At 44.7% G+C, this 71,885-nt stretch overlaps 2 protein-coding genes across 6 annotated transcripts; both read left to right on the top strand.

The window, feature by feature from the left end:
- The first annotated feature begins 22,005 nt into the window (after nucleotides 1-22,005).
- Nucleotides 22,006-33,535, top strand: pgfa (placental growth factor a). Its single transcript, XM_060916107.1, has 7 exons — nucleotides 22,006-22,071; nucleotides 22,820-22,853; nucleotides 22,980-23,176; nucleotides 32,979-33,058; nucleotides 33,176-33,205; nucleotides 33,296-33,359; nucleotides 33,454-33,535. Exons 1-6 carry the CDS (start codon nucleotides 22,006-22,008, stop codon nucleotides 33,354-33,356), a joined length of 468 nt encoding a protein of 155 aa, XP_060772090.1. The 3' UTR covers nucleotides 33,357-33,359; nucleotides 33,454-33,535.
- A 23,459-nt stretch (nucleotides 33,536-56,994) lies between these two features.
- cipcb (CLOCK-interacting pacemaker b) lies at nucleotides 56,995-68,210 on the top strand. 5 transcript variants are annotated; one of them, XM_060917789.1, is made up of 5 exons: nucleotides 57,210-57,236; nucleotides 57,373-57,432; nucleotides 63,926-64,072; nucleotides 64,201-64,376; nucleotides 64,888-68,210. In XM_060917789.1, exons 3-5 carry the CDS (start codon nucleotides 63,964-63,966, stop codon nucleotides 65,725-65,727), a joined length of 1,125 nt encoding a protein of 374 aa, XP_060773772.1. In that variant the 5' UTR covers nucleotides 57,210-57,236; nucleotides 57,373-57,432; nucleotides 63,926-63,963; the 3' UTR covers nucleotides 65,728-68,210. The 5 variants fall into 5 exon arrangements, with proteins under 5 accessions (XP_060773770.1, XP_060773773.1, XP_060773771.1 ...); XM_060917787.1 differs by lacking the exons at nucleotides 57,210-57,236; nucleotides 57,373-57,432 and adding an exon at nucleotides 56,995-57,165; XM_060917790.1 differs by lacking the exons at nucleotides 57,210-57,236; nucleotides 57,373-57,432 and adding an exon at nucleotides 56,995-57,184.
- The last annotated feature ends 3,675 nt before the right edge of the window (nucleotides 68,211-71,885 follow it).

The raw sequence follows: 71,885 nt of genomic DNA, 5'->3' as shown, positions 1-71,885 counted from the left end.
GCGACTGTCAAATGAAAGAGTAAGAAACAAAGTAGGTTTTGACAAAGAGATCATGAAATATCAGTGAATTTGATCAGTAAAAACATGTCCATGATCTTTCCACCATGCTTACCTGCGATGATAACGTCCAGGTTTTCCTGAAATTGCTGATCGTGCTCAAAAAATTCCATCTCAGGTAACGAGCTGCATTATTAGATGACAAGATCAAAGAACGAGGCAAGGGGGAGGGCTTCCGGTTGATTAATTAACCAATAATAACTGTTGTAACTGAAACTCACCTTTGTAAAATTGTTTTTTATTGGTAAATCTGAAAAGGTGTCGATAATTGTAGCCGCCGCTCTAGATTTAATTTTAATGATTTGCTTCAAAGCAAGATCTTGGAGCTGCAGAAAATTTTTAAGTCCTGTTACTGCTGTTTTTTTTTGTTGTTGTTTATGTTGTAATTATATTGATTTGTTCCTCCCATGTGTGCCATAAATCTAACATTTCTCCACTGTATGTCTGCAGACGGAGGAGAAAGCCGCTACAGGACCTTTTTGTCAAAGAAATCTAAATACAATACTTTGAAGAAATAGACTACACTTGCTTAATTTCACTGTTTTGTGAACTTCTAAAATGGATTATTGGATAGGTATCTAGGATAAACTTCTAGCACACAACGACAAGAAGTTTAATTTATATAGTGCCTTTCACCAACCCAAGGACGCTTTACAAAGTAATGGCATTAGAGGAAGAGAAGCAAATCTCATCTCATCTCATTATCTCTAGCCACTTTATCCTTCTACAGGGTCGCAGGCAAGCTGGAGCCTATCCCAGCTGACTACGGGCGAAAGGCGGGGTTCACCCTGGACAAGTCGCCAGGTCATCACAGGGCCGACACATAGACACAGACAACCATTCACACTCACATTCACACCTACGGTCAATTTAGAGTCACCAGTTAACCTAACCTGCATGTCTTTGGACTGTGGGGGAAACCGGAGCACCCAGAGGAAACCCACGCGGACACGGGGAGAACATGCAAACTCCACACAGAAAGGCCCTCGCCGGCCACGGGGCTCGAACCCGGACCTTCTTGCTGTGAGGTGACAGCGCTAACCACTACACCACCATGCCACCCCGAGAAGCAAATCAACCAAAAGAAAATATGATAGACAGGAGACACAGAAAACAAAATGACAGTTTACGTGAGCATAAAGATAACAGACTATTTCAAAGCACTGAAAAAGACAGAATGTGAACAGGAGAGGAGGAATAGCAAAGAAAGAAGAGATATCTCTGGGACAAACTTCTAGCACACAGTATTCTTTGCATCTGATCCTGTTTGAATAATAACATTTGACTATCTTGTGTGAATACAAATGGAGACATAAGCATCTGGCCTGTGTGGCGATGGTTTAGCTTGCTACATAATGCATCGGTGCTTTCGCATGCTGAGAACACAGATGGTTGATGTGGAGTCACTGAAGCTAAAAGAACTACCATCGTGTGGTATTTTTATGCGGTTTTTTTTAGTGCATTTGTGATTTCAAAATTTTCATGTCTATCAATACCCTACTAGTTTCATGTTCTTTCTAGTTTCCCTCTTTCCTATTAGGTGGGTTACATCCGACATCACATCCGCCTCATTAAATATGCAAGACATGAAGTGGTGGTCAGCTAAGCTCACTGTTCACAAAGCGTTACTATCGCCAGAGCACCTTACTAGTCATTAAAATGTCCAACGCCTGCGTTGTTTTAAGCTGTTCGAATCAAACAAACCGTGAAACTGATAAAAATTTCTTCCGGGTTCCCTGTGAAGTGAAAAAAAGGGTGAAAGACGACAAGAAAGGTGGCTCTTGAACCTTTTACTGTGATGGAAGGGAGCCGAGTTGAAGAACTTCTCCATCCTGTTTCACCAATACCCAGGTATTCTGTGAATCTTTGTGAATGATTTACCTGGAAGAGAAGAGCAGGGAGGATTGACAATCAAGCAGCTGTGGTTTGTTTACACCCAATACTAAACCTACTGTAGCAACCATCACGAAGACACGTACAAAGAGTCCAAAATTGCCTACTTACCTGAGCATAATCAATACAGGATTTATCTTGTAGTATCCTAACCCTCAGATCTTTAACCCAGCCACATATAAAAAGCTGTATGCCTCCATGCTCTTCCAGGTTTTTATCTGTTTATCCGTATAGAACAATGTTGGCAGCACCAGTTAGTTTGAGATGTCGTGGAACTCAACGGATGGATAATTTTCTAACTCATAGGAAAAATCCTTCTTTGATAACGTGTAAAGATCTATCCCATCGCAAAGAGCAACTTTCTGAAGGTATCTTGACCGTGCATTGGCCTCTAAACTGCAAAAATAGTTGGAGACGGTTTCACTAGCTCTTTGCATAATGGCAGCCAAATAGCCCCCAAGCATAACTACATCATCACTTGTTTACCGCAATGCATTGTGGGGGATAGCCGGGGTCGGTAGTTGAGCGATATGATGGAGGTCAGGTTAATTTTACTTGAGAGCGATGTTAGAGGAGCGATTTTGCCATGCTCTGTCATGGAAGACAATGAAATTGGTGATTTAAAGAGGTAGATAACATGCCGAGGGTTTACAGGAGGAAAATGAGAATCCAAATCAAGCTTGGTGAGAAGGTAAGACATAAATGACAAGAATTCGTACAACCTAGAGATTGACTGAGTCTACCACACTGTACAACAACAACATCAAATGTCAGAATGTCTTATCAAAACATTTATAAATGAGTGATTAGTTAAATAAAACGATATCAGGAAACGTAACAAAAAAAAACTTTGGAAACCTGCTGATCTGCCGAGTCATGTTCAGACCTGGGTCCATTGAATAATCCATCCATCCATCCATCCATCCATAATTCATAGCCGCTTATCCTGTGCAGGGTCACGGACAAGCTGGAGCCTATCCCAGCTGACTATGGGTGAAAGGCGGGGTACACCCTGGACAAGTTGCCAGATCATTGCAGGGCTGACACACAGAGACACACAACCATTCACACTCACATTCACACCTACAGTCAATAGCCCCCAAGCATAACTATGTCATCACTTGTTTATCACAATGGATTATGGGAGATAGCCGGGGTCGGTAGCTGTGCAATATAGCGGATGTCAGATTAATTTTACGTGATCGGAGCAATTTTGTCATGCTCTGTCATGGAAGACAATGAAATTGCTGATTTAAAGAGGTGGATAACATGTCGAGAGTTTACAGGAGGAAAATCAGAATCCAAATCCAGCTTGGTGAGAAGGTAAGCGTCTAGACTGAGCCTACCACACTATACAACAACAACATCAATTCTCAGAATGTCTTATTTCTGAGGACGTATATTGCACCAGCTAAACTTTATTGACAAAGCAAATCTATCTGAATATCGGGAATTGTATGTAGCCTCTCTGAAATTGGCTGTAATGTTTATAGTGTTCATGGCGAAGTTACGTTCATGTTAGACCGACTGCCAGGTCCTGTGGCCAGGTATAGCAAAACCTTATAGGCCTAATCAACAAAAATGTGCAAACAACATAATTTGTATGCTAAATAATTTCATTCTTAATTTTGAAACATTTTGCTACAGCTAGTCATCTCATTATCTGTAGCTGCTTTATCCTGTTCTACAGGGTCGCAGGCAAGCTGGAGCCTATCCCAGCTGACTACGGGCGAAAGGCGGGGTACACCCTGGACAAGTCGCCAGGTCATCACAGGGCCGACACATAGACACAGACAACCATTCACACCTACGGTCAGTTTATAGTCACCAGTTAACCTAACCTGCATGTCTTTGGACTGTGGGGGAAACCGGAGCACCCGGAGGAAACCCACGCGGACACGGGGAGAACATGCAAACTCCACACAGAAAGGCCCTCGCCGGCCACGGGGCTTGAACCTGGACCTTCTTGCTGTGAGGCGATTGCGCTAACCACTACACCACCGTGCAGCCTACATCTAGTCAAATCTTAAGAATTGAACTATTTTGTAAGTCTAATCTGTATTTATTTGTTGAACATGGATTGAACTTAATTTTTGGTGTGTTTTACAGGGTGAAGGACTTAATAAACAGTGGATTAAGTCGATACGTATGTGACCCAGATGATGACGCGTAAATAAATGCCACTAGTGAGGTACACTGAACATTATAAATACCTCAAAGAGAACCCTTCATGGTTTGGGAGTTTTATTGGTCCGACAGGCTCGTTCGGCTGCCAAGTGCTTTGGCGTGTTGAGAGGCAAAGGCCGAAGAATGCTTCTTTGTTTTACAGGCTTTAGAATATTACTAGTTTCAGACGATGAACAGTGTCGATTGTTATAATCTTCTATAATCGAAGGCCGTTCTGCAGACCATGGAAATATTGCTGGGTCACAGTTTAAGGAAGTCTTTTTCCCACCAGAGAAATGTAAGCTACAAACACTTGTCCATTTTGATTCAGTTCAAAGGTTTTCATTGCGGATTAAACTTATCCATTTCTTTCTTCTCTTCTTTTTTTAGAACTTTTTATTTAAGCATTTTAAACATTTTACAAAACATTTCTTGACATATGACTTTGAAAATGTGTGATAGACTGTACATTAGAATGAATTCCATAAAAGTAAATAAATAATAAATCATAAGATGAATAGATAAATTAACAGGGGAGAGAGGGAGGGGGAATTAAACTAAAAACAAATAAAAGTAGAAATTGATAAATTAAATTAACTAATTAGTAAAGCTCACTAGATAAATAAAAATAAAGGTAAGTAATAAAATATACATATGTCTATTCATCATCCTACTCACTCTTGTATACATATACCTTCAAACACATGTATATACATATGTATAATTAGATTAAGGTAAAGAGGTATATTAATGCGTACAAATAATATATTAAAACAGGATAAGTAAATATAGCGTAGACTAGCAAACAAAAATTTACATAGTTATGATATTAACCCTTTGATGCAAAACATGGGTCAAAAGTGACCCAGCTGAGTTTTTATCTTCTATATCTTTGCAATAAATTAATTCCATCATTCAGTATTCAAGGTATTCCTCAATTAACTTGTTTTTGATCATCATACATCCTTATTTTATTTTTTCCTTTCTTACTTTTTGAATAAAAACCCTTTTTGTATCACTACCCTTCTAATGCACAACATGGGTCAAAAACAACCTGCATTCATTTTCCAGGTTATTTCATGTATGGCTGAGTGTTTCTATGATGTACTTTTGAAATAAATTCATTTTGTCATTTACTTTTCCAAATATGCAGTAAATATCTTGTTTTTGTTTAGCACAAATCATCATTTTTATTTTTCCTTTCTTAAGTTATGAACAAGCACAGCTTTTGTAATTCTACATCAAGTTTACACACATGGGTCAGAACCGACCCGCATGCATTTACTCCAGCATTTGGTGGGAACTGTGAATTGTGCTTGTGTCAGACATTTCACAGCTCAGCACAGTGCCCTTTGCCCATCTAATACATGTAAGTAATGTTTTTTAATTGTTCTAACATTACCTTAGAAAAAAATTGATTATGTTTAGGTTACCTTGAGAGTGAGTAGATTACTCGTCAGAAAGTTACAAGTAATTACTATTAGCTACCTAGCTGTTGACATATTCTACTTTAGTTAGCTAATTTTATTGTAGTTGGCTTAGCTAACTACATAGTTAATAAATAAATAACTGGCCCCATTCACTGCTAAAGTAATTACTTGAAACAAATTATTATTATTGTTAGGACTAGGACTGTTTTGGCCTCTAGAGGCCGCTGTTATTTCCTTTTCGTGTCATGTTTGTTTTGGCCTCTAGAGGCCACCACTGTTCCTGTGTTTTGTGTTTGTGTTTATTGCCTAATTATCTTCACCTGTGTCCTTAATTAGTTTGTCTATTTATACCCCTGAGTTCAGTCCTCTTGTCACGGAGTCTTTGTGCTGTTATGTTTATCTCCAGTTTCCTTTGTACTGTGTTTTTTGATCTTCTTAGCTTTTGAATTTTTGCACTTTGCTTTTCTTTTGGATTATACTCTGTTTTTTTTTTGTCTTTTGTTTTGCCCTGTATATAGTGTATATAGTTTAAATAAACCTTTTGATTCTTTTTCTACTTCCGCCTCACGCCTCTGCATTTGAGTCATCCCCCTGGTGGCCTAGTGGGGGTTTGCTGGATTATCACACCAACTAACCAGGTTCGAATCCCAGCAAAACCCTAACAGAAAGACTCCGTCATGACCGACTCAGCAGAGGCTGCTTCAACTGTCTACCCAGCCAACCTTCAGGGAATTATGGCAGCTTTGACATGCTTCGGAGCGACCATGGACGCTCATGGACGTACGCTCACCAGCCAACGTGAGGCCCTCGCTCGCCACGAGGAACTGCTTCAGCAAATTGGGAAAACCCTGGCACAGCTGACATCTCTGCCTGCATCTCCTGCTCCTGATCCAGTTCCTGCTCCTGATCCAGCTCCCACTCCTGCTCCAGTGCCTTCTGCAATGCTGCCTTCTTCACCTCGCGAACCCAGCCTTCCTGCACCACAGAGGTATGACGGCAAGCACAGTGAGTGCCGAGAGTTCCTTACCCAGTGTCAACTCACCTTTGAGCTTCAGCCTACCACCTACACTACGGATCGCCGCAAGATTGCCTTTGTGATCACCTTATTAGCTGGTAAGGCGCGAGCCTGGGCTACTGCTATCTGGCAAAGACAGGGACCTGAGTGCTTTGATTTCCAGCTGTTTTCTGAAGAGATGCTTCGGGTCTTCGATCAGGCAGACATCAGTACCGACGCAGCCCGAAAGCTCATGTCCATCCGGCAAGGAGGAAGCGTCGCAGATTACGCCATCTCGTTCCGAACACTCGCAGCAGTAAGTGGATGGAACGAGACTGCCCTGGTGTCAGCCTTCCACCATGGTCTGTCTGACCCCATCAAGGACGGTCTGGCCTCTATTGGATGCCCAAGTGACCTCGAAACCCTCATCTCACATGCTATTCGTCTGGACAACAGGATGAGAGAACGCCACCAAGCCTTGAGCCCCCCCAGCCTCCCTACCTCTACCTGGAGACCGTCTACCTCCTTCAGTGACTGTCCAGAACCCATGCAAGTGGGTCGTACTCGCCTCTCCGCATCTGAGAGGGAGCGCAGAAGGAGGGACAAGTGCTGCATCTACTGTGGCAAGCCTGGTCACTTCCGAGCATCATGTCCCGAACTCTTGGGAAAAGGACCGCCCCGTCCAGCCGAGGGAGGGTTGTGACGGGGCCTACCCTCTCTCCCGGACTCCCTGGCCAAGGAATCTACATCCCGGTCTCCATCTCCTGGGGTGAGTCTGTCCACTCTTGTCAAGCTTTGATAGACTCAGGGGCGGCTGGGAACTTTATGGATATTCACTTCGCCCAAAGCATCAATATTCCGACTGCACCTCTTGAAGTCCCTCTGTCTGTGTCTGCCCTTGATGGCCAAGCGTTAGGTGATGGAAGAGTCACTCAAGTTACTTCTCCAGTCTTCCTCCAGTCTCAAGGTCACAAGGAAGAAATATCCCTGCACCTGATTCCTTCACCTGAGTTCCCAGTTATTCTAGGCCTTCCTTGGCTTACTCGCCACAACCCTCGCATAGACTGGGTAACAAGCCAGGTTGTGGAATGGGGCCCTGCATGCCATGCCTCTTGTCTGCTCTCTAGCTCTCCTGTATCTCCTGCCGAGCCCCCTGATCTCACCGAGTTATCTCAAGTTCCCACAGAGTACTGGGATCTCAAGGAGGTATTCAGCAAGAGCAGGGCCGCCGTTCTTCCTCCGCACCGGGCCTACGACTGTGCCATCGACTTGCTCCCTGGGACTACCCCTCCTCGTGGCAGACTGTTTTCACTCTCTCAGCCAGAACGCAAGGCCATGGAGGAATACCTCAAAGATGCCCTGGTCTCTGGGTTTATTCGACCCTCCACTTCACCTGCTGGAGCCGGCTTCTTCTTTGTCGGCAAGAAGGATGGGGGGCTCCGACCATGTATTGATTACAGGGGCCTGAATAAGATCACTGTGCGCAACCGATATCCCCTTCCGCTGATGTCCACAGCTTTCGACCTGCTCCAAGGCGCCACCGTCTTCACCAAGTTGGACCTACGGAACGCATACCACCTCATCCGTATCCGACAGGGAGACGAGTGGAAGACTGCCTTTAACACCCCGTCTGGGCACTACGAATACCAGGTGATGCCCTTCGGACTCACCAACGCACCAGCTGTTTTTCAGGCCCTAATCAACGACGTCTTAAGGGACATGATTAACCTATACGTTTTTGTCTACCTCGACGACATCCTTATCTTTTCCAAGACCGTGCAGGAGCACCGCCACCATGTCCGCCAGGTTCTCCAGAGGCTGCTACAGAACAATCTGTTCGCCAAGGCCCAGAAATGCGAATTTCATGTTCCCGAGGTCTCCTTTCTGGGATTTATTGTACGGACAGGCCAACTCCAAATGGACCCTGCCAAGACCCTGGCCGTCCGGGATTGGCCTACTCCCAAGTCCGTTAAGGAGGTTCAGCGGTTCTTAGGATTCGCTAACTTCTACCGCAAGTTCATCAGGAACTTCAGTTCTGTGGCAGCACCCATGTCAGACCTCACCAAAGGGACAGGTGGATCTTATGGCTGGTCTCCTCAGGCAGAAAAGGCGTTCAAAGACCTCAAGGACCGCTTCTGCACGGCACCCATTCTGGTTCTCCCGGACACCTCCCAACCATTCATCGTGGAGGTGGACGCCTCGGACAGTGGTGTCGGCGCGGTGCTCTCTCAACGTTCGGAAGGAAAGCTGCACCCCTGCGCTTACTTCTCCCACCGCCTGAGTCCTGCTGAGTCCCGGTACGATGTGGGGGATCGAGAACTGCTAGCGGTCAAACTGGCCCTTGAGGAGTGGAGGCACTGGCTGGAGGGAGCACAACATCCATTCCTGGTTTGGACTGACCACAAGAACCTGGAGTACCTCCAGCAAGCCAAGAGACTGAACCCTCGACAGGCTAGGTGGGCCCTGTTTTTCAGTCGGTTTGACTTCACCCTCTCATACCGCCCCGGCTCCAAGAACACCAAACCTGACGCACTGTCCAGACTGTTCTCTGCCACTAACAGGGAGAATGAAGTCGGGCCTATTATCCCTGTGTCCCGGATTGTGGCCCCTGTCCGCTGGGGTATTGAGGAGGCTGTCCGACGAGCCCAACGCCAGGACCCAGGTCCTGGGACGGGGCCACCAGGCCTCTTGTACGTCCCACATCAAGCCCGGGCCAAGGTTCTCCAGTGGGGTCACTCTTCCCCTCTCACCGCCCACCCGGGAGCTCGGAGGACCCTGGACTTCCTGAAAAGACGCTTCTGGTGGCCTAACATGGAGAAGGAAGTAAGGTCATTTGTCCTGTCCTGTGAGGTTTGCACCAGAACCAAGAACCCACGACAGCGTCCCCAGGGTCTCCTGCATCCTCTGACCATTCCCCGGCGTCCCTGGTCCCACGTGGCAGTCGACTTTATCACGGGTCTCCCTGAGTCACAAGGTAACACGGTCATTTTGGTCTTAGTTGACAGATTCTCCAAGGCCTGCCGCTTCATACCACTGTGCAAACTCCCCTCTGCTCTTGAAACTGCGAAACTTTTGTTTAATCATGTCTTCCGAGTCTTTGGTCTTCCACAGGACATCGTCTCAGACCGAGGGCCCCAGTTCTCCTCCCGAGTGTGGCACGGGTTCTGCAAGGTCATCTGAGCCACTGCCAGCCTCTCCTCTGGGTTTCACCCACAGTCCAATGGTCAGACGGAGAGGCTCAACCAGGACCTGGAAACCACCCTGCGAGGCCTGGCTATGGATAACCCGACATCGTGGAGCACCTGGCTGCCATGGGCGGAGTACGCCCACAACACCCTGCAGTCATCGGCCACCAAGCTGTCGCCATTCCAGTGCCAATTCGGGTTCCAGCCACCTCTGTTCCCGGACCAGGAGGAGGACGCGGGGGTGCCCTCGGTCAACCAATATGTGAGACGGTGTCACAAGACCTGGAGCAAGGTCAGGAAGACCCTCATACAGACCTCCAGAACCAACCAGACTCAGGCCAACCGCCATAGAAGACCTGCACACGCTTTCCGCCCTGGGCAGCGTGTTTGGCTGTCCACTAAGGACCTTCCACTGCGGGTGGAGAACCGCAAGCTTGCTCCTCGCTACATTGGCCCCTTCAAGGTGGTGCGCAGGGTGAACCCTGTCTCCTACCGGCTCCAGTTGCCCCGGACTCTGAGGATCAACCCCACTTTCCATGTTTCCCTGTTACGGCCCGTACTGACGTCTACGTATGCCCCTGCCCCTAGGAACCCCCCACCCCCCCGCATCTTCCAGGGGCAGACTGTGTTCACTGTGAATCGCCTGCTTGACTCCCGCCGGGTCCGCGGCGGGTTGCAATATCTGGTGGACTGGGAGGGCTATGGTCCTGAGGAGCGCTGCTGGGTTCCTGCTTGGGATGTCCTTGATAAAGAACTATGTCGGGACTTCCATTCGGCCCATCCGGATCGCCCTGGGAACGTCAGGAGACGCTCCTAGGGGGGGGGTCCTGTTAGGACTAGGACTGTTTTGGCCTCTAGAGGCCGCTGTTATTTCCTTTTCGTGTCATGTTTGTTTTGGCCTCTAGAGGCCACCACTGTTCCTGTGTTTTGTGTTTGTGTTTATTGCCTAATTATCTTCACCTGTGTCCTTAATTAGTTTGTCTATTTATACCCCTGAGTTCAGTCCTCTTGTCACGGAGTCTTTGTGCTGTTATGTTTATCTCCAGTTTCCTTTGTACTGTGTTTTTTGATCTTCTTAGCTTTTGAATTTTTGCACTTTGCTTTTCTTTTGGATTATACTCTTTGGTTTTTTTTGTCTTTTGTTTTGCCCTGTATATAGTGTATATAGTTTAAATAAACCTTTTGATTCTTTTTCTACTTCCGCCTCACGCCTCTGCATTTGAGTCATCCCCCTGGTGGCCTAGTGGGGGTTTGCTGGATTATCACACCAACTAACCAGGTTCGAATCCCAGCAAAACCCTAACAATTATAGTATTAAGACATTTAATTTTAAATCACACTTGGATGACCCATGTGTAGTAATATAAAAAGTATTTTTATTCATAAAGTAGGAAAGAAAAAATTAAATTATTGATTTGTGGTAATTAAAAACAAGATATTTAAAGAATACTTGGAATATTCAATCATAAAATAAATTGATTTCAAAAGATAGAGCAAAGAAAATCTCAGTCAGCATGAAATAACCCCCTCCTAGAACTGCCACCTTATTGTGGTGGAGGGGTTTGTGTGCTTGAATGATCCTAGGAGCTATGTTGTTGGGGGCATTATGCCCCTGTTAGGGTTTCCCAAGGCAGACAGGTCTTAGGTGACAGGCCAGACCAAGAGCAGTTCACCAAAAACCCCTATGGAGAAAAAATCCAGGACCGTGACGTCGCCCGGTATGACGCAGCCGGGGCCCCACCCTGGAGCCAGGCCCGGGGTTGGGGCTCGTATGCGAGCGCTTGGTGGCCGGGCCTTTGCCCATGGGGCCCGGCCGGGCTCAGCCCAAAGAGGTGATGTGGGCCCGACCTCCTGTGGGTTCACCACCCACAGAGGTAGCAGTAGGGGTTTGGTGCAGTGTGGATTGGGTGGCAGTCGAAGGCGGGGGCCTCGACGACCTGATCCCCGGACACAGCGGCTGGCTGTTGGGACATGGAATGTCACTTTGCTGGGGGGGAAAGAGCCTGAGCTTGTGCGGGAGGTTGAGAGGTACCGGCTAGAGATAGTCGGGCTCACCTCCACGCACAGCTTGGGCTCTGGAACCCAGCTCCTCGAGAGGGGCTGGACTTTCCACTTCTCTGGAGTCGCCCGTGGTGAGCGGCGGCGGGCTGGTGTGGGCTTGCTTATAGCTCCCCAGCTCAGCCGCCATGTGTTGGAGTTTACCCCAGTGAACGAGAGGGTCGCCTCTCTGCGCCTTCGGATTGGGGAGAGGGCTCTTGCTGTTGTTTGTGCCTACGGGCCAAATAGCAGTATAGAGTATCCGGCCTTCTTGGAGTCCCTGGGAGAGGTACTGAGGGGTGCTCAGACTGGGGACTCCATTGTGCTACTGGGGGACTTCAATGCTCACGTGGGCGACGACAGTGACACCTGGAGGGGCGTGGTTGGGAGGAACGGCCTCCCCGATCTGAACCCGAGTGGTGTTTTGTTATTGGACTTCTGTGCTAGTCACGGTTTGTCCATAACGAACACCATGTTCGAGCATAGGGGTGTCCATAAGTGCACGTGGCACCAGGACACCTTAGGTCGGAGGTCGATGATCGACTTTGTAGTCGTTTCATCTGATCTCCGGCCCTATGTCTTGGACACTCGGGTGAAGAGAGGGGCTGAGCTGTCAACTGATCACCACCTGGTGGTGAGTTGGATCCGCTGGCGGAGGAGGAAGCTGGACAGACCTGGCAGGCCCAAACGTATGGTGAGGGTTTGCTGGGAACGTCTGGCCGAGCACTCTGTTGGGGAGGTCTTTAACTCCCACCTCCGGGAGAGCTTTTCCCAGCTTCCGAGGGAGGCGGGGGACATTGAGTCTGAGTGGACCATGTTCTCTACCTCCATTGTGGACACAGCTGTTCGGAGCTGTGGCCGCAAGGTCTCCGGTGCCTGTCGTGGCGGCAATCCCCGAACCCGGTGGTGGACACCGGAAGTAAGGGATGCCGTCAAGCTGAAGAAGGAGTCCTATCAGGCCATGTTGACCTCTGGGACTCCTGAAGCAGCCGACGGGTATCGGCAGGCCAGGCGTGCTGCAGCTCGGGCAGTTGCGGAGGCAAAAACTCGGAACTGGGAGGAGTTCGGGGAGGCCGTGGAGAAGGACTATCGGTCGGCCTCGAAGAAATTCTGGCAAACCGTCCGGCGCCTCAGGAGGGGGAAGCAGTACTCTGCCAACACTGTTTACAGTGCGGGTGGGGAGCTGTTGACCTCGACTGGGGACATTGTCGGGCGGTGGAAGGAATACTTTGAGGATCTCCTCAATCCCACCGTCATGTCTTCCACTGAGGAGACTGAGGCTGATGACTCAGAGGTGGACTCGTCCATTACCCAAGCCGAAGTCACTGAGGTGGTTTGCAAGCTCCTCAGTGGCAAGGCACCGGGGGTGGATGAGATCCGCCCTGAGTATCTCAAGTCTCTGGATGTTGTGGGGCTGTCTTGGTTGACACGCCTCTGCAACATCGCGTGGCGGTCGGGGACAGTGCCTCTGGAGTGGCAGACTGGGGTGGTAGTCCCTCTTTTTAAGAAAGGGGACCGGAGAGTGTGCTCCAATTATAGGGGAATCACACTTCTCAGCCTCCCAGGGAAAGTTTACTCCAGGGTACTGGAGAGGAGAATTCGACCAATAGTCGAACCTCGGATCCAGGAGGAACAATGCGGTTTTCGTCCTGGTCGCGGAACACTGGACCAGCTCTATACCCTTCATAGGGTGCTCGAGGGTTCATGGGAGTTTGCCCAACCAGTCCACATGTGCTTTGTGGATCTGGAGAAGGCATTCGACCGTGTCCCCCGTGGTATTCTGTGGGGGGTGCTTCGGGAGTATGGGGTTCGGGGCTCTTTGCTAAGGGCTGTCCGGTCCCTGTACGAACGGAGCAGGAGTCTGGTTCGCATTGCCGGCAGTAAGTCAGACCTGTTCCCAGTGCATGTTGGACTCTGGCAGGGCTGCCCTTTGTCACCGGTTCTGTTCATAATTTTTATGGACAGAATTTCTAGGCGCAGCCAGGGGCCGGAAGGAATCCTGTTTGGGAACCACAGGATTTCATCTCTGCTTTTTGCGGATGATGTTGTCCTGTTGGCTTCTTCAAACCAGGACCTTCAGCATGCACTGGGGCGGTTTGCAGTCGAGTGTGAAGTGGCTGGGATGAGAATCAGCACCTCCAAGTCCGAGGCCATGGTTCTCGACCAGAAAAGGGTGGCTTGCCCTCTCCAGGTTGGTGGAGAAGTCCTGCCTCAAGTGGAGGAGTTTAAGTATCTCGGGATCTTGTTCACGAGTGAGGGAAGGATGGAGCGTGAGATCGACAGGCGGATCGGTGCAGCCTCCGCAGTGATGCGGTCGCTTTACCGGTCCGTCGTGGTGAAGAAGGAGCTGAGCCAAAAGGCGACGCTCTCAATTTACCGGTCGATCTACGTTCCGACTCTCACCTATGGTCATGAGCTTTGGGTAATGACAGAAAGAACAAGATCGCGGATACAAGCGGCTGAAACGAGTTTCCTTCGCAGGGTGGCTGGGCGCTCCCTTAGAGATAGGGTGAGAAGCACAGTCACTCGGGAGGAGCTCGGAGTAGAGCCGCTGCTCCTCCACATCGAGAGGAACCAGCTGAGGTGGCTCGGGCATCTTTTTCGGATGCCTCCTGGATGCCTTCCTGGGGAGGTGTTCCAGGCATGTCCCCCCGGGAGGAGGCCCCGGGGAAGACCCAGGACACGCTGGAGGGACTATGTCTCTCGGCTGGCCTGGAAACGCCTCGGTGTTCTTCCCGAGGAGCTGGCCGAGGTGTCTGGGGAAAGGGAAGTTTGGGCTTCCATGCTTAGACTGCTGCCTCCGCGACCCGGTCCCAGATAAGCGGAAGAAGACGAGACGAGACGAGACGAGCATGAAATGACCTGGAAAATGAATGCGGGTCATTTTTGACCCATGTTGTGCATTAGAAGGGGTGTGCATATGTTTTGCATCAAAGGGTTAAAAAAAAAAAGGGCAATCTTCATTTGGGGCGTACACATTAAGTATAGTTATCTTTTTCCCTCCGATTGTGCCTATCACCATAACGTACCGGCCTTCATCATCTTGAAAAATTTTCTCATTGTTGTAGTACACAGATTTATTAAATAGTATAGCAACCCCTCTCTTCTTTTTCCTCCCACATGATGCGCTGTAGACCTGATCTACCCACTCTCCAGTTTTAAATGTTCACTCTGCGAAAGGTGTGTTTCCTGGATTAGAGCAACAGAACAATGCAGTTTCTTTAATTGTCCCAAGATTTTTTTCCTTTTGATCAGATTGTTAATTCCTCTTATATTGTAGCTTATGAAATTCAATTCAGCCATGATCTCTGTATGGTCTTATGATATAGCTCCCTACCTGTTTGTACATACACATCAAAGTAAGTCTAATCACTAACAAAACGTTGTCTGTAGCATGTGTCAGGAAAAACAAATAGCAAAGAACAGTACATATAACGGCGGCACGGTGGTGTAGTGGTTAGCGCTGTCACCTCACAGCAAGAAGGTCCAGGTTTGAGCCCCGTGGCCGGCGAGGGCCTTTCTGTGTGGAGTTTGCATGTTCTCCCCGTGTCCGCGTGGGTTTCCTCCGGGTGCTCCGGTTTCTCCCACAGTCCAAAGACATGCAGGTTAGGTTAACTGGTGACTCTAAATTGACCGTAGGTGTGAATGAGAGTGTGAATGGTTGTCTGTGTCTATGTGTCAGCCCTGTGATGATCTGGCGACTTGTCCAGGGTGTACCCCGCCTTTCGCCCGTAGTCAGCTGGGATAGACTCCAGCTTGCCTGCGACCCTGTAGAACAGGATAAAGCGGCTACAGATAATGAGATGAGATGAGATGAGATGAATACATATAACATAGAACTGAGCTTCCACTTCATCACTCTGACGTTGGAACTGAACTAAAACTGCGTCAGATCCCCGGTGATATTGGGGCAGAGAGGTGTGACCTACCCTCTCTGTGGAGAAAAGCACACACAGTGAGAATGTGACCAATATTACATTAAGATGTAAAAAAGGTCCGGATGAGTGTATTCCACTCATATATTCGAGCATAACCTCCTTCTGGACTATCTAACACATAACCTTATTTTGTGACAACAACATTTGTTTGAATAACTCTCAAAAAGAAAACCTAATGACGCTTATGGTATTTTTTTGTGTGGCTGTCAATCTTACCACTCGTTTGGTTGAAACAAGGTTTTGTTTTTTTTTTCCTTATCCATCCTAGTGACAGTCACTTCAATCTTCCTCCTGTAGAAGGGCCTTGAAATCAGCTGGTGACAGAAACGCTCTCCTTTTTCTCCTCTCTTGGCTCCTCCATCCATCCTTCAGTTCTTCCTCGATGCGCTCCCTCTCCTGGCAGCGTACGTCAATCCCCAGTTCCTTCAACAACGTCACGGCACCTGTTAGTGATGTGAATGTCTTCTCCCCGGTGTTCAGCTTGATACTCAGTTGTGCTGGGTATAGACCCCTCGCCTGTATGTCTTTCTTCTTAAGTTGTTTAATAACTTCGTGTACCCTCATCCGTTTCTGCTGTAGATTGGGAGAGTAGTCCTGATCAAAGTAGATCCACTTGCTTTGAAAGAGGACTGGACCCTGGCTCCATGCCTGTTTTATGATTATGTCCTCCACTGCTGCATCCAAAAATCTCACTATAATCGATCTTGGGGGGGCTGTGGCATCTTTGGGTTTGGCCACTAGGGAACGATGTGCCCTTTCAAGTCAAGTCAAGTCAAGTCAACTTTATTGTCAAATATGCTGTACATGCTCGACATACAGCACAGATGAAATTTCAGTCCTCTCTGACCCACGGTGCAAACAAGCAATGCAATAAATAAAAATAGAATAACTGAAAAAACAAAAACAATAAAAACAGTATAAACACTCTAGATAAGAACTAGACATAGACTAAACACTCAGACAATATAAACAGTATAAACACTAGATAAGAACTAAACATAGACTAAACACTCAAACAATATAAACAGTGTAAATACTAGATAAGAACTAGACAAAGACTAAACACTCAAACAAACAATATAAACAGTATAAACACTAGATAAGAACTAGACATAGACTAAACACTCAGACAATATAAACAGTATAAACACTAGATAAGAACTAGACATAGACTAAACACCCAGACAATATAAACAGTATAAACACTAGATAAGAACTAGATGTAGACTAAACACTCAAACAATATAAACAGTGTAAATACTAGATAAGAACTAGACAAAGACTAAACACTCAAACAAACAATATAAACAGTATAAACACTAGATAAGAACTAGACATAGACTAAACACTCAGACAATATAAACAGTATAAACACTAGATAAGAACTAGACATAGACTAAACACTCAGATAATATAAACAGTATAAACACTAGATAAGAACTAGACATAGACTAAACATTCAGACAATATAAACAGTATAAACACTAGATAAGAACTAGACGTAGACTAAACACTCAAACAATATAAACAGTATAAACACTAGATAAGAACTAGACATAGACTAAACACTCAGACAATATAAACAGTATAAACACTAGATAAGAACTAGACAGACTAAACACTCAGACAATATAAACAGTGTAAATACTAGATAAGAACTAGACAAAGACTAAACACTCAAACAAACAATATAAACAGTATAAACACTAGATACGAACTAGACGTAGACTAAACACTCATATATACATACATATCTACACACACACACACACACACACACACACACACACACACACACATAAATTGGTGCAAATAAACAAACAGTCAAGGGCACTTGAGGTATAGCAGGTAAACATGAAATAAGCAGTATAAACAAACTAGCAGCTGTTAAGGTGAGGTAGTGTGGAATAGTGCAAATGAGCGAGGTAAAGTGAGATGTGCGGTCCCTGAGTTCAGTGTGTTAATGAACGATGAGGTGTGTGTGTGTGTGTGTGTGTGTGTGTGTGTGTGTGTGTGTTTGGGGGGGGGGGGGGGGGGGAACTATGAGGATAACATGTCAGATGCTGAAGGGGGGGCAGGGGGGTGTGCGAGCAGAATCTGTGGCAGGGGGCAGAGGGGGGAGGAGGGTCAGAACAGGGAGGGAGTTGAGCCTCCTGACCGCCTGGTGAAAGAAACTGTCCTTGAGCCTGCTGGTTTTGGCCCGGAGACTCCGCAGTCTCCTCCCCGACGGCAGCAGGCTGAAGAGGCTGTGAGATGGGTGGGTGGGGTCACCTGCAATCCTGATGGCTTTGCGGGTGAGGCGGGAGTTATAAATATCCATTAGAGAAGGGAGAGAGACACCAATGATCCTCTCAGCTGCTCTCACGATGCGCTGCAGAGTCTTGCAGCAGGACACGGTGCAGGCGCCGTACCACACGGTAATGCAGCTGGTCAGGATGTTCTCGATGGTGCCTCTGTAGAAAGTGTGCATGATGGGGGCCAGGGCTCTTGCTCTCCTCAGTTTGCGGAGGAAGTACAGATGCTGTTGGGCTTTTTTGGCCAGTGATGCGGTGTTGTTGCTCCAGGACAGGTCTTCAGAGATATGTACACCCAGAAACTTGGTGCTGCTCACCCTCTCCACTGCAGCACCATCGATAGATAGTGGAGCATGCTGGGTGTGCTCTCTCCTGAAGTCCACAACAATCTCCTTCGTCTTCTCCACGTTCAGACGGAGATTGTTGTCCTTGCACCACATGGCCAAGTGGCTCACCTCACTCCTGTAGATTGTCTCATCGCCATTGTTGATGAGACCCACCACAGTCGTGTCATCCGCAAACTTAATGAAGAGATTAGAGTTGGATGTTGGTGTGCAGTCGTGGGTCAGCAGAGTGAAGAGGAGGGGGCTTAGTACACATCCTTGGGGGGCCCCCGTGTTCAATGTGATGGTGCTGGAGGAGTTGCTGCCGACCCATACAGTCTGTGGTCTCCCTGTCAGGAAGTCCAGCGGCCAGTTGCACAGGGAGGTGTTGAGTCCCAGCTGGTCCAGTTTATGAATGAGTTGCTGAGGAATGATTGTGTTGAATGCTGAGCTAAAGTCTATGAACAGCATTCTGACATACGAGTCTTTTGTCTCCAGGTGTGTGAGGGCTGAGTGGAGGGCAGTGGAGATGGCGTCGTCGGTCGAATGGTTGGACTGATATGCAAACTGGAAAGGGTCCAGGGCAGGGGGGAGGGCAGACTTGATATGCCGCATGACTAGCCGCTCGAAGCACTTCATGAGGATGGGAGTGAGTGCGACAGGGCGGTAGTCATTGAAGCAGGAGGGAGACAGCTTCTTCAGGACTGGGATGATGGTGGTGGTTTTGATGCACGTGGGGACAACAGCCTGGCTCAACAAGATGTTGAAGATGTCTGTAAAGACATCTGTGAGCTCCTCGGCACAGTCTCTCAGGACACGACCAGGAATGTTATCAGGACCCGGGGCTTTTCATGCATTTGTCGTCCTGAGAGCTCTCCTCACGCTGTCTGGGGACAGCGTCAACACCTGGTCGCTGGGAGGTGGTGGGGTCTTCTGTGCCATGGTGCTGTTGTCTGCCTCAAAGCGAGCGAAGAAGTCTTTCAACTGATTCAGCAGAGACGTGGAGTTGTCACAGGTCTGCGGCGAGGGCTTGTAGTCTGTGATGGTCTGAATCCCCCGCCACAGGTTCCTGGTGTCTCTGCTGTCATTGAAATGGTCAGCAATGTACCTGGAATACTGTCTCTTGGCCACCCTGATGCCTCGTGATAGATTGGCCCTAGCTGTCCTCAGGCCCACCTCGTCCCCAGCTCTGAAGGCGGCGTTCTGGATAATCTTAATGTCCAGATCTGGTGGTAGTTTAAGTTCCTTCTGGAGCAAGTCTTTAATAAATCCAGTCCTATCTTTCCCTTCACTGTCTTCCGGGATTTGAAAGATCCTAATATTGTTTCTTCTCAGTCTGTTTTGCATATCGTCTCATTTTGCCGAGAGCTCAATGTCGCAATGTAGCAGGTATCTCAGTGCCCTGCGGTGGCATATTTCCACGTCCTCGGCTGCACCATTTCTCTCCTCCATTCTTCCTATTCTCTCTTCGTGTTCCGTCAGTAGGTCTTTTATATCCGAAACAGTTTGTTCAACACGGCCGAGGGCTAGTTTGGTGTGATTGTGTCCGTCTTGGTTTCCTTTACGGAGTTTCCTCAACTCCTCCAGTATGGATGTATCAGACTGACACATGTTGCTGCTAACTTTGTTTTTGCTAGTTGGGCTCGGTTGATTCTGCTTATTATCCTGTTTTCCTCACTGGGGGTCGGGTTTGTCCTGTTTCCTTTGACCGGCGGAGGAGCTCATGTTTTATAAATATATATTTAACGTTTCAGCGTCAATATATTATTGTTGTCACTCTTATCTATATTTTTGTCCTGCTATGCTGCATGCACGTCCATGACGTCACCGGAAGTCCTCTTTCTTCTCTTCTTCTCAACTGGCAGCTGATAAAAGCTCAAATTAGATGTTCTCTTTGTTGTGGAGACACAGTTAGGCACACAGCAATTCACTTTAGGCACGGTTAAAACCAGTGAGACAGAACAATGCAGTGTTTAACAAAGGCAAAAATAAACAATATGACGGAGCTGACCCCGGGTATCAGCCATAATGCATTGCGGTAAGCAAGTGATGACGTAGTTATGGGTTAGGGTCATTGGTTTATCTGACCACCACTTCATTTACCGGAACTAAACTCGCAAGCAAAAGTCACATGACTGAATACAACCTATTTCAAACAAGTTAAACAGAAAAGTTTTTATTTAAACCAAAAGACAAAACTTAGTTCTGCTGTCTGTCCTTTTGTGAAATTTATACTTTGATTGGACAGTGTGTGTGTGTATCTATGTACAGTTTATCTATCTACAGGTTAGTTGCTGACAGAATCTATCTTCATTACGCTTGTGACTGTATTTCATGTATATGTTCTTAATCACTGCATGGGCTGGAAATTATCAGCCCAAATGCACACAAACTCTGGAGGGGGCTTTCACTCTGACACGACTGTCACTGATAGGCTACATGAAGCTACACTGTGTGCTACAAAGAAATCAGCCCCAAACCCTCCATCCATTATCTATAACCGCTTATCCTGTTCTACAGGGTCGCAGGCAAGCTGGAGCCTATCCCAGCTGACTGTGGGCAAGAGGAGGGGTACACCCTGGACAAGTCGCCAGGTCATCGCAGGGCTGACAAGCAACCATTCACACTCACATGCACACCTATGGTCAATTTGGCAGCTTCAAATCTAGGTTAAAGACCAAGCTGTTTTCAGATGCTTTCTGCTAAATTATTAATATTGTCATCTCTACATGTTTTAAACTCTTTACTTTTACAGTCTCTGCATGTTTTAAATTTTACTTAACTTTTATTCTATTTTATTCTGCTGTTTTTTTAATTGAACTTTTATTTCATTTTATTATTTTATTTCTACTATTGTTTAATTCTTATTATTTTTCTTCCCCATTTATTTTATGTAATTTTATTTTCTATTGCTTACTGTTTTGCTTTTACTTCTGTAAAGCACATTGAACTGCCACTGTGTATGAAATGTGCTATATAAATAAACTTGCCTTGCCTTAGAGCCACCAATTAACCTAACCTGCATGTCTTCGGGGGAAACCGGAGCAAATCCACACAGACACGAGGAGAACATGCAAACTCCATACAGAAAGGCCCTCGTCGGCTGCTGGGCTCAAACCCAGAACCTTCATGCTGTGAGGCGACAGTGCTAACCACTACGCCACCGTGCCGCCGCCCCAAACCTTTTCTTCATATTATTCTCTGGTATTTTTATTATCACTGTTGGTGCTGCTGCTGTGCTTGGTTCCAAAAAAAGTTCCAAATAATTCACTTTACAATGTGTGAACAGCAAATAATGTGATGTGGGTGCCAAAATCGAACCTTTTTATTGATCTCTTTTGTCTTTGAATGACATTTATCATTTTCAGTTGCACTGTTTGTATTGCTATCTATCTATTTATTCATTCATTCATTTTTTAAAAATTCTTTATTTTGGCAGGTTCTGTCCACATGGATGACTTACATTGCATTCTACAGCTTTTGAAACCAATGAATTGATCATTTTTTTTAAATAGAGGGATATAGACTTTTCAAGATGGTGCAGTCATTGTGTGTGCATTAGTGTTAAACAGTGGCATGCACTCTGGGGTAATGACGTCTCTTCCTCGTGGTGTGTGTGGTGATGCGTGCTCTTCCACCTCTGCTCTACAGAGCTCTTTGGAGAGCTCTTTTGCAGGTTTGATTCAACATGAGCAGTTTGGTCAGTATAGCACAAATCCTCGCCACACTTCTCCTCTACATTCCACTGACAGAGGTAGGAAATTACTTCATATGCTTTGTTGTAGGCTAAAATGAATGATTGTGTATTTATTCTGACTTACTTCGAAGACTTTTTCACATTATGGTCTGCATTTTTTTAAAAAAATCAGAATAATATCATTGATCATTGATCTGTGCAAGCAAGTAATTTAATCTGCATGTGTTTAATCTGTTACTTGTTGCATATGAGTCATTACTTTCTCAACACAATATTTGTATAATATCAAGTTAATCTCTACTTGTACTTCAAATAGAGTGTTTGATGAGCGCTTTTCAATTTACGCTAGCACAGCATTGTGGATCTGAAGTCTGATAGTGTGTTTTTAAGTCTAAATATGGTCAGTTTTGGTCAATATGATCTCTTTTGTGGAACAGTACGTGGAAGTCTAGCCACAGTTTATAGTGTGGTTGGGAATTTGCACGTCCTCTAGCTAATCTTCGTTCCTACCCCATAATGTCCCTCACTTGCTCTAATTACTTTAGACTTTCTACGTGTTTGTTCTCAAATCATCTGTGAATATGAGCCAACTATCCAATGACCATCACAGTGATCGCTTGATCTAGACTTGGTTTGTTGCACAAAGACAATTAATAGTTTAACATAGCTCAAACTACTTTGTGAATAATTCTCCCACTCAATGGACGTCATTGTCAGTGTGCTTTTACATGTCATGAGTTCAAGTGTGAAATGAGTTGGAAATTATCACGATGTTAATTTCTGTTATAAATGGTTGGCGTTGTAGGTCTCAGACCTTCTAAGCATGACCCATCCCAAAGGTAAAATATACATATTTTTTTGCTCATACTGTATGTCATGCCTGTAATTCATGATATTAGTTTGTACTCATAAAACTCAGAAAGCTTATAGTGGAGACATTTAAAGCTTTGTAACTGATCATTTAGTGATATTGTTTCATGATGTGTGGCAACGGAGTGTGTGTCGCCCGCTGGAGAGGATGGTGGAGGTGGAGAAGGAGTATCCAGGGATTGTGGAGCACATCTTCAGTCCTCGCTGTGTGCCTCTTCATCGCTGTGCTGGCTGCTGTAATGATGAAAAATTACAGTGTTCCGCGACACTCACTCACAATGTCACAATACAGGTACATGTTTATGACGTACACTACCGTTCAAAAGTTTGGGGTCACTTTGAAATGTCCTTATTTTTGAAAGAAAAGCACTGTTCTTTTCAATGAAGATCACTTTAAACTAATCAGAAATCCACTCTATACATTGCTAATGTGGTAAATGACTATTTTAGCTGCAAATGTCTGGTTTTTGGTGCAATATCTCCATAGGTGTATAGAGGCCCATTTCCAGCAACTCTCACTCCAGTGTTCTAATGGTACAATGTGTTTGCTCATTGCCTCAGAAGGCTAATGGATGATTAGAAAACCCTTGTACAATCATGTTAGCACAGCTGAAAACAGTTGAGCTCTTTAGAGAAGCTATAAAACTGACCTTCCTTTGAGCAGATTGAGTTTCTGGAGCATCACATTTGTGGGGTCGATTAAATGCTCAAAATGGCCAGAAAAATGTCTCGACTATATTTTCTATTCATTTTACAACGTATGGTGGTAAATAAAAGTGTGACTTTTCATGGAAAACACAAAATTGTCTGGGTGACCCCAAACTTTTGAACGGTAGTGTAATATCTGTTTGACTATTCGGGAAAATATAAACATACGGACAGTGTGATTCTTGGTGCTGATATCCAGTGTGTACGGTATTTAGAAGGGGAAAATACGTGGTTCTTTTCTCATTTAACTGTTTGCTCTACGTTTAAAGGCTCCCTGTCAGGTACGAGGTAGACGGATGGAAGTGCAGAAGCAGTTATAATAAACAGTGATGTTTATTTACAGTGAACAAACACACACGGGCAAACCGTCCAATTCGGCAGGCTAAATGCAAAACGTAAAACAAGCAAAGGGTCGAGCAAGGCGCAAACAGGATATCAGAGGCAGAACAAGAACGAGAAACAGGAACAACAATCAGGAAGCCAGGAAATCTGAGAAAGGCTTAGTAATGTGTACTGACGTAGCGTAATACTTTGCACTGATCATGCATCAGAACAGTCCTTAAATAGGTGCACATATAGCTCCTTAATTAAGTTCAGGTGCACGTTGTTAACGGCGTGCGTGCTGGGGTCCGGGTGTGCCTTCAGGTGTGTGCGTCTTCAGCGCGTAGGACTGACACTCCTACACATTTTATTTACATTTCAGGTTAAAACATCCAAACAAAAGCTCATCAGTGTAGAAGAAACTATCACATAGTGTGTACTTAAAGGAGAACTGAAGTCATTTTAAACTTGCTTTATTTCTTAATTAACGTGTTATTCAATTACGTTTTCAGTTTTAGTAACCTTATATCGTGACTCGTATTGGCAGCTAATTGCAATTAAATATTATACTTATCGGCCTGTTTGGTTTTTAGCCATGTTGAATTTAATTCGTTTGGTCTACGGCAGGCGTCGCTTATCCGCATGATCTTCACGAGACTTGTGCGAGACTTCAAAACGTGAAGTGTCAGCCAGGTGTCAGTGCCGCCATTTTGAAAACTGTTTTCCAACGAAGTATTGCACAAAACGAGTTTAAGTGACGATTACTGCCTACTTTTTTCAAACTTTCCTGGTTGCTATCAAAACAAACAAAACTTCCGGCTTGATTACATCAGCATTCGAAAGAGGTCGCGCGCGTCTTTTGACAATGTTGGCAGATGTCGGTCACTTTGATTTCCGCCGTACGTTTTACTTCCATCCTACGATGTCTCGCACAGGTCTCAACGAATCTCATTTACGGCCATTGCTTTGACATATGGACTGATATATTACAGAGCATATTTCAAACACTCATAACTTGCTATAGCAGTGACAAAATAGCGATCAAAAACGCATTCCTATGTCTAATAAAATGAGATAAATAGAATTTTGATCATAAAACGTACAGCCTTCAGTTCTTTAATTTAGTTAATGCTATAGCTCTCTGCATGTGTCTGAATGTGGAAGCCACGATCGGCAAAGTTTAAAGTGTCGAACTTGAGAATGAGCACCCCGGCCGTGCTTTGGTAAAATGCTTCAATATTTCAATAAGTATAGACTCATATAAAATGTGGTGTCTCCAAAGCCTCACTAGAAGGCATGAATTCAATCTAATCTGAAAATGCTTGTTGAAGCAAGTTTTGCTAATTTGTTAATGTTAAATATATATGTTTTCCCTGCTAATGCCATGTTAGAGAAATATCAGTTAAAATAGCTGAACTGGCTGGGCAGCATGTCAAGTTAATGGTAAATATTAGTTATTACAGGATATTTTACTGGGGCGGCACGGTGGTGTAGTGGTTAGCGCTGTCGCCTCACAGCAAGAAGGTCCGGGTTCGAGCCCCATGGCCGGCGAGGGCCCTTCTGTGTGGAGTTTGCATGTTCTCCCCGTATCCGCGTGGGTTTCCTCCGGGCGCTCTGGTTTCCCCCACAGTCCAAAGACATGCAGGTTAGGTTAACTGGTGACTCTAAATTGACCGTAGGTGTGAATGTGAATGGTTGTCTGTGTCTATGTGTCAGCCCTGTGATGACCTGGCGACTTGTCCAGGGTGTACCCCGCCTTTCGCCCGTAGTCAGCTGGGATAGGCTCTAGCTTGCCTGCGACCCTGTAGAAGGATAAAGCGGCTTGAGATGAGAGATGAGGATATTTTACTTCTTATTAATTCATTAGCAAACTACGTAGCATTAGTCAAGCCTATGATCAGAAAGCTGTAGGTAAGGAATGATATTTTCAGGTAAAATAGTGTAGTTGATTATAATAGCTTTCAGTGAGTAACGTAACAGTTCTCACATGAAAACATAACGTTTAATTTTATCACTAAAACATTGACTTTTTGCATTTTAATGTGTTATAAATATGTTATAATATGACTGATGTAAGGCATGCTTTGATTATATTGTATTAATCTGTTCTTAGATGTACTGATTGACTGGAGACAGTGTTACTTCAACTATCACACAGCAATATAAATACAGCTATGTTTTTATCCCCCGCTAGCCGAAAGGCCCGAAGGGTGATTATGCCGTGGCGATTTCCATCTGTCCATCCATCCTGGGAAGGGTACTCACCTTCTGAAATCAACTCCTCTCAGAATATTTGGAAGAATTTCACGAAACTTGGCAGGATTCTTTGTTATATGTCATTAGTATGCATATTGTTATTTTGTTCAATTCGGTCGTATTTTACCAGAGTTGTGGCCCTTGATTAACAATGTTGTACTTTCACAATTTCATGAAGGCGTGCTCGCCTTCTGACATCAACTCCTCACACAAATTTTGGACGAATTTCTCGAAGCTTGGCAAAAGGCCTTGTAATATGACGGTAATACGCATATTGCTATTTAATTTCGTTTGTGAAAATTTTACCAGAGTTTTGACCCTTGATTAAATAACTTGTACTTTGACAATTTCATGAGGATGTACGTTCTTCTGAAATCAACTCCTCTCACAATTTGTGGAGGAATTTCACCAAACTTGGTAGAAGGCTTTGTTATATGACAGTTATACGCATATTGAAATTTTGTTTAATTTGGGCAAATTTTACCAGAGTTATGCCCTTGATTATTAACAAACTTATACTTTGGCAATTTCATCAAGGTGTGCTTGCTTTCTGAAATCAACTTCCCTCACAATTTTTATCCCCCGCTGGCCGAAAGACCCGAAGGGGGATTATGTCGTGGTGATGTCCGTCCATCCGTCCGTCCGTCCCGGGAAGGGTACTCACCTTCTGAAATCAACTCTTCTCACAATTTTTGGAGAAATTTCATGAAACTTGACAGGATTCTTTGTTATATGTCAGTAATATATATAGTGCAGGGTGGCATGGTGGTGTAGTGTTTAGCGCTGTCGCCTCACAGCAAGAAGGTCCGGGTTCGAGCCCTGTGGCCGACGAAGGCCTTTCTGTATGGAGTTTGCATGTTCTCCCCGTGTCCGCGTGGGTTTCCTCTGGGTGCTCCAGTTTCCCCCACAGTCCAAAGACATGAAGGTTAGGTTAACTGGTGACTCTAAATTGACCGTAGGTGTGAATGTGAGTGTGAATGGTTGTCTGTGTCTATGTGTCAGCCCTGTGATGACCTGGCGACTTGTCCAGGGTGTACCCCGCCTTTCGCCCGTAGTCAGCTGGGGTAGACTCCAGCTTGCCTGTGACCCTGTAGAACAGGATAAAGCGGCTAGAGATAATGAGATGAGATGAGATGAGATGTATAGTGCAAGTTCGTTCAGTCACATTTTACCAGAGTTATGGCATAGTTGCCAGCGGGGGATATTGTGCGCTCAGAGCACTCTTGTTGTGCTCATACTGGACTGCTTCATCATGATATAGGAGAGTTAAAGGTGCTGACTGCAAAGTTGAATTCTGGGCAACTGCGCAAACAGCTATGTCCATAGCTGTTGGAGTTTCAAGATGTTGCGATGCTGCACATGCTGTGTATCCTATGTGTAAATGGTTTGCTGAGATAAAATGCGTCTCGCGTTTTTCAATTCCGAAAATTGCCGAAGCAAATGAGCAGTAATATCACGTGATCACTGTGGGGTGTCTTTAACCAAAACAAGTCGGCATGGGCAAACATAGTGGACTCCACTCTCCCACGAACTAAAAGCCAGCGGGAAAATAAAGGAAAGCCTGCCTAGTGAGTGCAACTGCAAGATAGAGCAAGGTTAGATGACATTTTTCTGGTCAGATAACTAAATCATTCTAGCTAGCACTTAGCTATCTTAGCCTTAGAATGCATGGGCTCGACTCCACAAAAGTGAGTAAAGAGCTATAGGGGCCTTTCACATGATGTCATCATAACTGTGGATTTGTTTATCCGGCTAAGCTTTGTGTTTAACAACGACTGGCACAAGTGTACGCGAGTGATTGTAAGCTCAGTTCATTGTATCTACAGATAAATGTGTAGAAGTTACATCTAAAAGAACAATGCCAGAGAACTGTGGTGCTTTTGGATGTAATAACAGACATGGAGATAAGCCTGGTTTAACTTTTCACTGCTTCCCGGTGAACCCAGAAAGATGAGTAAAATGGTGAGCTGCAATTAAATGGGAAGACTGGACGCCAACAAAGCACTCCCGTGTGTGTGGAGAACATTTTATATCAGGTTAGTGTGAAAGTTCTGTGCAACATTAAAATGTAGATCTGGATGTGGGCTTTGGACGTGATATATTTTATTAGACCTAATGCTTGCTGAGACTAGCAGCATGTTTGTTATGTACTGATAATGTAGACTCAGCTAAACACCATAAAATTTGCTAGATCTAGGCCATGGCATGTTTATTACTATTAGAAGTCCACGTTTGAGTTTACCTTTGTCATATTAAGGTATTTTTCTTTATCAGGAATTTCCCATAACATTCCGCCACGAAACCTGCCTTGGAATATTGGTAGGCATCTGTACTTTTGTATGCCTTTAGCATCTCCGGTGTATTTAGAAGTCCCAAATACTAAATAGTTCAGGATGTCGTAGTATCCCAAATCCTGTAGATGGTTTGCTGAACACTTTTCAAATGGAATAAATACATCCATCCATTATCCATAACTGCTTATCCTGTGCAGGGTTGCGGGTAAGCTGGAGCCTATCCCAGCTGACTATGGGCGAGAGGTGGGGTACACCCTGGACAAGTCGCCAGGTCATCACAGAGCCGACACATTGAAACAAACAACTATTCTTGGGTTTCAGTCACGTGACTTTTCTTAGTGATTTCACTTTCGGTAAAACAACTGGTGGTCTAGCAAACCAAAACAGCTGCTGTAGTGCAAACAACTAGCAATAAGTTATCAGAGTATGCTCATAATTTAGAAGCCACTGCTCACTTTAGATATATTCAGAAGATTGCTATGTGAATGGAATCGACCCCTACAGTCTGGGAAAGAAGGATTTGTCATACGATCTCGAAAACTACCCTTCAGTCGAGTTCCCCGACATTTCAAACTATCTGGTGTTGCAGACGTCCTTCTACACCACAAAACAGATGAAAGCGTGTAAGAGTACACTGCAAAAACTGTTGCCTAGATCTAACTCAATAAAAATAAGGCAACATTTTCCAAACACTTTTTGTAAGTTTAGTCAACTAATGGTATTTTTGAGTAAGGAGAACTTAATAATATGCATTTCGATGTATGTATGTATGAGGTATTAAGTTGCGTTTACAGAAAAAGCCAAGAAATTGAGTAAAATCAATGTAAAAAACATCAGCATATTAAACACACAAGACTTACAGTAATTAAAATAAGTAACATTTAAATGAAAAAATAATTTTTGTACTCTATTTTATTAATTTTGACCAATTCACCCTTTCTTTGTTTTGAAAATGGAAACTCATCTCATTATCTGTAGCCGCTTTATCCTGTCCTACAGGGTCGCAGGCAAGCTGGAGCCTACTACGGGCGAAAGGCGGGGTACACCCTGGACAAGTCGCCAGGTCATCACAGAGCTGACACATAGACACAGACAACCATTCACACTCACAGTCAATTTAGAGTCACCAGTTAACCTAACCTGCATGTCTTTGGACTGTGGGGGAAACTGGAGCACCCGGAGGAAACCCACGCAGAGAACATGCAAACTCCGCACAGAAAGGCCCTCGCCGGCCACGGGGCTCGAACCCGGACCTTCTTGCTGTGAGGTGACAGCGCTAACCACTACACCACCGTGCTGCCCGAAAATGGAAACTGCTTAAAATAATTAGTTCGCATAATAATAAAAAAATCAAGACATATAAAATTCGAACCTTTATTAAATCATTACCATATCAAAACAGTGGCAATGAGCTGGACAGTATAAACAGTCAACATCCATATTTAGTGCATAGAATGCATGACCTCAACTTTTTAAAGTGCTGCGTAGAACACCTTCACAGTACAGTTTTCTTTTTTTAACCGTATACATATTATTAAAACATTTTCACAAGCCATATCCAAACCGTGTCAATAAGCTGGACAGTATTAACAGTCAAGAACATCAGTATTTAGTGCATAAAAGAATGCATGACCTCAGCATCTCAAGTTTTACTTAGAACATTCACAGTACAGTTTCTTACTAAAACAATTTAACATTAAGATGATCTGTACTTCTGTAACAATTCACAAGCAGAACATCTTCACAGCAGTGTCTTTCAGTGTGTAGATGTTGAAACATTTTAACTTGAACAACTCACAGATCCCTCCTTCTGACCAGCTGGAGCTTCACAGTGGGGCAATTTAGTGTGTATAAAACATAAAAAACTTAACAATTTACACACCAGAAACGATGACCTGCAGCTTTGTATAAAACCTGAACAGGACAAACCGTTACAACATTCTGAAGAATTCCACTCAATGTACAATGATTTTGAACAGACACAAGAAAATAGCAGTTCATAAGTACAAGCTGACAGTCATGGCTGACTGCCTAGGTTTGTTCTTCCGTTGCTGCAGGTGGGCAGGTCGTGACGTTTTACGTCTGATATAAACGTTTAAACTGAGTTTTGTTACATCAATTTATGTTGAAATCCAATAAAATTAATTTTATCACATAAAAAAGTAAGTTACGAAAATATTCACACTTTTTACTTATAGATAACTCAAAAAACTAAAAAAGAAAAATAAATTGATTTATTGGAATAAATATACTTTTAGGGCGGCACGGTGGTGTAGTGGTTAGCGCTGTCGCCTCACAGCAAGAAGGTCTGGGTTCGAGCCCCGTGGCCGGCGAGGGCCTTTCTGTGCGGAGTTTGCATGTTCTCCCCGTGTCCGCGTGGGTTTCCTCCGGGTGCTCCGGTTTCCCCCACAGTCCAAAGACATGCAGGTTAGGTTAACTGGTGACTCTAAATTGACCGTAGGTGTGAATGTGAGTGTGAATGGTTGTCTGTGTCTCTGTGTCAGCCCTGTGATGACCTGGCAACTTGTCCAGGGTGTACCCCGCCTTTTGCCCGTAGTCAGCTGGGATAGGCTCCAGCTTGCCTGCGACCCTGTAGGACAGGATAAAGCGGCTACAGATAATGAGATGAGATGAAATATACTTTTAAAAATAAAGTAAAATGGACAATACCACTGAAAGACTTCTTACAGGGTATGGAGGCTTACAACTTTTTTGTATATGGCTGGGTAAAGGACCTCGGTGTCAAGTCGCTGCCAAATGAATCCTGTATTGTTTTTGCCCGTGTAAGTATGTTTTTTAAGCTTTTCTTTGCGTCTTTACAACGAAGCGCTGCAAGGTGAAGTGTAAACAAACAGTCCTCTTGATTCTCACTTGTGTTGGCTTTTATCTCTCAGCTAAATCATTCACAAAGATCATCAGAAACCCCTTTAAAGACTTGGATCTTAGTTAAACAAGACAGAGACGTGATCACGGCGCGTTGTAACTGTACGGCTGGGTAAGAATTTTGTCACGACCTTCATGCATATGGACTTTGTGAGGAGTAAACAAAGAAACAGCTGGGGACTTTAGCGCTTCATGACTAAAAAAAAAGTATCGTAAAATAACGACACATAGCAAGAAAAGCACTTGGAAAACACTAAGGACAGAGCTGAGAGGGAAATACAAACCTTTCACCAAGTGATCACTGCAAACTCGAGCATGCTTTGACTCGACTCCCTTCGATTTCAGTGAGAGGTTCAAAAGCCACCTTTCTCGACGTCTTTTTGTGAAATCCTGTGTTCATTCACCCTTTTATATTAGTTCACGGGGAACCCTGAAAAAACTTTTATCAGTTTCACGGTTTGATCGATTCGAACAACCTAAAACAACGCAAGCGTAAGGCATTTTTCATGCGAGCAATGCACCTTCTCCGTACAAACGCTTTGCCAACTGAGCTTTGGTTGACCACCAGCTAAAGTTTTGAATAACTAACGAGGCGGATGTGATGTCACATGAAACCTAGCAATTTACACTCACACTCACACCTACGGTCAATTTAGAGTCACCAATTAGCCTAATGTCTTTGGATTGTGGGGGAAACCGGAGCACTCGAAGGAAACCCACGAAGACACGGGGAGAACATGCAAATTCCACACAGAAAGGCCACTGAGCTCGAACCCAGAACCTTTTTGCTGTGAGGTGACAGTGCTGTGAGGAGACACCACCGTGCTGCCCCGGTGGGTAAATTAAGAAGCCTTTATTTTTGCCACATGTACACTCAAGCACAGCAAAATTCCTACTCTGCATTTAACCCAATCTGAAGCAGTGAACGCACGCGTGGCGGGACAAGACACACACAAAGAGAGAGAGAGAGAGAGAGAGAGAGAATCTCCTTGCGTTCGGCTATTTCTGTAGGGCCATACTGTTTACCTCAAGAGGTAGGATATTCGGTCCCAAAATGGAGAAAAGTGACCTTCAGCACATCCGAGTGATCACATCTCGTCCTCATGATATTGTTCTTGTGAGACATAGGAAAATCTCATCTCATCTCATTATCTCTAGCCGCTTTATCCTGTTCTACAGGGTCGCAGGCAAGCTGGAGCCTATCCCAGCTGACTACGGGCGAAAGGCGGGGTACACCCTGGACAAGTCGCCAGGTCATCACAGGGCTGACACATAGACACAGACAACCATTCACATTCACACCTACGGTCAATTTAGAGTCACCAGTTAACCTAACCTGCATGTCTTTGGACTGTGGGGGAAACCGGAGCACCCAGAGGAAACCCACGTGGACACGGGGAGGACATGCAAACTCCGCACAGAAAGGCCCTCGCCGGCCACGGGGCTCGAACCCGGACCTTCTTGCTGTGAGGCGACAGCGCTAACCACTACACCACCATGCCGGCCCACATAGGAAAATGCCATGCACAAATTTTTTTTTTTTTAATTTCAGATTACTTTGCAATCAGCACCTGTAACTTCCAGCATGCAATTAATAATTGCATTCAACATAGCATCCTTCTTTCTTTGCAGCTGGTGAGAATAAGTCCAGTAGTGTGGACCCAGAAGTATGTAGAGCTTTCATTTATAGAGCACCGCTCCTGTCAATGCAGGTACAGAAATCAAATAGCATCTAAAAGGGCACAGCAGCTTTTAATGAAAACTGTGAATTTTTACATTGACCTTATTCTCTTAATTATCATCCTACAATGCAATTGTTTATTACCTAGACCCAAACAGAATCACGGAAAAGATCAGAGGTGAGTCTGTTCTGTCACAAACTGGCCTATGTATGCTGTCTAATGGGGGTTATGACAGTGGAATAACCATGACTTTCTCTGATACAACAGGCAGAGGCTAAGTAGGGGAAGAAAAGGGAAAAAAGGAAAAAAACAGAACAAGAAACAGTAGCAGGTACGTTCTGCCCTCTGCTGGTTATGACATGAATTATCTGAGTTGCTAAAATCAGTTCATTCATTCATTCATTCATTCATTCATTCATTTTCAGTAACTGCTTTATTCTGGTCAGACTTGTGCAGGATCCAGCACCTAAGCTGGGAACACTGGGGTAAAAATACACACTGGATGGGATGCCAGTCGATTGCAGGACACCATACACACATATTCATACATTAATTCGCACCTTTTAGCATTTCCAGTCCACCTACTGCAAAGAAATCAATTAAATGCTTGGATTCTGTAAAAATAAAAGTGCTCATATCCAGTGTCTTGCAAAAGTATTCATCCCCTTGGTGTTTGTCTCGTTTTGTTGCATTACAAGCTGGTATTAAAATGGATTTTTTGGGGGGGGGGGGGGGGGGGGTAGCACCATTTGATTTACACAGCATGTCTACCACTTTAAAGGTGCACATTGTTTTTGTATCGTGACACAAACAATAATTAAGATGAAAAAAAACAGAAATCTGAAGTGTGCATAGGTATTCACCCCCCTCAAATTCAATACTTTGTAGAGCCACCTTTTGCTACAATTACAGCTGCAAGTCTCTTGGGGTATGTTTCTATTAGCTTAGCACATCTAGCCACTGGGATTTTTGCCCATTCCTCAACGTAAAACTGCTCCAACTCCTTCAAGTTAGATGGGTTGCGTTGGTTTACAGCAACCTTCAATTATGCCACAGATTCTCAATTGGATTGAGGTCTGGGCTTTGATTAGGCCATTCCAAGACATTTAAATGTTTCCCTTTAAACCACTCCAGTGTAGCTTTCGCAGTATGTTTAGGGTCATTGTCCTGCTGAAACGTGAACCTTCGTCCCAGTCACAAACCTCTGGCTGACTCAAACAGGTTTTCCTCCAGAATTGCCCTGCATTTAGTGCCATCCATCTTTCCTTCAGTCCTGACCAGCTTTCCTGTCCCGGCAGATGAAAAATATGCCCACAGCATGATGCTGCCACCACCATGCTTCACTGTAGGAATAGTGTTCTCAGAGTGTTGGGTTTGCGCCACACATGGCATTTCCCATGATGGCCAAAAAGATCAATTTTTGTCTCATTTGACTAGAGAATCTTCTTCCATGAGTTTGGGGAGTCTGCCACATGCTGCTGGGCAAACTCCAAATGTGTTTTCTTCAGCAATCTCTTTTTTCTGGCCACTCTTCCATAAAGCCCCGCTCTGTGGAGTGTACGGCTAAAAGTGGCCCGATGGACAGATACTCCTATCTCTGCTGTGGATCTTTGCAGCTCCTTCAGTGTTATCTTTGGTGTCTTTGTTGCATCTCTGATTAATGCCCTCCTTGCCCGGTCTGTGAGTTTTGGTGGGCGGCCTTCTCTTGTCAGGTTTGTAGTGGTGCCATATTCTTTCCATTTTGCTATAATGGATTTAATGGTGCTCCGTGGGATATTCAAAGTTTGTGATATTTTTTATAACCCAACCCTGATCTATACTTCTCCACAACTTTGTCTCTGACCTGTTTGGAGGCTCCTTGGTTCTCAGGTTGCTTGCTTAGTAGTGTTGCAGAGTCATGGTCCTTCCAGAACAGGTTGATTTATACAGACATCATGTGACAGATCATATGACACTTTGATTGCACACAGGTGGATCTTAATCAACTAATTATGTGACTTATGAAGTGAATTGATTGGACTAGCTCTTATTTAGGGGTTTCATACGAAAGGGGGTGAATACCTATGCACACTCCAGATTTCTGTTTTTTCATTTTAATTATTGTTTGTGTCACAATAAAAAAAACAAAAACAATGTGCACCTTTAAAGTGGTAGGCATGTTGTGTAAATGTTGTGGCATTTTAATTCCAGATTGTAACATGACAAAACAGGACAAACACCAAGGGGGATGAATACTTTTGCAAGGCACTGTATAAGATTTATATTTCATGAACGCAATAAATATATAGATAATCAGAATATAAAACTTTTTTTAGAATAACTAATAAATGTTTTCTAGTTTTTGTGTGTGTGTGTGGGGGGGGGGGGTTCACCAATGTATTGATAAATAAATATTGGATATCTACTGTATGCAGGTCCACTGGTTGAAGCTTTTCATCAAGCTGTTTGTCTGTTGTAGGTGTCATAATCATTTCGGCTAAGAAAACGAATCATTTCCTTTTAAAAAAAATCTGTCCACACAAAGACAAACTTCTTTTATGCATCTAGGATGAAAGCCATGATGAGTTCTTCTCTCAGGGGAAGATCTTGCAGTCCAGAGACAATAAGAGATCACCTGGAAAGCATAGAATAACAGAGTTGAAGCTCTGTAGTCACCCTCTGTTGTGTTACTTGCTTAATCCCTCTGCTGTGGCGAGTGTGGTCATGGAAATGACAAGGAGAAGTGACAAGATGGGAGATCAGAAAGGTGACTGAATACGATTATGATCATTTTTGTTGATGATCAGTACCATATTTGCGTGGCTCATCTCCACAAGCATGTGTTGTTTTATCAGTACAGTATTTGCCTGTATATCCTGCTACAGTTATCCTTATACAGTACACCGAGAAAATGTGATTAAACCCAATTCTGTTCAGTTTATGTAATAAATATGAAATACATCTAAGTTGTACATGATTCTGGTGGCACAAGTGTGTTCTTGTAAAAGGTTAGTAACGTAATGGAACTAGTTTTTAACATGTTCAATCTAACCCGTGTCCATCACCAAACGTAAGGATCATGCTTTTTAACTGTTATGAAATGATCTGTGCTATTAGACATCTTTTTTTTTAACTATTTTGAACAATGTCATGCGCTGATGATGTATTTTCCTCAAGAAATAGTTAGCTAGGTTGGAGCATGTTGAGCATTGATAGAAAAAGTAGATGCCACATTGGACTGAGTTGAAGTTGAGAGGAGTAGAGTAGACATCCCCTGTCCTCGTCCTCGTCCCCCCCTTTTTTTGTCAGTGTGTTTGTGTGTTTAAGTCAACATCAGAGGCAAATATTAGATTATCTATGTATCTACCTGTTACTGTATGTCTGTCAGAATTTATTCCATGCAGAGGGACATCAGTGTTCAAGAGCATTAAATTAAATGTAAACTGACGACAGTATATACCTTTTTTCTGCTAAATTTAAAATGTAGCTACAGTGGTGCTTGACTGTTTGTGAACCCTTTAGAATTTTCTCTATTTCTACATAAATATGACCTAAAACATGATCAGATTTTCACACAAGTCCTAAGAGTAGATAAAGAGAACCCAGTTAAACAAATGAGACAAAAATATTATACTTGGTCATTTATTTATTGAGGAAAATGATCCAATATTACATATCTATGAGTGGCAAAAGTATGTGAACCTTTGCTTTCAGTATCTGGTGTGACCCCCTTGTGCAGCAATAACTGCAACTAAACGTTTCCGGTAACTGTTGATCAGTCCTGCACACCGGCTTGGAGGAATTTTAGCCCGTTCCTCCATACAGAACAGCTTCAACTCTGGGATGTTGGTGGGTTTCCTCACATGAACTGCTCGCTTCAGGTCCTTCCACAACATTTCGATTGGGTTAAGGTCAGGACTTTGACTTGGCCATTCCAAAACATTAACTTTATTCTTCTTTAACCATTCTTTGGTAGAACGACTTGTGTGCTTAGGGTCGTTGTCTTGCTACATGACCCACCTTCTCTTGAGATTCAGTTCATGGACAGATGTCCTGACATTTTCCTTTAGAATTTGCTGGTATAATTCAGAATTCATTGTTCCATCAATGATGGCAAGCCGTCCTGGCCCAGATGCAGCAAAACAGGCCCAAACCATGATACTACCACCACCACCATGTTTCACAGATGGGATAAGATTCTGATGCTGGAATGCAGTGTTTTCCTTTCTCCAAACATAACACTTCTCATTTAAACCAAAAAGTTCTATTTTGGTCTCATCCATCCACAAAACATTTTTCCAATAGCCTTCTGTCTTGTTCACATGATCTTTAGCAAACTGCAGACAAGCCGCAATGTTCTTTTTGGAGAGCAGTGGCTTTCTCTTGCAACCCTGCCATGCTCACCATTGTTGTTCAGTGTTCTCCTGATGGTGAACTCATGAACATTAACATTACTCAATGTCAGAGAGGCATTCAGTTGCTTAGAAGTTACCCTGGGGTCCTTTGTGACCTCGCCGACTATTACACGTCTTGCTCTTGGAGTGATCTTTGTTGGTCGACCACTCCTGGGGAGGGTAACAATGGTCTTGAATTTCCTCCATTTGTACACAATCTGTCTGACTGTGGATTGGTGGAGTCCAAACTCTTTACAGATGGTTTTGTAACCTTTTCCAGCCTGATGAGCATCAACAACGCTTTTTCTGAGGTCCTCAGAAATTTCCTTTTTTCGTGCCATGATACACTTCCACAAGCATGTGCTGTGAAGATCAGATTTTGATAGATCCCTGTTCTTTTAATAAAACAGGGTGCCCACTCACACCTGATTGTCATTCCATTGATTGAAAACACCTGACTCTTATTTCACCTTCAAATTAACTGCTAATCCTAGAGGTTCACATACTTTTGCCACTCACAGATATGTTGGATTATTTTCCTCAATAAATAAATGACCAAGTATAATATTTTTGTCTCATTTGTTTAACTGGGTTCTCTTTATCTACTTTTAGGACTTCTGTGAAAATCTGATGATGTTTTAGGTCATATTTATGCAGAAATATAGAAAATTCTAAAGGGTTCACAAACTTTCAAGCACTACTGTATCTATAAATCAAGGTTTCTATACATTTTACATTTTCTGCCATATACTGTAGGTGTTCATAATGACCAAAAACATGTAGGAAAATCCAAGTTTTGATTACATGATCGCTTTAATAATGTTGACATAGTAACCAAAATGGCTCCGTGATGCTATAGATCCAGGAAATTAAAGTTGAATGATTTTCTTTTGGTGAGCTTAATGGATACTGTTGTTGTTTTTGTTGTTGTTGTTGTTGTTTTGTATGTATGTATGCATGTTTGTTTGTTTGTTTGTGACTTATTAATACTTTAATAAAGGACTTTTAACTTTTAAATAAAGGTTTTAATTTAAGTTTGTGTCCCTTTTTCTTTACATTTTATACAAAGTTAGCCATTTATTTTTATAAGACTTCTCACTTTCCTCGAGCTAAAAGAAAATATTATGTGACGAAGGACTCTTCTTCTTCTTATGGTCCTGTCATCTCTGATTAAAGGTGGCTCTTCTGAGGCGTCGTTCTCTTCACTCATCAGCACGCTGTTGTTAGTCTTGTCTCACACAAGGACTTTCCATTGTGGATCTGTTGTCCCCATGCAGACTGATCGGCTGTGGTGGTGTACCAGTTGTCTTGGAGGCCTAATATGGTGAGGTCCTCTTTGACGCAATCCTTCCACCTCTTTTTTGGTCACCCACGAGATCTTCTGCCTTTGGCAAGCTCTCCGAAAAGAAGCTGCTTGGGGATCCTATGATCTGGCATTCTACAGACATGGTCTAGTCAGCGAAGGTGGTTGGTATGAATCATGGTCTCAATTGTTGATGTGCCAGCTCTTCGTAACATCTTTGTGTTCTTTATGTGATGCCACCATTGGATCCTCATGATTTGCCTGAGTGATCTTTGATGAAACATTTCCAGCTTGTGGATGCGGGTTGCTAGTGTTGTCCAAGTCTCACTCCCATATAGCAGGCAGGGTAGTACTACAGCTTTGTAGACAGTGACTTTGGTCTTGAGAGTCAGGCCTCTGCGGTTCCAGTATCTAGTAGACAGAGATTTGAAAGCAGCTGCTCTTCTGGCTATTCTCCTCTTTATTTTTGCATCTAATAAAGCATCGACAGTTAGTTGACTGCCTAGGTAGGTGAAGCTTTGTGCCTTTGTAAGTTCATGGTCATCTGTGGTGGTTGGTTCGGCATCTTTGTTCTTAGGAAAGTGCATAACTTCTGTTTTTGGTTTACTTATAGTCAGACCCCAGTCGTTGCATGCCCTGTTCAAGGTGTTTGCAGCATTCTGGAGGGCTCGTGTTGTCGCAGCACTGTGAGCTGCATCGTCAGCAAATAAGAAGTCATCCAACCTTGTTATCTTGGCACTCTTGGTCTTAAGCCATCTCAGATTGAATAACTGGCTATCAAGCTTGTACCTTATGTCGACTCCAAAGTTTTCCATGTTCTTGTGGGTGTGGCATAGGACAAAAGAGAAGTAGAGAATGAACAGAGTTGGTGCTAGAATGCAGCTTTGTCTTAGACCAGATGACACTTGGAATGGCTCTGTCATATCTCCATCCACTAGTACTTGGGTCTCCATTCCATCGTGAAAGCTCTGGATAATGCTCACTATTTTGGATGGTATTCCAATATGAAGTAGTAGCTGCCAAAGTATCTTGCAATTCACAGTATCGAATGCCTTGACCAGGCCAACAAAGATCAAGTGCAATTCCTGGTTCTGCTCATGGCTCTTCTCTAGCAGTTGGTGAAGGGCAAACATCATATCAGTCGTGGAATGGCCTGGTTGAAAACTGCATTGCACCTCAGGTATAAATGGGACAGTGGATGGCCATATTCTATTTAAGATGATGCGAGCGTACAGCTTCCTAACCATGGCTAGGAGTGTTACAGTATGCCACGACAGTTTCCACAGGAATAGCAGTAGTTCTTTTTAAAAAGCGTGATGATGGTACCGCTTTTTAAGTCCTTTGGCACCTTTTCCTCTTTCCAGATGATAAGCAGGAGTCTATGAAGTTCTTCTAGGAGAGGGGGACCTCCAGCTTTAAGAACTTCTGCAGGAATGCTATCAGGATCAGGCGCTTTTCCTGATTTGAGCTGATTTAGGGCTTTTTCAACCTCATCACGTGAAGGATCTAGTTCGAGCTCGTGGGCAATTTCTTCTTGTGGAATGCCATCTAAGACAGACATGTTGGTTATGCCTTGGTGGTTCAGTAGGGTGCAGAAGTGCTCTCTCCATCTGCTTAAAATGTCTTCTCTTTCAGTTAGGCGTATTCCCTTAGCTGAGTTAATGGGACTGATACCACTAGATTTATGTTGAGAGACAATGCAGAGAGCTTTGAAGAACCCACGAGAGTCATGGCGCTGAGCAGATGATTCAATCTCTGCAGCTCTGTCTAACCACCACTGGTTCTGGACTCGGCAAAGTTCACATTGGCAAAGGCTACGTGACTGGCGATTCACTGGTGTTTCATTCTGGAGAAGAGCTTGGAAGCACTGTTTACGCTTGAGTAGATCTTGGATGAGGGTGTTGTTCTCATCAAACCAGTCTCTGTGTTTTCTCCTTTGTTAACCAAGGATCTCCTTTGAGGTGTTGTAAAGGATTGATCCAAGTCCTTGCCAGTGTTCCTCTAAGTCATCTGAGGTGTTGTTAGGTAGTTTGGATGCAATAGCTTCCTGAAGCTGTTTTGCAATTTCAGGTACTTTTAGTTGTGCTGTGTTAAGGCAAGGATAGATGTGGCAGTTCGGAGCAGGTGGGTGGAGCACAGAGGACGGCAGGACAGAGATCAAGTTCCAATTTAGTATTTATTGTCACACTTTTCAGCATAACATTCACTCAGACAGACAGACACACACACACACACACACACACGACGGGTGTCTGTTCAGGGAAGAGCTCCTCTGCTCTCTGCTCTCCCTCCCTATATAGGGCGCGGTCACTGGGAAGACACACAAACACAGGTTAATTGCTCTCAGGTGTAGTGATTCTGCCACTCACCTTCCCTGACTCCGCCCTCCTGTCACAGACTGGCGCTTGACCACGCCCCCGCTGCCACATACCCCCCCGCCCGACTCAGGCCGGGTGGCTGTCCGGCCTGCAGCCGACTCCCCCCCCCCGGCGGGAGAGGAAGTCCCCCACGACCATCTGCGCCCCCGGCCTGTGGACCACCTTGAAATTAAAGGGTTGGAGTGCCAGATTCCAACGGGTGATCCGCGCATTGGCATCTTTCATGCAGTGGAGCCACTGGAGGGGCGTGTGGTCCGAACAGAGGGTGAAAGGGCGCCCCAGCAGGTAGTACCGGAGGGCAAGGACCGCCCACTTGATGGCCAGACACTCTTTCTCTATGGTGCTGTAGCGCCCCTCATGCACTGACAGCTTCCTGCTGATATACAGGACGGGGCGGTCCTCCCCCTCCACCTCCTGGGACAAAACTGCCCCCAGCCCTCTGTCCGACGCATCGGTCTGCAACATAAAGGGGAGAGAAAAGTCAGGGGAGTGTAGAAGTGGCCCCACACACAGTGCAGCCTTTACCTCTGAAAAAGCCCGCTGGCATTGCTCCGTCCACTGGACCGGATCTGGTGCCCCCTTTTTAGTGAGATCAGTCAGCGGGCTGGTGACGTCCGAATAATTAGGTATAAACCTATGATAATAGCCAGCCCCAGGAACTGTCTCACCCCCTTTTTGGTCTTGGGCCTCAGGCAGGCCGCAATCGCTGTGGTCTTGTTAATTTGGGGACGCACCTGCCCGTTGCCCAAGTGGAAGCCCAGATACCATACTTCCACCCGCCCAATCGCACACTTCTTTGGGTTGGCTGTGAGACCCGCTCGCCTCAGCGACCTAAGGACGGCCCTTAGGTGTTCCAAGTGCCTTGGCCAGTCATTACTATATATGATGATGTCATCAAGATAGGCGGCCGCATAGGTGGCGTGGGGGCGGAGGACCAGGTCCATCAGCCGCTGAAACGTAGCGGGCGCCCCAAACAGCCCAAACGGAAGTGTGACAAATTGGTGTAACCCAAACGGTGTGGAAAAGGGCGTTTTTTCTCGGGATAGTGGAGTCAAGGGGATCTGCCAATATCCCTTCGTCAAATCCAGTGTCGAATAAAAGCGAGCCGTGCCTAGTCGATCGAGCAGCTCGTCAATACGAGGCATTGGGTACGCGTCAAATTTAGACACCGCGTTGACTTTCCTATAGTCCACACAGAACCGGACCGACCCGTCGGCCTTGGGTACCAAGACCACCGGGCTGCTCCAGTCACTGTGGGACTCCTCGACGATGCCCATTTCGAGCATGGTCTGAAGTTCTTCCTGAACCACCTTTTTTTTGTGTTCGAGTAGCCTGTAAGTGCGGCTATGCACTACCACCCCCGGGGGCATCTCGATGAGGTGCTCTATGAGGTTAGTGCGACCGGGCAGGGGTGAGAACACATCCGAAAACTCGGTCTGCAACTGGGCAACCTCCGTGATTTGGGTCGGGGAGAGGTGGTCTCCACAGGGGACCGGAGAGGTACGTGATGCCAATGTCCCTTTTTGAACCTCCGGCCCCAGCTCCGCCTTCTCCGGAACCACCGACACCAATGCCACGGGGACCTCCTCGTTCCAGAGTTTAAGCAGATTGAGGTGGTAAATCTGTAGCGCCCCACCCCTGTCCGTTCGCCTCACCTCATAGTCGACGTCCCCGACTCGCCGTGTGACCTCAAAGGGTCCTTGCCACTTGGCAATCAATTTGGAGCTCGACGTTAGCAGCAGTACGAGTACTTTATCTCCCGGAGTGAACTCTCTAAGGCGCGTACCCTTGTTGTACAGGTGGGCTTGCCATTCCTGGGCCTGCCGCAAATTCTCCTGAGTTAGGTGGGTGAGCGTGTGGAGTTTTGCACGCAGGTCCATAACTTACTGAATTTCGTTTTTGCTTTGTGAAGGTCCCTCCTCCCAATTTTCCCACAGCACATCTAGGATGCCGCGCGGCTTACGCCCATATAATAATTCGAACGGGGAGAACCCCGTGGAGGCTTGGGGGACCTCTCGCACTAAGAACAGCAAGGGTTCGAGCCACTTATCCCAATTGCGTGCGTCCTCACTTACTAATTTTTTAATAATATTTTTGAGGGTGCGGTTGAACTGTTCTACTAAACCGTCCGTTTGTGGGTGATACACGCTGGTGCGGATCGGCTTAATCCCCAATAACCCATACAGTTCGCGCAGTGTCCGTGACATAAACGCAGTGCCTTGACCAGTCAGAATCTCTTTCGGGATTCTAACTCGGGAAGAGCGCCTCTGCAATACTGCGTGCTGAGATATTGCGCAGAGGCACTGCTTCCGGGTATCGCGTTGCATAGTCCACCAGAACTAATATAAAGCGGTACCCTCGTGCTGACCAATCTAATGGCCCGACGAGATCCATCCCAATTCTCTCAAACGGGGTCTCGATTAATGGAAGAGGGCACAAAGGCGCTTTTGGAATGGCCGCTGGATTTACTAACTGGCATTCGCGGCATGCCGTACACCACCTACGAACATCGCCGCGAATCCCCGGCCAATAGAATCGGGCCATTATTCGGGCTAGTGTTTTATCCTGCCCTAAGTGTCCAGCTATGGGATTAAAGTGAGCCGCCTGGAATACCAATTCCCGGTGGCTCTTCGGAATTAAAAGCTGCGTGACACGCTCTTTAGTTTGAGTGTCCTGCGTCACTCGGTATAACCTATCCTTCATAATTGCGAAGTAGTGGAAGGACGGAGTGAGTGAGTGAGTGAGTGAGTGAGTGAGTGAGTGAGTGAGTGAGTTAGTTAGTTAGTTAGTTAGTTAGTTAGTTAGTTGACTTTATTAGTACCCAAAGGTAGATTTGGTTTGCAGTCAAGTGATCTCTGCTCATACAAAACACCCAAACATCTTGGACACACATAACATACAAACATTCCACACTAAACACAAGACATAACATACAAGCATTTCACACTAAACACAAGACAACACCAAAAGTAGTGCATCCTATTTAAGAGACATGGTATCATATAGTTAAAATACCCTAGAAATGTGCCATCACAGTCCATATTTAGAGGCTATTTTGTTAATTTCTCTAATAGCAGAGGGGACAAAGCTTCCTCTGAAGCGCTTTGTTTTACAGGCAGGTTGGCTATATCTATAACCAGAGGGTAAGAGCTGAAATTCCTTATTTAATGGGTGGGAGCCATCTTGTAAAATGGATTCCGCTATCCTCTGCAGTTGCCTGTTGTATAAAGATTCAGGGCTAAGCTGTGGCTCTCCAATGAGTCTGCTAGACCATTTAACTATTTGATTAAGTAAGTTTTTGTTTTTCAAAGATAGGTTGTTAAACCAGCATACCAAACAGAAGGATAAAATAGATTCAATAAAAGCACGATAAAACAGAGTCAATAGGGTTCGGTCAATGTGGAAGTAAGACAATTTCCTCAGACAATACATATGTTGGTTGGCCTTTTTAAAAACAGCCTCACAATTTGCCTCAAAAGTGAGTTTGTTATCGATGATAGTGCCAAGATATTTATATTTGTCCACTATCTCCACACTCTGACCATGTATTTCTGTGGGAATCTGAGTCTGGGGGTACTTCCTAAAATCAACAATCATGTCCTTGGTCTTCAAAACATTCATCTGTAAAAAGGACGTGTCACACCAGTCTTTGAATTCATCTACTATTGGGCCATGGCTTGTCTCACTACCATGTAACAAACTTAAAATAACTGTGTCATCAGCATATTTTATAATGGATCTGCCAGCTCTGTTGCTCTGACACATATTTGTATATAAAATGAACAGCAGAGGGGACAGAACACATCCTTGTGGTGATCCAGTGGAACAGCAAGTCTGGTCAGACATAGTCCCATTGATCCGTACTCTCTGTGTCCGGTTTATTAGAAAGTCTAAAATCCACCCCAAAAGGTTTTTACTCAAATTAAATTCCTCCTCAAGCCTTCCCATCAGAACATGAGGTTGGATACAATTAAAAGCAGACATAAAATCAATAAATAAGAGTCGTGCATGAGTATCTTTCCCTTCTAAATGTTTAAAAATCATATTCAGAAGGGTGGCGGTGGCATCTTCAACTCCCCTCTGTGATCTATAGGCAAACTGCAATGCATCCATGTCAGGCTGTGTCCTCAGCATAACTACAGATTTAATTAGTTTTTCAAAAGTTTTCATGACTATGGATGTGAGCGCTATGGGTCTAAAGTCATTTAATACTTTAGGGCAGCTGGATTTAGGGACTGGGACCACCACAGCATCCTTCCAACATTTGGGCACACGCTGGATTTGCAGGGACTTGTTGAATATGTGGTGGAATATTGGAGCCAGTTCTTTTGAGCATGTTTTCAGCAGACGACCACAGATACCATCCGGTCCTTTACTCTTGTTTGTTTTTGTGTGTGCGAATGCTCTCAAAATGTCCTTTTCTCTTATTTGATGGTGATCCTGGTCCTTAAGTCTATGTCTCAGGTCATGTATTTCACTGTTAAAATCAGTTCTATCAAAACGGTTATAAAACTGTTCAGGGCATTTGCAAGGTCATAGTCAGAATCAAAGCCTTCAAGGGTGATGGTATTACTTGAGTCAGACTTGTTACCTGCAATGCTTTTCATGCATGACCATACAGAGCCCATTTTGTTTGTGGCCACGTTATGTTGTAATTTGTCCTTATAGCTCTGTTTTGCTCTTAGTATTTCAGTTTTCATATTTTTCGTGGCTAATTGTATGCCAGATGCAGATCCCTGTTTGAAGGCATTTTTCTTGGCCTGAATGCAGTTCGGTGGCGTTCGGCTGGAGCGTTTGACCATCGATTACGCTCACTTGGTCAAACGCATGTCGCAGAGTCTCGTCTCGCGATTGTTCTAATGGGAAATCTGCAAGGGATTCCCCAATAGAGAGAGGAGGAGCCGGCGGCTCCTCACTCTGATGCGGAGATGACGTAGACGGCTCTGCGACAGCTGCTCCCGCCAAAGCGGCACCGGGACCTCCCCCTGTTAAATGGCAGGACCCACTCTTTATTAGGCGTGTCATTAAACCCCGAAATCCCGGCCAATCAGTCCCCAAAATTAGAGAGTGGGTAAGGCGGGGATTAACCGCCGCCTTCACTATAAATTTTTCCCCTCTGAAAATAATGTGGACTGACACCAAAGGGTAGCTGTGAACATCCCCGTGCACACACAACACCTTCACCCCTTGTGCTCCCCCCAATGCCTTGTTTTGAACCAGGCTTTGGCGAATTGAGGTCTGATTACAACCAGAATCCACCAACGCCTGATATGTAGCCCCTTGGATACTCACCGGTATGCGATATGCTCCGGCCTGATCGAGGGCGGCCTCTGGCGCGTCGGGGATCCGAACCACCGCGCCCACTTCCATTGCCGTGCACTGCTGTTGAAGGTGGCCCAGCTCCCCGCAGCGCCAGCAAACCAGCCTGGGCTTTCCCTCTGCACCGGTGATCTGGGGCTCACTCACCTGAGGTGGGGGAGAGACAGACACAGAAGGGAGAAATGGGAGGGCACCACGGGTGCGGCGGGCCGGCTGGGGTGGTGCCGGCCCCCGCCTCCGCGGAGGGGGAATGGGGCGAGGACGGGACACAGGAGGAGGGGGAGAGAGAGAGAGAGAAGAGGAGAGAAGAGAAGATGCCATCTGCTGTCCTGCCACCGGGACAGCCGCCAAATGGTCCTCCGCCAGCTCGACTGCTTGACTGCTAACCCTGGAGTGCGCCCCACACGCTGGAGGACGGCCCGGCGGAGGTCCGCGTAGGCCAGCCGGCGGTCGGCGGGGAGCTGTAGCGTGGCCAGCTGTGCTTCTCCCGTGAGCAGGGGGAGGAGGCGCGCCGCGCGCTGCTCCATCGGCCACCCCGAGGCTTCGGCGACTTGCTCAAAGAGCATGATGAACGCCTCGGGGTCGTCCTGCGGGCCCATCTTGGTTGACGGTGAGGGGAGACGGGCCCGCGGTAGGAGTGCTGGTGGGCCCCGCCGACACAAGGAGGTGCCGGAACGCCTGTCGATCTTCTTGTTGGGCCAACACCAGGGCCTCGAACCGCTCTTCTTGCTCCTTTCGGAGGGTGAGTAGCGCCTGGTGCTGGCTTTGCTGGGCCGTGGCGAGGGCGTGGACCAGTTCAGCGAACGGGGAGGACTCCATGGGGCTGTGAGGCTGCTGTGCTCCAGGTCCCGGGTTTCGGCACCACTGTGGCAGTTCGGAGCAGGTGGGTGGAGCACAGAGGACGGCAGGACAGAGATCAAGTTCCAATTTAGTATTTATTGTCACACTTTTCAGCATAACATTCACTCAGACAGACAGACAGACAGACACACACACACACACACGATGGGTGTCTGTTCAGGGAAGAGCTCCTCTGCTCTCTGCTCTCCCTCCCTAATATAGGGCGCGGTCACTGGGAAGACACACAAACACAGGTTAATTGCTCTCAGGTGTAGTGATTCTGCCACTCACCTTCCCTGACTCCGCCCTCCTGTCACAGACCGGCGCTTGACCACGCCCCTGCTGCCACAATGGATTTTCCTGCATCTCCGTTGGGTGGAAATGTGGAAGCGTAGATTCAGCCGAGCACATACTAGCTTGTGATATGACCAAAAATCGGCACTGCGCCAGACCCTAGAGTCTGCTAGGTTGCTTTTGTAGTGCTGTCTGATGATGATAAAGTTGATCATGTGCCATCTTTGTGAGCGTGGATGTTTCCAGGTACCTTTGCATATGTCAGGATGAGTAAATACTGTGTTTGTGATAAGCAGGCCAAACCTGATGCAGAGTTCAAGCAGCGTCACACCCTGGGCGTTTTCTTCTCCTAGGCCGTTAGGTCCTATGGCATCTGGCCAGGCCTCAGTGTTGGTACCAACTCTGGTGTTGAAGTCACCAAGGAGAAATAGCCTGTCATTGGATGGAAGTTCTGAGAGCACTGATGTGAGTTGGCTGTAGAAGAGATCCTTTTCTTCTGGTGGTCTCTTAAAGGTTGGAGCATAGACGCTGATGACAGTAGCATGACATTTGCTGCTCAACCTGATGCCCATGGTCATAATGTGAGAGTTGATGCCCTTCCATTTCAGCACAAGAAGTCTTAGACTTGGCTTCATTGCAATTGCAACACCCTCAAGTCTGTGTTGATCGCTGGGTCTCCCTGAAAAGAGGTAGGTGTAGTTGCCATCAGAGAATTCACCTTTGCCAGGTATTCTGCATTCACTGAGGCAAGCAATGTCAATGTTGAGCCTCTTGTGTTCAGATGCAATGAGAGCAGACTTGCGTTCTGGAGCTTGTTGTTTGGTGGATGGTGTGTCTGCCATGGTTCGGACGTTCCACAATGCGATCTTGATCTGTGAATGTATTTGTGGTGGCTTCTGGGATGATCGAGTTCAGGGGGTCCTGAAGGCTTTGCCCTTGATCCGTCATACTTGCGATGTCACTTCCCATCAGACCGACGCTGATTGTAAGATGTTGATGTTGAAGAGTCTGTAGCAGGTAAAGAGTTTCGCCATGGCAAGGCTGCTGACCTCTCCACTGCTAGCAGGTAGGCTGCCCAATTCCGTACCTGCGTCCTTTATCCAATAATCACATGGAGTGGAATCATGAGGAGACACATATCACCATGTGTAATCTGGAGAAGCGGTCAAAAGGGGGTAGAGTCAGTGGGCTGACCTTGGCTTGAACTGACCCAGGCAGGCTGGCCACTTCTCACTTGTGTCCTCTATGGGAAGATAGTAGTCTCAGTGCCCTTGGCCGTTCTGTCTGTTGTCCAGGTGTTGTAGACTGAAGCCTCTACGCCCGCTAGGTAGCTTGCCCAATACCTAGTTTTCCATATTCTTATGGTTGGCCTCTGGATTCTTTTGGTGTTGGTGTAGGTGGTATGCAATGGCTCATCCCAGTCAATCAGCAATATGGTACCTCCATGCTTCTCTCGTGTGTGTGTTAGTGTGCCATAGACATCAGCACAGTTGTTGGGACATGGAGCCCAGTGGACTGATTTTTGTCAGGCCCCTAACCCAAGACCAACTCTGGCATGGTTGAACCTACCAGGGACCTGAAGACCCCCACCAGCATGAGCCCTTGGGGTCATAGGAAGTATGCATGCTGCTACACCACAGCAAGGTAACAGTCCAGTAGTAGCAGCACAAAGGTGTGTTTACTGAAAGTGAGTTTACTGGTTTTTAGACGAAGGACTAAAAACCAGTAAACTCACTTTTTTCTCACTTTTACTTCTCACCAGTTAAAACTCCTCACTTTCGTCCAACTAAACAAAAGTATTGTGTCAGAGCACTAAAAACTAGTTTATTGATTATGAATTAAAAAGGGAAATGGTTAAGCAGATTTCTGTATGCTGTAAAATCTTAGAACAGTCAAATTATTTTACAAGTTGCAATCAGATGTTAATTATTGAAAGGATTGATTTTATACAACCACAGACAGTCAGATCCACAACTTGTATAAACCACAGAAGGTGATAAACGTTCAAAGAAATTGTTTCAGGTGCATAGATCACATAGGTTGATACTGTATATAGGCAGCTTTAAATATTTTTTCCCATTTAAATAAATTTACATAGACTCATAATCTGCTATTATATTTTTAAAACACTGAGCTATAATATTATACTACAGAATAGCAACATAGAAATGACAATATTAGTTCAAAATCATTGTTGAGAAGTTATAAACATGACTTGCATGAAAAAACACCTCCAATCATTTCTATAAAACTCTAAAATATTCACTTGGACAAAAATATTTGAACAAAGTTTGCATTTATGTTTCCTCAAATATAATAGATGATCATCCAAGACATGCTGAGTGTTTATATTTCACATATTTACTATTTCACTGAGTCATATGAATAATAGCCAACATATCTGCTTAATCTTAGTGTGGCACAATGGTATTCCATTAAGGGCTTCAGCTATAGATTGAGCCTGTGACTGCAGCAACCTGGGACTTGGACCCAAGGAAATATTAAATTCTTCGCACACCAAATCAATTGACACCCAGGTTCTCTATACTAAGAAGCAGGAGATATGGTTTCCTGAAAATAACCATTAGTAGGCAAGAAAAGAGACATGAAACATAGAGTTGTGGCCAGAAGTTTACACATGAATGTCATCTTGGATATGAATGTCATAATGTTTGGGCTTTCAGTAATCTCTTTGAACTGGTTTTTTTTCTGTGGCAGAATGTACAGCATACATCTTTAATTAAAAAAACACTAGAATTTGGCACACAAGCTTTAATTTTCTTTGGGTTCTCTGAAATCAACACAAGGTCAAAATTATACATACAGGGTCAAAAATATACATACAGTACAACACACCTAATATTTGAGGAAAATGTCTCTTCTCAAGATTCACCTTGACCAAACATTTTTTGTTTACCATGAACAAGCTTCTGGCAGAATTCTAGTTGGATATTTCATGACTCTTCATGGTAGAATTGGTAGAGTTCAATTAAATTTTTTTTTTTTTCTTGGCATGGACTTGACTTTGACCATGGTCCATATATTTTCAATAGGGTGTCACAGTCCGGTCCAGTCCATCCATGCCTGAGTTTGTGGGACTTCCATGCCGGCTCCAGGCCGGCTCCAGGACAGGAATTCAGTCCTGCCCTGCTGAATGCCATTTTCCAGGAAGCGGCACTCCCACACCTGCTACCACTCCTCTCCCATCAGCCAGGGCCTTCTTAAGAACTGTTTGGAGCTACTCCAGTTGCCAGACTGTCTCTAGTAGACTTTCCTCGCCTCACTAAAACCCTTGGGTATTGTGTCTTCTTGATTCCCCCTGCCTGAATTATTCCTTGTTTTTTGTCTAAGTTTTCTGTCTAGTTTTTTGCCCCTGCTTTACCTGCCTGTTCTCTTGGATTGTGTTTTTGCTTCCCCTGCCTGGATTTCCCCCGTCCCTGTGTTCTTCGGTTTTTGTGAAGATTTTTCTGTCCTGTTTTTGTCCCTGACCGTGCCTACCTGCTCCTGTGTTTTTGACCTCCTGGCCCATTCTTTGACTACAGATTTTTGCCTGAGCCCTACTGTACCTTTGCCCTGTACTTCATTAAAGAAGTTTTTCTCTGCACACTGCCTGTCTTGAGTCTGCTCTTGGGTCCTCATTTCACCTCAGCATGCCATTTCTGACAGCACAGTCTGGCCAATATGGACCCAGCAGATTTCGCCCAGCAAAGAGCAGCAGTGCAAAAACAGGAAGCTCTCTTTGGGACCCACCAACAGGACATCCAACAGGTGAACCAAAACCTTGTCGCCATCTCTAACACTCTCAATCTTCTTGCCACTCAGCTACAACAGCTTCAAGTAACGTCTGCTCCTACACAACCCCTCCGCCTACTGCTCCTCCAGCTCCTGCTCCAGCCCTCTTCAGAGAGCCAAGACTTCCCGCCCCACAGCCATACGACGGAGAACCAGGTACCTGCTGATCATTTTTATCTCAATGCTCGCTAACCCTTGAGCTTCAACCACTGGCCTTCCCCACAGAACGTTCCCGAGTAGCCTATACCATCACCCTCCTCACGGGCAAAGCTAGGGAATGGGGAACAGCTATGTGGGATGCTAATGCACCATGCTGCGCCAGCTTCAAGAATTTCACAGAGGAGATGAGGCTAACCTTTAACTGCTCTCTGTCTGGCAGAGAGGCAGCAAGAGAAATCCTGGGGCTGCGGTAGGGCGCCTGGTCCGCTTTTGACTATGCTATTGAGTTTCGCACTTTGGCGGCATCTTGTGGCTGGAATGAGTGCCTTATTTGATGCATTTTTGAACGGGCTGTCAGACTCCATCAAGGATGAGCTGGTCTCACAAGAACTGCCACCTGATCTCCCCGGTCTCATGGACCTCACCAGTCGTATTGACTCCCGGATCAGACAGCGGGTGAAAGAGAGAACTAGGACTAGTCTTGCTCCCCCTCAGCCTCCCATTCCTTCCGCTGGGCCAATGCAGGTAGACGGAGTCTGCATCTCACCTGAGGAATGACAGCGCCGTCGGGATATGAGGGCATGTTTTTATTGCAGACAGCTGGGGCATTTCTGCCAATCTTGCCCTTTAAAAGGAAGAGCCCACCAGTGAGTTTAGGGTCCCTGGTGGGCAATGTCCAGAATCAGCCTCCTACCGATTGACTGCTACTCCCAGTGGTCATTATCCATGGCAATCAGCCCCACGACCTTCAGGTACTCATTGATTCAGGGGTTGACAGAAACCTGATCTGCTTGACCACCGCCAAGCACCTGGGGATTCCACTACTGGCTCTGAACTCGTCCCTCACTGTTCTGACCCTTAACGGTACTGGCCTGACCACTATCACCCATAAAACACTCTGGTCACCTTAAGAATTTCTGGCAACCATTCTGAATCCATCCAGTTTTTTGTCATGAGCAATCCCCATGTGCCCATAGTTCTTGGTCTGCCCTGGTTAACTCTACATAACCCACATGCCAACTGGACTAACACCATTTTAGGATGGAGTCAACTCTGTTTATCGTCATGCCTGAGATCTGCCCTCCCTCATGCCGAGCTGCTCCAGCCCACCATTGGTGAATATCCTGACCTCTCTAACGTGCCTCCCAAGTATAATGGTTTAAAATCTGTGTTCAGCAAGTCTCAAGCTGTTTCCCTTCCTCCCCATAGGCCCTATGACTGGAATTGACCTTCTCCCTGGGACTGCACCACCTAAGGGGCGACTTTACTCTCTCTCATCTTCTGAAAGGCAAGCCATGGATAAATACATCACTGAGTCCTTAGCAGCTGGAATTATTCATCCCTCCTCTTCTCCTGCAGGGGCAGGATTCTTTTTTGTGGAGAAGGACAAATCCTTGTGCCCTTGCATTGATTACCGGGGGCTAAATGACATCACCATCAAGAACCATTACCCCTTCCTCTCATGTCTATGGTGTTTGAGTTACTCCAGGGAGCCCAGATTTTCACCAAGCTAGACCTGCGTAATGCTTACCACCTCGTGAGGATCAGGGAAGGTGACGAATGGAAGATGCCATTCAAAACCCCCACGGGCCACTATGAATATCTCATGGTTCCGTTTGGCCTGACTAATGCTCCCATGGTTTTCCAGGCCCTCATTAATGATGTCCTGAGGGACTACCTTAACCTTTTTGTTTTTGTTTATCTGGACAATATATTGTTTTTTCCCACTCCCTTGATGAACACCGCATCCACGTCAGGCAGGTCCTTCAATGACTCCTGGAAAATAAACTCTTTGTTAAGGCCGAGAAATGTGAGTTCCATAGAAGTTCTGTCTCCTTTCTGGGTTTCATTATCTCCCCCGCACAGATTCAGATGGACCCCCTGAAACTCAAGGCAGTTACTGACTGGCCCACCCTGTCCTCTCTGCGAGAACTCCAGCGGTTGCTTGGGTTTGGGAATTTCTACAGGCGATTCATCAGGAATTTTAGTATGGTGGCTGGCCCCCTCATGGCTCTAACTTCCACCAAGGTCCCTTTCAGCTGGGGGGAAGGGGCCAAGAAGGCATTCTCCGAGCTCAAACAAAGGTTCACGTCAGCACCAATACTCACCATTCCAGATACGTCCTGGCAGTTTGTGGTTGAGGTCGATGCTTTGGAGTCAGGGGTCGGGCCATATTGTCCCAAAGGTCGGCTAGTGACAACAAGCTTCATCCTTGCTCCTTCTCTCGTCGGCTCTCCCCCTCTGAGAGAAACTATGATGTTGGCAATAGGGAACTGTTAGCAGTTAAACTGGCCTTGGAAGAATGGAGACATTGGTTGGAGGGGTCAGACCTTCCCTTCATCATATGGACAGATCACAAGAACCTCGAATACCTCAGGACTGCCAAGCGCCTCAATTCTCGTCAGGCCCGATGGTCTCTCTTCTTTTCTCGCTTCAAGTTCACACTTTCCTTCCGCCCAGGCTCTAAGAATGGTAAGCCCAATGCCTTGTGCAGAATGTTTTCTCCTCTCCAGGAGGAATCGACCTCCCCTGAGACCATCCTTCCTCCGCGGTGCCTGGTGGGGGCCGCTCTGTTAGAGGTGGAAACCCTGGTCCAGAAGGCCCATGAGCAGGGCCCAGTAATGCACCTCCTAACCATCTTTTTGTTCCTGTTTCTGTGTGGGCACAGGTGTTGCAGTGGGGTCATGGTTCCAGAATGGTGTGACACTCAGGAGCAGCCTGGACTCTGGCACTCATCCAACAATGTTTTTGGTGGCCATTCATCAAGGAGGGTGTCCAGAGGTTTGTGGCAGCTTGTGACATCTGTGCCAGGAACAAGACTGGCAACAGACCCCCTGCTGGCCTGCTGAGACCCCTTCCTGTTCCCCACCGGCCCTGGTCACACATAGCCCTGGATTTCGTCACAGGACTCCCTAATTCAGGTGGCAATACTTGTATCCTCACTGTTGTCGACCATTTTTCTAAAGCTGTTCATTTTATCCCTCTGCCCAAGCTTCCCACCGCCAAGGAGACCACCAAATTGCTGATACTCCATGTTTTCCATCTACACGGACTCCCCTCAGACATCATATCAGACCACGGACCCCAGTTCTCTGCCCAAATCTGGAAGGCTTTCTGTAAACTCATTGGTGCTTCTCACAGTCTGTCTTCAGGTTTTCACCCTCAGACCAATGGAAGGATGGAACGGGCCAACCAGGAGCTGGAAGTGGCTCTCAGGTGCATGGTGTCCAAGGATGCTGCCTCCTGGAGCAAGACCCTTCCTTGGATAGAGTATGCTCACAACTCCTTACCCACCTCTGCTACAGGTCTTTCCCCCTTCCAGTGCTCTCTGGGTTACCAGCCATCACTCTTCCCTGTCCAAGAAGAAGAAGTTGCCATGCCCTCTGCCCAGGTGTTTGTGCGCCGCTGCAGGAGAACGTGGGCATTGACCAGGAAAAAGCTCCTACGTTCTGTCAAGATGTTTAAAGAGCAAGCTGACAAACACTGCTCGGCAGCTCCCATCTATTGGGTGGGGTAGCGGGTAATGCTCTCCACTCGTCACCTGCCCCTCAAGACGGTCTCCCGCAAATTGGATCCCAGGTTCATAGGACCTTTCCCCGTCTCCAAGGTAATTAATCCCTGCTCTGTAAGACTGTCTCTGCCCGTAACCATGCGCCGTATTCACTCAACTTTCCATGTCTCCCAAGTCAAACCCCTTGTCTCCAGTTCCCTTGGCCCAGAGGGCCTCGCTCAGTACTTTCAAGACCTTGGTCACGGTATTTCACAATACAGACCTCCCAGCTGGTAAATAACATATATTTGAGTAGTGGTGGCTGAACAGTTAAGGGTCTGGGTTACTGATCAGAAGGTTGGGGTTGAAGCCCCAGCACTGCTGTGCTACCACGGTTGGGCCCTTGAACAAGACCCTTAATAAGAAGACCCTTTCTGCTTTAGGGGCTCCGTATCATGGCTGACTCTGGCTTCATAATAAGTTAGGATATGAGAAGGAAAAGAATTTGAGTGTGCTTTTATCATGTATGGACCCTTTTCACGTGACGTCACGACAAACGCGGCCGCCATTTTGGACATGTACTACCAGTAGTTTACCACAGCCAACATTGAGGAACGGCAGCAAAGAGTTTTTACTTTCAGCAAGACTTCCATCATGCCACTATATTGTTGTGCACCTGGATGTAGTAACCATCAACAAACAAGGCAAGGTTTATCATTTTATCGGATCCCGACAGAGAAGATGGATAGCGGCCATTAACAGGAAAGATTGGCAGCCCTCGGCATACCAACGCTTGTGTAGTGACCACTTTATTGGAGGTAAGACGAATAAAATTAGCCAGAAAAGGCATTACATTGCTGTTAACATTCTGTGGCGGCGAGTGTGTAACCAAATAGGTTAAAATAACCCATTGTAACCTCTTTGTTCTTTTGTAGTAGCTATTGTTGACTAGCTAATGTCAACAACATAGTAGCTAGTATGTTACTGTAGCAATGTTTACGTTCAGTCATTTGGATGACTGTTAAAACCTTTCAGTCTCAAGTTTTTCCTTTACTGTATTTACTAGTTTACTGTAATTATGATCCGGCAGCTATTTACACCGGATCCAGTGTAAATAGATGCCGGAGCCAACGTCCGAGGTTCTGGAGCGCGCTCCGGCTTGCTCCCCCTCAAATTAAGCAGCGCGCTCCGGCTTGCTCCCGGAGTGCTCCGGCCGAGGTTCCGGAGCGCACTGCTTAATTTGAGGGTGAGTAAGCCGGAGCGTACGTCAGTGAACAATCCTGGTGGAAGCAGGTAAACGTCGTTCTCTAAGCCTGCTAACCTCAATTTTTGCAAATACCTCTCCCTCTGCTCGCCCTGTAAATGCCCTACGTCGCTGGATAGTGAAGGTGTTTTCTGCATCTCGCTCCTTTTTCTTTTATGTTTTTCGTTTGTCGCCTTCCTCGCATTCAAACTGATTCGAGCCGAAGTCCACTACATGTCCAAAATGGTGGTCGCGTTTACGAAGGTCACGTGACTGAAAAGGGTCTATACCAGGGGTGTTCAAATTGATCCATAAAGGGCCGTGTGGCTGCAGGTTTTCATTCCAGCCATGCAGCAGCACACCTGACTTGGCTCATTCAATCAACTGAACTGTCTTCACACAGTCAAATACTTGCAGCCACACCCACCCTTGATTAAAGGGTGGGTGTGTCAGTTGATTGAATAAGCCAAATCAGGGTGCTGCTGCATGGCTGGAATGAAAACCTGCAGCCACACGGCCCTTTATGGATCAATTTGAACACCCCTGGTCTATACAGTATGTGCCAAATAAAATCTCCACACTGTATGATGCGCATGCGCAACACCACGCCTGCCACAGGACTGGACGTGACGTATATGATAATTGGAGTTGGTTCAGCTGTCACGTTTTTTAGCTGAAAGTCTGTCGCACTGACCAATAGGAAAGCAGGACGAGAGATTATGGGCGGGGATAGGTAGTGACGGACACGCCCGTACACGTTTTACTCACGCCCCTCTTTATAAAATATAGGTTACATAAATACACAGACTTATAGGTATATTTATTTCGTAATAATAATATGGCTGTGAGAAAAATAGGAAAATAAATATTAACGTGTTCAGTGCCTGTTATAGTTGCTCATGTTGAAGTCAGTCCGCTTGTCATGTGCAGGTCTCTCTCTCTCTCGGTATGTACCAACAACACGGGTGAGACCTTTGAACACACACACACAGAGCTAGGCAGGCTAAGCTAAGCTAGGTAAGACAAGATAGTCATTCTCCCGTTTAGTACATTTAAGACATTGTTTATTTGTTTGTTCTTTGGTACTCTGTCGTCATCTTTCCAAGCCGAACACACACCTAATCTATAATCTATCTAATCACCACAATGCTAGCTGGGAAACCTGTTAGCCTACTAGCCGACTGTGGTAAATAACACTGCTAGCTTGCTAAAGGTAGGTTTACCATAACGTAGCTCGCCAGATTAGCCAGATAATGCTTACAAATTGACTGAATTTAATATGACGTGCATTTTTTTTCTTTTTTCCCCTCCACTGTTATATAATTTAAAAATATAGACAGCTAAATGTCAAACTAGCCCGAGAGCTAGCTAGCTGCTAACGTGTAGCTAGTTAACTTGAGAAATTGCCTAATGCCATTTTAACTAGGCTGAATCCGTTACTTCTGTGTGATTATTGTTATGTTATTTTATATTTTACTTCATAACTCCCCTAGTCTCTCCTCCTTTTATTTACTACCAGGAACAGACAATTGCTTTTCAGCATGTTACACACACACACGTGTGTGTGTGTGTGTGTGTGTGTGTATATATATATATATATATATATATATATATATATATATATATATATGAAGGAGAGATGCTAGCAAGCAAGCTACTAAAATGTATACAGCGTTTTATATTAATGTTTTGTTGTTACTAACTACCTTGACCCTTGTAGCTTTGTACATTATCTAATACACAAGATAGAATTCTAAGTGATGATCGCTTGGAATAATCTTTCTACTACTGTTCTAGTCCAATCTGGTCATAAAGATTGCAATGCCAGTGGCACAACTGGTACAATGTCTTGTAAAGCATGTAAAAAAAAAAATATATATATATATATATATATATATATATATATGAATATGAGTGATTCCACGCTTATGGGTACTGAAATGGGGACATGAACTTATTCACCTAAAACCATTTCTCTTTTTACCATCAGGTCACAAAACATGTAATCTTTAATGAATGATATGTTAAAAGATAACTTTAATTTTCTGAGATGTAATAAAAACATATTTATATACCAAAGTCAAGCCTATGAGTTCCAAAATGATGTCTGTTACATTACTTCTGTTACGATTGTCCATCTCGCGTCTGTTACAAATTAATTACAATCTAGCTATATACCATGTTAATCTTATTGAAAGAATGTGTATGTTTATTCTACTACACATGTTTATTAATTATATTTGCTAAAACATCACCTTCCTATGTTTCAAAAAGTAATTCTACATTGTTAAAATTGAGAATATATATGTCCACAACACTTCTGTTATGTTCTGACTTTGGCATATAAATATGTTTTTATTACATCTCAGAAAATTAAAGTTATCTTTTAACATCTCATTCATTAAAGATTACATGTTTTGTGACCTGATGGTAAAAAAAAAAAGAAATGGTTTTAGGTGAATTTTTAAAAATAAGTTCATGTCCCCATTTCAGTACCCATAAGCGTGGAATCACTCATATATATATATATATATATATATATATATATATATATATATTTTTTTTTTTTTACACACACAGGCATATCAGGTGAAAATGAAACTTCAATCCAAATTGCTTGAAAGTGCTCTCGTTGAATGCAGAACAACATGCTTTTTACAGAATTAAAATATGTTCATCTGTTTGATATTACAAATCAAAGATTGAAGAAACAGCTTAATTTTTAGAAAACTCATTAACGAATGTCAGATGTTTTTTCTTACTTTTTTTTTTTTAATTTTCAAGATATTTACAGAATTTACCAAATTCTAACAGAAAACGAGAGCACCCGAAAGGGAAAGCTGAGGCGAGCCGCCATTTTGAATCCTCATTCATAGTTGTAATGCAAATTGCTTCCTCCTCGGTATACAAGTGCACTTCCATGGCAGGAAAAAAAACTACATTTTGCTGCCTATGTAGTCCCCTATTTATACAAAATTGAGTCATTCAGGATTCAGCCATGTTTTTGCTTGGCGTTAGTAACAGTTGGAGGTTTTTAGCTTTCTCCTGAAATGTTTTCTTTTTTTTTCTTCCTCAGGGTAGTAAAACTCGCTTTCGCTGTGAACACTGTCGTTATCGTTATCCATGCTGTAAAATTAATACTGTTCTCCTGAGAAATGATGGTAAAAATTTATAAGGTTTTTGCTAATCTTATAAATAAATCTTATTAAAAAAAAGATAAATGTTGACAAAAAAATGCTACTATGTTTGTTGTGAACGAGCGAGTTGCCAGAGGTCCGTATCCAGGGTCTGTATCGTAGGATATGGACCTGCTCGCCAGCCAATCGAGCGCAGGATTTGATGGAAACTGGACTGCGAAAAAAATATAAATTATTCTTATTTTCAATTAATATTTACAGCTTTCAAGGTTAACCTCGAAGAATCTGTCTCATCCGTATCCAATAAACAATTCCATTTAATTTAATTGAAATTGACACTCATGTTTCTGACTTCCAGCTTTTAAAAATATCATTCCGACCACTAAGTTTTCAATAGGGGCGGCACAGTGGTGTAGTGGTTAGCGCTGTCGCCTCACATCGAGAAGGTCCGGGTTCGAGCCCCGTGGCCGGCGAGGGCCTTTCTGTGCGGAGTTTGCATGTTCTCCCTGTCTGCGTGGGTTTCCTCCGGGTGCTCCGGTGTGAATGTGAGTGTGAATGGTTGTCTGTGTCTATGTGTCAGCCCTGTGATGACCTGGCGGCTTGTCCAGGGTGTACCCCGCCTTTCGCCCGTAGTCAGCTGGGATAGGCTCCAGCTTGCCTGCGACCCTGTAGAACAGGATAAAGCGGCTAGAGATAATGAGATGAGATGAAGTTTTCAATATTTTTCATCAAAACAACTACAATTATATTCTAAAATAATTATTGACATGAATTAGTTTGACTTAAAAAAAAAAAAGTAGGTAAAGCTATGAAAACTCACTTCAGAGTCTCCGGTGAATCATAACATCGAAACTAGCAGACAGAAAATTTTGCTGAATACTTCATCAGAAACAGTGAGAGCGAGAGAACATCCCTATAAAAATGATCTGACAGATATTTGCGAGTAATCCAGTGGGAAACCAAGCAGAAGAGAGAGAGCCTGACCGCTTTCCCGTGACTCAAAAAGCACTGGCAATTTCCTGACGGCATGCAAGTGGAGTGTTTTTACTCTGTTGTACCAACTTCAACCTGCCATTACTCCCAAAGTCCTGAACAGATCTTAACGAGATAAATTTCTTTAGAAAGCAGAGATTATATAGCCTGGCAAGCCAGACTAAATGTGAATATTTAGTCTGGCCTCGATCCGTAGACATTTCCGAAGCAGGTAGGAGGAACAACCCGCTGTCTTTCAAACTGTCTCTGTGCGTATAGGCCAACGCTCTGACCAATCAGCGTGACTGTGACGTAGTCAGAGCAACAGAAAGCAGTGGGGGAGGCCTTGAAATAAATAACTTTTCAAAATGCGTATTAATTAATAAACAGGTTCTAGATATTAAGAAGTTTGGAGATAATGACCACAAGGTTGGAGTCTGTACCACATACACATTTTTTTCCAAGTGTTTTTCAAGGGTTTGCTTAAACTGTTTTTGAGAGTTTTTATTTAGTGGTGTTTGGTGAAATAATTTCCCTTAAATTTAAAATAACGGGAAAATAAGAAACAATCAAAAAGTAATGTTTCAAAGCTGTTTATTAATTCTTCGTACTGCACAAACTAGCCCCATCCTTTTGGCTATGAGCGGAGCCAGCTGGTAGATCAGACTTTTGCCATAGCCGGTCGGCAAAACAGCAAAAACATCCTTCTTGAAAAGGAATGAGCAGAGAGCCTCTTCCTACTCATGTTTCCACAAAAACTCCAAGTCTAATTCTTCTAAAACTGATTCCAAAGCGGAGTCAAACGCACGCTGTTCACTAGCCCGTAGCCATCTTTCCTGTTGCGCTTTCTCCAGCGTCGCGCAGCTTTGTCGTCACTCCTGCAAAAGCCCGCCCAAAGAATCCAAACAAAAACCTTGCGTTGTGATTGGCGGGCACGATTTGATGCCCGGGGTGTTTTTGTTTATATGGTGTGAGGCTAGACCCATTCGCTAGGCAAAAAATATTTTTGGTCGCTAGGCGGTTGGGTCTGGTTTACTAGGCTAGAGATTCATCTCATCTTATCTCATTATCTCTAGCTGCTTTATCCTTCTACAGGGTCGCAGGCAAGCTGGAGCCTATCCCAGCTGACTATGGGCGAAAGGCGGGGTACACCCTGGACAAGCCGCCAGGTCATCACAGGGCTGACACATAGACACAGACAACCATTCACACTCACATTCACACCTACGGTCAATTTAGAGTCACCAGTTAACCTAACCTGCATGTCTTTGGACTGTGGGGGAAACTGGAGCACCCGGAGGAAACCCACGCGGACACGGGGAGATGCAAACTCCACACAGAAAGGCCCTCGCCGGCCCCGGGGCTCGAACCCAGGACCTTCTTGCTGTGAGGCGACAGCGCTAACCACTACACCACCGTGCCGCCCCAGGCTAGAGATTATAAGCTTTTTTAAAAAATGATAATGTCGAGCCCTGCCATGAATACTAACTTTTAAACCCACTTGTCTTGGGGGGCAAGTGGGGGTTAATTTCCACTTGCCCCCTATTTTGCAAGTACTACTTTTTTTTTTTTTTTTTTCCATAAAGGCAAACCATAGAATAGTTGTGAATTGTAACATAAAATGAAGATCACACACTGAGTTGAAGTTTGGTTATTGATTAAGTTTATTGTTAAGTTTGGTTATTGGTTACTTTTTACTTGGAACGGACAATAACAATTTTATGCAAAATAGTTTTTCCTGCCTTAGTCGATTCCCCCCCCCCCCCCCCCCCCCCCCCCCGTTTCACATGCTTGCAGCTGTTGTAAAGTTCAGTGTGTTTGTGTAGAACTCTCTGACTGTACGTTCATTACTCGATAATTTAGAAATCATAAAATAAAAATCTATAACAAAGTATGTATGAAGAAAACAATAGGGTGCCAAGACTTTTGAGCAGAACTTTGTGTGTCTCTCACACAGTAATTTTCTCTGGAGTTTTCAGGCTGAGCTCCTCTCCTTCATATTCCTTAACCACTCATTTCCTCGTTGTTCTTGAAGCATTTGCTTCTATTTGTTAACATTTTTCTTGATAGCGGCGAGACGGTAACGCCTTTTATCTATTTCTCTGTTTGAACAAGCAAAAGCAGTGCAAAAATTAACCATATTGAAGACAGATTAAGCCTTGCTTGTATGAAAGATGGTATCTGTCTGACCCCAGCTGTTATTATCACGTGATGCGTGACGTCATACACAAGGGGTCTATAAACAGTAGGTGTACCATACTACAACAGCGGGGGGATATAAAATAACTTGCAAAGCAGTAAATGAAACCGAGACTAAGAAAACAGCCAAGACGTAATGGCGGCTAGTGAGGGACGCTTTTAGGAACTGAAATAAAAGATCAAAAAGTCTAATTTTTGTGGTGCTAGTTCATAATATATGCTCATTCCAACTTGCCTGGTCGGGCACGTCGGGGACATATCCCGCTTTTCCGAATGCACGTTTCACTTTCCCCGGGCAATCGGGCAGTCCTTAAAATGCATATCCTGGACCAGTTTTGTTTTTTGTTTTTTTTTTAGTATGAAAGTATGTCCCTTTACATACTCATCCAAAAGGGTAATTTTGCACAAGGCCATCTGTCTACAGCAGAAAAAAATAAAATAACAAAACGCGTCTGGAAAAATCCCAAGGGAGTCTGGAGCCAGATTCGTGACGCCACCTGCGGAAGCGCCAGCAGGCTCAGAGAGCTTTGCATGGTTTCAGTGCACAGCCTGTGTAGACCAAGTGCTCCCATTTCTCTCTCATTGTCTGGTGTTTTGGGAAACGATGAGTACTAATCCCATCAAGATTGGTGTTGCTACACCCTCCTACGATACATCTGTTAACCATTTTAATAATTACGCGATAACGTTGAAGAAATTTGCAGAAAACCATCAGGTCATTTTCTCATAAACAAACCAGCGCTGACGTAGGATTCAGAGGGAGGCGTCCCGCACGCAACGCCACGAAAATCAATGTTTGCCGGGAAATTCAAATGTAAATTTTTTTTTCAGAGGCGGACCAATTCGCCTCAAATGGCTTGCTTTCAACTGAATTTTTCTGGTATTGCGCAAGGTAAAAAAATTACGCAAAATGTGACAGATATTTGACCAAAGTTTAATATAAAATAGGAGAATTGTATTGATCTTGCTCCTGAATTTACCCGTGATATGCACTTTAATGTCGAGGCCTGCATGATAGAAAATGTTCACGAGTTAAGCAATGACAGATTTGGAAACTTAGATGATCGTCATGTACAATTTTCGCAGCACGGCCAGCGAGTGTCTGATATGCCTATTACTGTACATGTAATTATTTGTTTAAACCATATGATGCATTTTAGCAAACTTGAAGCTAAAAATGGTTATTTCCTTATCAGCAAAGGTTTAGTCAATGTGTAATGTTTCCTTTTTATCTATCTATCTATCTATCTATCTATCTATCTATCTATCTATCTATCTATCTATCTATCTATCTATCTATCTATCTATCTATCTATCTATCTATCTATCTATCTATCTATCTATCTATCTATCTATCTATCTATCTATCTATCTATCTATCTGCCTGTTTTGTGGCAGTGTGAACGTGGTGTGAGCAGAGTAAAGGTGAAGCCAGTATGAGCATGAAGATGAAAGATGACGGCCTTGTGACGACAATGGGCAAATCTAAAACGAAGAGAATGGAAAAGTCCAAACCTGACTCTGAAAGGGATTCTGGCTTCTCAGGTTTGTGTTATAAAATCGTGTCCCTTTTTTTTTTTTTTTTGTGCGAGAGTACGAATTTGTTTCTCTTTCTTGGCTCTAAGCTGTACCGGTGGAAGGAAGGGAGTTATTTTATTTTTTTATTTTTGTAGATGCTAGTTCTGAGCATCTGAGTATAGTTGACCAGACTGACATAGAGGATGCAGCGCGACCGGCGATGCAAGCAGTATCAGGTTCCAGATCCCAAACTTCTCAGTTGGCTGTCATTGGAGGATCTTTCCAACGTCTGTCACCCATGATCATCATGAATAATGTTCTTCTCAAACAGGTAAACTAACTAAATATTCACCCCTGATCATTTTCAAGGAACAGTGTCCCTCAAACATGAAATATGATTTTATATGAAGTAAGTGTGGAATTAGGATAAAGGAGACGTGCACTTTTGTAAGAAAGAAAAAAAATGTATTCATTATGAGAGAATGCTCAAAGATAGCATGTGCTGTATGTTTTGACTGAGAAAGTCATCAATACAATTGTTTAAGTCTGCTTGTCAAATAATTCGCCCGAACATTCAATATATGCAGGATTACAGTGTAAATAAAAGCTGATTTTATGTGTGATTAAAAATAAGCGGCCTAACACCCAGATGTGTCGCTGCAGTGGGCTTGGCTACTAAAATTTATGTGGCAAGAGAAATTTTGCTGCATGTCATGTCCATCACCAGACAGCAAGATATGCATGCTTAGACTTATAACTTATTCAGTTTCGTAATATCCAGCTTGGGATCATATATCATGCTTGGGTCTCATTAGTTTTTGTATGTATTCATTTGTTAACAGCCTGGTGATAACCCCTCCTCTGTGAAGTCGTGGGGCTTCAGTCCATCAGTTGAGGTTGTACAGCAACCCCAAGTAGTCTTCCTCCAACCAGTAATCTCCCAGAGAGCCGCTTCAGAGCCAAAGGGACCACCCAGTAAGCGTCGTAAGCACAAGAAGTACCTCCCCATCTTGAAATCCTATCCCAAAATTGCCCCCCACCCCGGGGACAGCCCACGTAGTAGCTGCACTAGCAGCAGTAGCAGCAGCTGCTCCACCGTCACTGCATCAGTAAAGAGTTCCAGTTCATCTTCCAGCTCTTGGGATCCTCTTGATCCAGACAAGCAGCAGGCTGTACAAACTAGCTCCTCTTCCAGCTCCTTCGTTCCGAACCCCATGACACCAACCAGGCATCGTCCATCATCACCTCAGCCCCATACTCCACCTACTGATTCTAACACTGGCAGTTGTCTTGGTGTAGAAGAGCCCATGACCGAACCCACAGAAATGCCTGCCAAGACATTACAGACCCAACCACAGGCTACCTTTAAAGATGACCTCTGCCAGAACGGCGACTCTGACAGCAACGAAAAGAGGAAGCGTTTCTGCAACACCTACAATGTTCTCAGTAAATCAGGCCTGCTGGACATTACACTGCGCACTAAAGAGTTGATACGACAAAATCGGCGCACTCAGGCTGAGCTAGATCAACTCCGTGAGCACACAAACCTCTTTATGGAGGCCCTACAGACAGGAGACTTGTGTATCTACAGCAAACTACAGATGAGTATGCAGGAAGAAAGTGCGACGGAGAAGACTGTGATGAATACTGGATCAGAGAGACAAATGGATCATTTGAAGTAGGACACTTGAACCAGTAAAGAAGCATTTTGAAACAGGTTGTGGAAATGTTACTAGTCCATGAGCCTTTATTTTATTACGGTGGAATGGGTCTACATTTGAGAACTTCTGACACCTGAAATATTGTGGATAAAGAACTGGTTAAACTGGTGAGCTCTGTAGAACCTTTGCTCCAGGCAAATAGGACAACAGGTATAGCAGGAAGCTCACGGCTCCATGGTCCCCGTTTCAGTCCTGAGTTCTGGTTACTGTCTGTGTGGAGTTTCACACTGTTTTGCCCGTGACTGTGAGGATTTCTGCCGAGTGCTCCAGTTTCTTCCCACCTCCCAAAAACGTGCTGATAGTTGGATTGGCTACTTTAAAGGAGAACTGAAGGCAATTTATCATCAAAATTCTGTTTCTCATTTTATTAAATATAGGAATGTGTCTTTGATCGCTATTTTGTCACTGCTATAGCAAGTTATGAGTGTTTGAAATATGCTCTGTAATATATGTCCATATGTCAAAGCAACGGCCGTAAACGAGATTCGTTGAGACCTGTGCGAGACATCGTAGGACGGAAGTAAAACGTACGGTGGAAATCAAAGTGGCCGACGTTGTCAAAAGACGTGCGCGCCCTCTTTCGAATGCTGATGTAATCAAGCCGGAAGTTTTGTTTGTTTTGATAGCAATCAGGAAAGTTTGAAAAAAGTAGGCAGTAATTGTCATTTAAGCTTGTTTTTGTGCAATACTTCGTTTGGAAAACAGTTTTCAAAATGGCGGCGCTGACACTTCACATTTCGAGGTCTCACACAAGTCTGGTGAAGATCGGGCGGGTAAGCAACGCTTGCCGTGGACCAAACGAACTAAGTTCAACACGGCTAAAAACCAAATAGGCCGATAAGTATATTTAATTGCGATTAGTTGCCAATACGAGTCACGATATGAGGTTACTAAAATCGAAAATGTAATTGAATAACACGTTAATTAAGGGGTGGCACGGTGGTGTAGTGGTTAGCGCTGTCGCCTCACAGCAAGAAGGTCTGGGTTCGAGCTCCGTGGCCGGCGAGGGCCTTTCTGTGCGGAGTTTGCATGTTCTCCCCGTGTCCGCGTGGGTTTCCTCCGGGTGCTCCGGTTTCCCCCACAGTCCAAAGACATGCAGGTTAGGTTAACTGGTGACTCTAAATTGACCGTAGGTGTGAATGGTTGTCTGTGTCTATGTGTCAGCCCTGTGATGACCTGGTGACTTGTCCAGGGTGTACCCCGCCTTTCGCCCGTAGTCAGCTGGGATAGGCTCCAGCTTGCCTGTGACCCTGTAGAACAGGATAAAGCGGCTAGAGATGATATGAGAGATGAGACGTTAATTAAGAAATAAAGCAAGTTTAAAAATGATTTCAGTTCTCCTTTAAATTGCCCCTAAATGTGTATTATGCGCAATGCAATGGCATCCCATGCAGGGAGTGTTCCCGGGGTAGGCCACGGAACCACCATGGCAATGATGGAGCAGTTACTGTAGATACATGAGAACTTTGGTTCACTTTTAATGAAATACAGTTTTCTAGAACCATGACCACAGTAGGAAAGTTTTAAGGTGAATGGATATGTCAAACCTTGGTAAAGTTTGTACATACCTGATTGTCTGCACTAAAGAAAAATAATCTTCATCTTATCTGCAGTCAGTTTTCAAAGCATTTGTGATTGCTTTCATTTTTGCCTCAGTAATCTAGCTAGATTGTGAAGCTAACATAGGATTAGAAGCATTGTGAATGTGCTTACAGACTGCTGAGCAGCATGTTTTAAAACAGAACTAACCTGTAATCTGAAAACAGTGATATGGGTGAAAATATTCATAGATCAGCAGGCATGGCAGGCTGATATGTTAATGCTTTAGAGTCATGCGACAGAACAACCTTAGTGATGGTTCAAAAAGATAATTAGTAATCCTAAATTTTGTCGTAGTATGACCCCACGTTTTTTTTTTTTTAATAAGATCCGCTCAATGCTGAAACAGTTCTGTTGCCTGTAGGATGGACTCGTCAGATTTAACTTTTACAACAGTTCTCTGCTCTGCTTCTTTTACCTGTTACCTGTGTACTAAGCTGTAGTAGCATTACTAGATTTATATACAGTGTCTTACAAAAGTATTCATCCCCCTTGGTGTTTGTCCTGTTTTGTTGCATTACAAGCTGTAATTAAAATGGATTTTCGGAGGGTTAGCACCATTTGATTTACAGAACATGCCGACAACTTTAAAGGTGCAAATTGTTGTTTAATTGTGACCCAAATAATTAAGATGAGGCGGCACGGTGGTGTAGTGGTTAGCGCTGTCGCCTCACAGCAAGAAGGTCCTGGGTTCGAGCCCCGGGGCCGGCAAGGGCCTTTCTGTGTGGAGTTTGCATGTTCTCCCCGTGTCTGCGTGGGTTTCCTCCGGGTGCTCCGGTTTCCCCCACAGTCCAAAGACATGCAGGTTAGGTTAACTGGTGACTCTAAATTGACCGTAGGTGTGAATGTGAGTGTGAATGGTTGTCTGTGTCTATGTGTCAGCCCTGTGATGACCTGGCGACTTGTCCAGGGTGTACCCCGCCTTTCGCCTGTAGTCAGCTGGGATAGGCTCCAGCTTGCCTGTGACCCTGTAGAACAGGATAAAGCGGCTAGAGATAATGAGATGAGATAATTAAGATGAAAAAAAAACAGAAATCTGGAGTGTGCATAGGTATTCACCTCCCTAAATAAGAGCTGGTCCAACCAATTCACTTCATAAGTCACATAATTAGTTGATTTAAGATCCACCTGTTTTGTAATCAAAGTGTCACATGATGTCTGTATAAATCAACCTGTTCTGGAAGGGCCCTGATTGCAACATTACCAAGCAAGCAATATGAGAACCAAGGAACCTCCAAACAGGTCAGAGACAAAGTTGTAGAGAGGTATAGATCAGGGTTGGGTTATAAAAAATATCCCAGGGAGTACCGTTAAATCCATTATAGCAAAATGGAAAGACTATGGCACCACTACAAACCTGACAAGAGAAGGCCACCCACCAAAACTCACAGACCGGGCAAGGAGGGCATTAATCAGAGATTCAACAAAGATAACACTGAAGGAGCTGCAAAGATCCACAGTGAAGATGGGAGTATCTGTCCATTGGACCACTTTAAGCTGTATATGCCACAGAGTGGAGCTTTATGGAAGAGTGGCCTGAAAAAAGTAATTGCTTAAGAAAACGCATTTGGAGTTTGCCTAACAGCATGTGGCAGACTCCCCAAACACATGGAAGATGATTCTCTGGTCAAATGAGACTAAAATTGGTCTTTTTGGCCATTATGGGAAACACCATGTATGGCACAAACCCAACACCCTGAGAACATCATTCCTACAGTGAAGCATGGTGGTGGCAGCATCATGCTGTGGGGATGTTTTTCATCTGCAGGGACAGGAAAGCTGGTCAGGACTGAAGGAAAGATGGATGGCACTAAATACAGGGCAATTCTGGAAGAAAACCTGTTTGAGTCAGCCAGAGGTTTGAGACTGGGATGAAGGTTCACATTCCAGCAGGACAACGACCCTAAACATACTGCGAAAGCTTCACTGGAGTGGTTTAAAGGGAAACATTTAAATGCCTTGAAATGGCCTAGTCAAAGCCCAGACCTCAATCCAATTGAGAATCTGTGGCATAACTTGAAGATTGCTGCACACCAACGCAACCCATCTAACTTGAAGGAGTCGGAGCAGTTTTGCCTTGAGGAATGGGCAAAAATTCCAGTAGCTAGATGCGCTAAGCTAATAGAGACATACCCCAAGAGACTTGCAGCTGTAATTGTAGCAAAAGATGGCTTGACAAAGTATTGACTTTGGGGGGGTGAATACCTATGCACACTTCAGATTTTTTTTTTCTTTCATCTTAATTATTGTTTGTGTCACAATAAAACAATTTGCACCTTTAAAGTGGTAGGCGTGTTGTGTAAATCAAATGGTGCTAACCCTCCAAAAATCCATTTTAATTCCAGCTTGTAATGCGACAAAACAGGACAAACACCAAGGGGGATGAATACTTTTGCAAGGCACTGTACAGTATGTCCAAGAGGAGCAGTTGTGTGTCTGAGGCATGCAGCGTCAAACTGAAGAGCTCACAAATTGGTATCATTGTTGCTTTTCGGTGGTTTCATCAGATCATGTTCAAAAAGTGTTGTTTAAATATCTGAGGCAGGTTAGTTGAGTCCTAAATTGTAAAAGCAATTGCCTTAACCGCAACACTGGTAAATACAGTTGCCAACACATCTCCTGTAATGTCCATGAATGGTGTGTTGTTTGAGCAACATGTCTCTGTAACTTATTTAAAAAAAAAAAATCTCTTAAGCAATTGGTGTTACTTGGATTTTAAGTGTATTGTTAACTAAATGTCTGTCACACATGAAAGGTGTTCTTCAAACATAGCTTCTCTAACGAGTTATGAAGCTCTTGCACTGATTTACACTAATATATTAAAAAAAATTGCGTAAACAGGCCACCAGTGAGTGACCCTATATGGAATACTTTTTTTAATAAAGTTTTTCATTCAAACTCTCTTTTTTTTTTTTTTTAGCCTTCAGTTTACAAGGATCCTGTGATTTAATACATTTAATGTGATTTATTTATTTTTTTAAAAATGTATTTAGTCTCGAAAAAGATTCAAGTCTGAAATTTACTCAAAGGTTTGAAAGACAGCAAATGAATTCTGTGAATCAAAGAGTTAATAGACCCCTTCGCATGTTTGTAAACAAACCGACCGTTGCCAGGATGCGTGCGCAGCCTGGACCCAGAAACAATGGCGCTGCCCATAGACCGGCATTATGAGCTGTCAGATTATGCCAAACAATTGTCGTTACAAGATCGAGAATGCTACATAAATAAGTTAACTCTAACAAGTGGACATCGCCTACCGGATCCGCATTTAATTAAAGAGTGGATGGACGATGTTAGTAAGTTCCCTGGTATGCAATGGCCAGATATATACTCGTACCTTATTGACCAGACTTCAGTGTACACCCACGAAAAACTTCGTGCCTACAAGTCTTTAGACACATATGATTATGTGCGGGCATGTACAACTTGATTAACAATGGGACATTCATATTCATTTTGTTTTGATCAAATTATGCCAGTGATGTGATGGCAATGTGGCTTTAGCTACAACAGCAAATACAAACACTAAACAGCAATTTGCAGGAGGTAATGGCATGAAAGGAATGATAGTGTAAAGAGTGCAGCTAAGAGAAATCAGAGCTGCGTAAAAAGCGAGAGGCAGAGAGCAGAAATGAAACTGAACGGGGCGGGAGCTAGGTTTCGACGTAAGTTGGCATTTAGAGCGAGGGCACACAATTTTACCTTTCCATCCTTGCTTTAAAATTATGATTTTCGGCATACACAAATATTGATGGCACAAAATCTGGACTGCTTGAGTCAAGCGAGACCCAAGTTAACATGCTAACAATATTCATTACATTGTGTAACTATGACCCAGCTAATCAGACAAACGTTACCAAAGTATTTTGCTACATCAATAAACGAAGACTAGAAAGAATAAAAAAAGAAAGATTTAATAAATAGCCTGATCTTACCTGTGGTGGCGGCACGGTGGTGTAGTGGTTAGCGCTGTCGCCTCACAGCAAGAAGGTCCGGGTTCGAGCCCCGTGGCCGGCGAGGGCCTTTCTGTGTGGAGTTTGCATGTTCTCCCCGTGTCCGCGTGGGTTTCCTCCGGGTGCTCCGGTTTCCCCCACAGTCCAAAGGCATGCAGGTTAGGTTAACTGGGGACTCTAAATTGACCGTAGGTGTGAATGTGAGTGTGAATGGTTGTCTGTGTCTGTGTGTCAGCCCTGTGATGACCTGGCGACTTGTCCAGGGTGTACCCCGCCTTTCGCCCGTAGTCAGCTGGGATAGGCTCCAGCTTGCCTGCGACCCTGTAGAACAGGATAAAGCGGCTAGAGATAATGAGATGAGATGAGATCTTACCTGTGATGAAGTGGGCGCTGCAAACCCGCGCGTTTTTGATAGTGCTTTCATCCCAGTCTACACGTTTGATGGCTTGTAGTCATAGACGTCGGCGAATTTTTTTTTTTTGAATGGGTGAGATCCTGCTGGAATTCTGAACATTTTAACCCCATCACTGCTACGATTCTGACACCCGAAAACACAACAACTAGGCA

The sequence above is a fragment of the Neoarius graeffei genome, chromosome 3 (assembly GCF_027579695.1).
Source record: "Neoarius graeffei isolate fNeoGra1 chromosome 3, fNeoGra1.pri, whole genome shotgun sequence".
In the NCBI taxonomy this organism is placed as follows: Eukaryota; Metazoa; Chordata; class Actinopteri; order Siluriformes; family Ariidae; genus Neoarius; species Neoarius graeffei.
Note: the sequence above shows the minus strand (reverse complement) of the source record. Positions and strands in the feature narration are given on the sequence as shown.

Excerpts from the sequence above, each read along its gene's own strand:
- pgfa (XM_060916107.1), top strand. The coding sequence starts at position 22,006 with ATGAGCAGTTTGGTCAGTATAGCACAAATCCTCGCCACACTTCTCCTC. Across the intron at positions 22,854-22,979 it reads AAGCATGACCCATCCCAAAG|TGATATTGTTTCATGATGTG; the intron begins GTAAAATATACA and ends CTGATCATTTAG. Across the intron at positions 23,177-32,978 it reads CTCACAATGTCACAATACAG|CTGGTGAGAATAAGTCCAGT; the intron begins GTACATGTTTAT and ends CTTTCTTTGCAG.
- cipcb (XM_060917787.1), top strand. The coding sequence starts at position 63,964 with ATGAGCATGAAGATGAAAGATGACGGCCTTGTGACGACAATGGGCAAA. Across the intron at positions 64,073-64,200 it reads AAGGGATTCTGGCTTCTCAG|ATGCTAGTTCTGAGCATCTG; the intron begins GTTTGTGTTATA and ends TTATTTTTGTAG. Across the intron at positions 64,377-64,887 it reads ATAATGTTCTTCTCAAACAG|CCTGGTGATAACCCCTCCTC; the intron begins GTAAACTAACTA and ends ATTTGTTAACAG.